The sequence below is a fragment of the Monodelphis domestica genome, chromosome 2 (genome assembly GCF_027887165.1).
Source record: "Monodelphis domestica isolate mMonDom1 chromosome 2, mMonDom1.pri, whole genome shotgun sequence".
Lineage (NCBI taxonomy): Eukaryota > Metazoa > Chordata > Mammalia > Didelphimorphia > Didelphidae > Monodelphis > Monodelphis domestica.
In genome coordinates, this window is record NC_077228.1 from 141,845,429 (window position 1) to 141,917,517 (window position 72,089).

The following is a 72,089-nucleotide window of genomic DNA, read 5'->3' on the forward strand; positions in this document are numbered from 1 at the left end:
TAACTCAAACAGTCAGAAAATTGTAATTTCTTTTAAGAGTTCACAGCCTCAGAAACTGTGAACCCTTTTGATGAGTATTCACCCCTCCAGAAAGTGGGAACTGGTTCCCACAAACACTGCCCCCTGGGCAGTGCTAGTCAATTTGGGAGCTGTGATTGGCCTCTGTGAAGAGGGGAGGACACAAGAAGCTACTATAAAAGATCCTGAATTTCCGAGGCTAGAAGGAAGTCAACTTCAAGAAGAAGGTTGGCCTCAGGAGTCACCTTCAGCTTGAGTCATTGTTTTGACCTACCTCTTGGAGGGAACTTGGTTGAGTGAATACCTGACTTTCCCTTCCTGTCTTCTGAAGAGAGTTTAATTCCAGTTGAAGGTCAACAAGTCCTGGCTGAGTAGGTTAATGTCTTCTCTATCCTTTTATTTTTCTCTACTTTCACTCTTTCCATCTCTTTTGTATAAATAAAAGCTATTAAAGATCACTTTGACTTAGAGCAATAATAATTGGAATCATATATTTTAGTCAAACCCTTAATTTTAACCCTTACATTTTCACTGAACTCAACATTTTATATTCCATTTTTCTGTACCTCTGTCTAGAATGTACTCTGTCTTTCTTTAAGTCCCAAATAAAATCCCATCTTCTATAGGAAGGTTTTCTGAATCCCTTTTAATACTAATACCTTCTCTCTTAATTATTTATTTATCCCATATACAGCTTGTTTGTATATATTTTTTGTTGTCTCCCCCATTAGATTGTGGCCTTCTCAAGGACAGGGACTCCTTTTTGCCTGTTTTAATATATCCCCAAAGCTTTCTCTTTCCACCTTTCTTTTTTCCTTTTCGCTAGCATGTAGAAACTTCCTGGCCCATAGTAAATACATAAAAAATTTAATTCAATGAAGTTTTCTTCACTTAAAAAGGAAATACCTAGCAGAAAAAGAAAGGGTCTTGTTTATTCTTTATATGCAATCTAGAAATGGATCACACAGATTCAGATGAAGTGCAATGCTTGCTCTGAAGCTACAGAGGAGAGAACACATTTTTTCTTCTGATCTGGAGGGAAAATGAATTTTTCCACCCCTGTGCAAGCCATTAGGTGGTTTCCCTCTGGGTTAATGATATACTAAACTGTAACTCATGGATGATGGGATCAGTATTAGATGCTAATACCAATAATTAATGCAGTTATGTTGTACATCATTTCCAAGAAGGACTTGCATAAAGGAATTTAAATTACAAGAATCTGACCAATAGAGGTAGGCAGATGGGCCCAGGAAGTAGAAAATTAAGAAAAAATAAATGCCATGTGTCAAATCATTGGTAGGATTATTGTCTTTTACTTCCAAAAGAAAGTAAATCTGATTATTTTCATCATCAAATAATATTTGGGTACCTGTGAGCTCTACTCAGAGGCAGCATGAATAAATAAATAGGGAATCATTTTCTAAGCCAGGAAGATTAGAATTTAGTCTCTTCCTTTGAGGCCTATGGGCTGTGGGATCCTTGGAAAAATCACTTTACCTTTCAGTCATGCAGAGGCAATTCTCAAAGACTATATAAATTGCAAAATGTTTCCCAATCTACCTGGGTAGAAGGAGTTTTCTCCCCAAGAGTTCCCTTTACCAATGAAATTGCTGATTTGGGGAGGAAAATATGTACTTTATTATTCTATGAACATAATAAAAACTTATATGAGATGTCCCAAAAGAGTCCCCCAAATTTTAAGCTATGCTTAAAATGGCACTAAGACTTTTGGAACATCCTGGATAGTCAAGTCCACAAACATTTATTAAGCACTTAACAGTATGCTAACTAAGAGGCCCAAGGTGAAAACAGTTCCTGCTTTCAAGGCATTCACAGACAAAAAAAGGGGGACAACATGCAAAGGAGATTCACACAGGATAATTTAGGGGTAAAATCAGAGAGAAGGAACTAAGGTTAAGGAAGATTAGGAAAGGTTTCTTGTAGAAAGTGAGATTTTAGTTGATACTTGAAAGAAAACCAGGGAAGTCAAGAGCCAGAAACAAAGAAGGAGAGCATTCCAGGAATAGGAGCCACCCACGGAAAATGTATGGAATCTGTAGATGGAGTGTCTTGGGGAAGGAACAGGGAGGTGGTTAGTGTCACTGAATGACAGTATAGGAGAGTGAGTGAAGTATAAGAAGACTGGAAAGATAGGAGGAGGTCAGGTTGTAAAGGGCTTTAAAAGCCAATATTTTATATTTTATTTTGGAGATAATAGAAAATCACTGGGATTTATTGAGTAGAGGGGTTAATGTGGTCAGCCCTGTGCTTTAAGAAGATGACTTTTATAGCTGAGTGAAGGATGAAGTGGAATAGGGAAAGTCTGGCAGCAGGGAGACTAAACAGAAGGCTATTTAACCCACATTTAATAGTCCAGGATGGAGGTGATGATGGCCTATACCAACATGGTGACAGCGTTAGAGAACAGAAGGGGGACATGTAGGAGAAATGTTGCAAAGGCAGAATTGATAGACCTTGGCAACAGATTGGATATGAGGGATGAGAGGAGTTGAGGATGAAAACTAAGTTACAAGCATGGGTGGCAAGGAGCATGTTGGTACCTTTAATAGTAATAAGGAAGTTAGGATGAGGGGAGGGTTTGAGTGCCATTGAGTTTGGAGTCAGGTTAAATAGATTTGAGAATTATATGCATGGAGATAATAATTGGATTTATGGGAACTGATGAGGTCACCAAGTGAAACAGAAGGTAAAGAAAAGAGGGCCCAGTACAGAAACTTGGGGTGAGCAAATACAACCTGAATAAGGATGAGCAAAAGAGAAAGAACACCTAAAATATGTGCATAATACTACATTTTAAGTTCCTGATTTTAAAAACAAAATATTTGTGATATCTGAGGGTATAACATAGATGGTCTATGGACAGTATTCTTCACTGACGAAAATTATAAAATCTGAATTCATGAAGATATCACTTAGTGTGTCTTTAAGAAGGTATATTTATGGAAAGAAGGGGTTCTGATTGGAGTATTATTTCCTGGAATGCTAGGGTTTTGAGAATTTTCTTTTCTTTCTGATACCTGCCTTCTTTTTCCCTCTCTTAGCATCAGTATCCTCATTTGTAAAATGGGGAAGTTGTACTAGATGACCTCTAAGGTTCCATTGAGATCTAATATTACCTGATCTTATGTGTAGCAAAGGTAAAATACAATAATAAGCAAACACTGCTATATACCTCCTCATCCTTTTCTTGATGCATTGCCTAGGTGAAATTCCCACTATAAATGTTCTCTCTGCTCTGGGAAATTTTATTAAAAATATTTATAATTCTCTCTGGTTTTTAGTTCTGAACCCCCCAGTTAGAGACTGAGCTCTGCCAAAACACTTCAGCAATTAAATCTATTTGGGGGAAGATTTGGAACACAAGATTCCTGAGTTTTAAAAAATTCTTTTGTCATGTATTTTGTTTTTGTTTTTTAATCCCATCTCTCTATGCAAATGAATAGGTGAGGAAACTATAGAAGCAACCCAAGGTTGTCTTTCCTGGATGTTCCCTAACTTACTTGGCCTTTTTAAATGTAAATCAGTGACTTAACATTCTGTAATCTTTATAAAGCTTATGATCCACTCATATCAGAAAACCATTCATTCTTTACAAAGTGCAATTCAAATAGGAAACATTCTTTCATAATCTACTAAACCACAGCCTTAGCAAGTAAAAACTGATGCAGAAGAGGTCTAGTAGAGAAAAAGAATATCAAGAGAATCACTGATCAAGTTACAAAAGACAGAAGAACCAAGTATGATTTTTTAATTAAAATTTTTAAAAATTACAAGTAGAAATTTTTTAAAACAAATTTTTTTCTGACACTTTGCAATCCAGATTCTCTCCCTCCTTCTCTTCCCTCCCCCTCCCTGAGGTTGTAAATAATCCAATTTATCGGTGCTGTTATGCAATACATATTTCCATATTCCCTAAGTCATAAGAGAACACACATATTGCACATATAAGGAAAAACTCATGAAGGAAATTAAGTGAAAAGTAGTATGCATTCAGACTTTGAGAGTTCCTTCTATGGCAGTGGATAGCATTTTTCATTATAAATCCCTTGGGATTGTCTCCAGTTCTTGCATGGCTGATAACAGTTTAGTCTTTCACAGTTGATCATACTACAATATTTCTTTTACTATATACAGTGTTCTAGTTCTGCTCATTTTACACTGCATCAGTTCATATAAGTCTTTCCAGATTTTTCTGTATTCATCCTATTTGTCAATTCTTATGGCACAATTCTGTTTTATTACAACCATACACCACAACTTGTTCAGCCATTCCCCAAAGAATGGAAATCCCTCTGTTTCTAATTCTTTGCTATTACAAAAAGAGCTGCTATAAATATTTTTGTACTGTGAAAAGGGAAATCTTTGTTCTCTTTTCCATTTTGAGTTTACACTTGTGAAAGGGAATCCTTTATTCCCTTTGTCTATTTTGAGTTAACACTTGGTTAACAATAACTTAAGTACCCCTACCTCACCAGATTGTGAAGGAGGTATTAACTCTCCTTGGTCTACTTTTGAATTGAATCAACAAAAGCTTAAATCCCCTTTCAACTCAACAGCCAGGAATCTGTGAATTCTTTTGATAAGAATTTATACCTCTAAAAGTTGAGAAGTGGATCTCACAGACACTGCCCCATGGGCAGTGCTAGATAGTTTGGAAACTGTGATTGGTCCTTGTGAAGAGGGGACAAGAGGTTACCATAAAAGCCATAGAATCCATCAGCTTGGGGCTGATCTGGTGGAGGCTGGTCTTCTGGAGGCAATTTGGTGGAGATTGTCTTCTGGGAATTGTCTTCTGAAGATAGTCTTTGAGGGAGCTTTGCTGGAGACTTCGGCTTGGATCTCAGCTTCAGCTGAGATTCAGATTCCTGGACTGCTTCTTGGGTGAGTGAAAAGGGCTGACTCCTTTCCTAGTTTCCAGAGAGACTAGTTTCCATCTTGGAGGAGGCCTTAGTGGTTACTCACCATGGCCCTCCTGGCTGAGGAATAGTATAGGTATTTTCTCTAACCTTTTCCCATTACTCTACTTTATTGTTTCCCCTCTATTCTGGTAAATCAACTTCTGACTTGAGATACAATAATTTCAGCAACCACATTATTTCATATAATTTTAAGTCCAACCATTAAATTTAACCCTTATAGTACATATATATCCCTTTCTTTTTCTTTTATTTCCTTGATATACAGACCCAGTAGTACAATTGCTGGGTCAAAGGATATGCAAATATGACCCTTTGGTGTGATAATTAAAATGTTTGGGAGCAAGGGAAATATATATATCAATTATGACTGCTGAAATATGTTTTCTACTGTGTCTTGGGTTTATATAAATATAAGATGGTTGCCAGGGAATATATTTCCAATTTATGAATATGCCCAAGCCAACTGGGTTTTATAGAGAAATTTAATTTATAACACACTGATTAATCAATAGAAAAAGAGAGAAAGTAAGAAAGGAATAAGAATGAAGGGCCTCAAGCCAATAAGGCCTAGACCTCAGTCCTAAGAGATAAATCAGTCAGTTGGTTTTATCACTCACCCAAGATCTCTCTAGGTAAGGCTTCTCATGACAACCTCAGGCTCCACCTATAAGAGAGTCTCCTTTCAAGAAATGTTTCCAGAGAATTCTCCTCCTGACTCCTCCTGAGTTCTCCTTCCACTGCCTCCTTCAAGACCTCTCCAAGAGCTCTCCCTCCAGGACCTCTCTCCTCTCAGACCTCCTCCAGAGCAAAAAAAACTCCCTCAGTCCTCAGACCCTGCTATCTTTAAGCAAAAAATCTAAGTTCCCTCCCCTCAGTTCTCACATCTACCAATCACTGTCGATGTCTCCCCTGTGCCAATGGTGGCTCTAGCTTAACCCAGGACCACCCAGAGGTCTGTCCCCTTTGCACATGTCTGTTGAAGGTCATATTCTCAAATAATTAAATCTTGATCTTTGCTGCAGCCCTTCCTAAATCCTGTTACTCTGAGTAGGGTGGAGATTGTAGTTTCCAAGACCTGGTTCTGTCATTCCAAGTATCTCTGTTGTATCAATTCTAAAATCAATCATGACTCAAAGAACTTCCTGTTCTATGCTTAAGCATAGGTCAAGGCCCTTTCCACTTTTTAGCAAAAGGTTTCTGTCCTAAAGTAGTCTTAAGTAGGGAGGAGAAGGATCTTCCCATGCTAAGGAGTTTCACATTCCAATAGAGTTCTTACTATCAGTAGGAAATTTTTTCAAGTATGAAATTTCCCAATGGGGAAATTTCCAACATTCATAAGTCTAAGAAATTTTAAGGTTTACATTGGACATGGTTCCTGATTGCTCTCCAGAATGGTTGTATTAGTTAATGGTGCCAGTAATAGTGCATCTCAATTTTCCCACCTTCCCTCCAACATTTATCATTTTCCTTTCCTGATAGATATAAGATAGGAGTCAGTTGTTTTAATTTGCATTTCTCTTGTTCATAGTTATTTGGAGCATTTCTTCATATGAGTATAGGTAAATTTCATTTCCTCATTTGAGAATTGCCTGTTCATATCCTTTGACTATTTATCAATTGGGGAATTACTCGTATTCTTATAAATTTGGGTGTTAGTATAGATTTATTATTTAAAATTTTTTTTTAAATTAAAATTAAAAAATTTTAAAAGCCCTTATCTTCTATCTTAGAATCAATACTGTGTATTGGTTCCAAGACAGAAGAGCAATAAGGGCTAGCCAAATCACATAGCTAGGAAGTATCTGCGGTCAAATTTGAACTCAAGACCTCCTGTCTCTAGACTTGGCTCTTAATCTACTGAGCCATCTAGCTGCCCCTGCATGTGATTTACTTTTAACATAAGCAAAGGTACAAACTGAAATTGATAAAGACTAGAAAGTTGCATGGCAGTTGGTGTGGTAGTCCAGACACCAAAGTATTCTAAGCCATGTTCTTTTTTTTTTAATTTTTAATTTTTTTTTATAAACCCTTACCTTCTATCTTGGAGTCAATACTGTGTATTGGCTCCAAGGCAGAAGAGTGGGAAGGGTTAGGTAATGGGGGTCAAGTGACTTGCCCAGGGTCACATAGCTGGGAAGTGCCTGAGGCCAGATTTGAACCTAGGACCTCCAGTCTCTAGGCCTGACTCTCAATCCACTGAGCCACCCAGCTGCCCCCCTAAGCCATCTTCTAAAAGCTTGCTTGATCCTTTTCTTCCCTGGAGAATCTGGTCACTCCAAGGAATAAAGAGAAAATTATTCTTGTTGCCAATTGTATATCTAAACTAATATTTAGGAACTAGATCTTGTGAAGGGAAAGATATGAAATAATACCTAGAAAGTTGAAAATGATCAGTTGGGGGGTAGATAGGTGGCTCTAGACCTGGAGACTGGAGGTCCTGGGTTCAAATGTGACCTCAGACACTTCCTATGTGATACTGGGCAAGTCATTTAACCCCAATTGCCTAGCCCTTACCACTCTTTAACCTTAGAACCAACACTTAGTATGATTTTTTTTAAATCCTTATCTTCCATCTTGGAATCAATACTATGTATTGGTTCCAAGGCAGAAGAGTGGTAAGGGCTAGGCAATAGGGATTAAGAGACTTGCCTAGGGTCACACAACTTGGAAGTGTCTGAGGCCAGATTTGAACCTAGGACCTCCCATCTCTAGGCCTGGCTCTAAATCCACTGATCTACCCAGCTGCTTAGTATGCTTTCTAAACAGAGGGTAAGGGTTTTTTAAAAAGGAAAGAAAATTGTTAGTTGGACAAAGGAAAAGAAAACTGAAAAAATTGTGGTATCCTGGAGTAGAGTAGAGGCTATTAGTCCCAGCTCCTTTGACCTCTGGAATATCATATTCAAGAACCTCCAATCTTTGAATGTAGAAGCTTTTAAATCTTGTGTTATCTTGACTATGGCTCCATGATATTTGAATTTGTCTGCTTACAGTATTTTCTCCTTGACCTGAAAGTTTGGGAACTTGGCTCCTTTTGGAATCTCCTTCAGGAGGTGATTGATGGACTTTTTCAATTTCTATTTTGTAGAATATCAGGAGAATTTTCCAATAAAATTTTTTAAAATAACCCTTACCTTCTGTGTTAGAACCAATATTGGTTCTAAGGCAGAAGAGTGGTAAGGGCTAGGCAATGGGGGTTAGGTGACTTGCCCAGGGTCACATAGTTAGGAAGTATCTGAGGCCAGATTTGAACCCAGGACATCTCATCTCTGGGCCTGACTCTTAATCCACTGAGCCACCCAGATGTCACTCCTTAATAATTTCTTGAAAGATGTTTAAGTTCTTTTTTTGATCATGGATTTCAGGTAGTCTAATAATTCTTAAATTATCTCTCCTGGATTTATTTTCCAGGTTGTTGTTTTTCCCATGAAATAATTCACATTTTCTTCTTTCATTAATTTGATTTTGTTTGATTGTTTCTTAATGTCTCGTGGAGTTATTTGCTTCCATTTGCTCAATTCTAATTATTAAGACATGATTTTCTTGAGTGAGCTTTTGAAACTCCTTTTCCATTTTGTCAGTTCTACTTTGTAAAGAGTTCTTTTCTTCTGTGAATTTTTGTACCTCTTTTCCCAAAGGACCAATTCTTTCAAAAAGTTTTTTCTCTTTAGTGCATTTTTGTATATCCTTTTCCATTTGGCCAATTTTGATTTTTAAGATGATCTTCTCTTTGGATTTTTGTGCCCCTTTTACTAATTGTCCTATTTTGTTTTTTAAGATATTAATTTCTTGAGTATATTTTGGTGTCTCCTTTATTAAGCTGTTGACTCTTTTGTCATGATTTTGTTTTATTCCTCTCAATTTATTTTCCCAAATTTTCTTGTACCTCTCTCATTTGACTTTTAAAATTCTTTTTGAGCTCCTTTAATTGGGGGGTGGGGTTAAAGGCAATTCATACTCTTCTTGGAGATTTTTGGATGTAGCAATTTTGCCTTTGTTGTTTTCTTCTGAGTTTGAGTTTACCCTGTCATCAAAATAATTTTCTTTTTTTTAAATAAATTTCTTTTTTGTTGTTTGTTTTCTTGCCTTTTCCTTTCCTTTCCTTTTAAGAAACTGTTAAAGTTGGGTTTTGTAACTTTGGTAAAGGGAATACTATTCTAAGGTTTATGTTCTTTGTGCAGCTGTCTTCAGAGCTGGCACTGGGGTTCTATTTGCTTTCAGTTCTTCCAAGTTTCTTTCTTATATCAATAAGGAGAGGTATTTTTAATACTCTCCAGAGGTGTTTTAAATACTCTCCAGTCTTTCCTCTGGTTTGTGAATAACCCCAAACATTCTATTACCCTTTAGAAATGTGACCAGGGTTCCCTGCTCCCCAGTGGCTGCAAGTGCTGATGTATGCTGGAACTCTTCCTCACTCTCCAACTGCATCCCTAGTCTGAGATCAGATTCTGAGTATGGACAATGGGATATGCACCCAGAGCCAGCAAAGGGACCCTTGTAATCTTCTTCTGAGCAGTTGTTTTTTCTGACACTACTCCCTCCCCATTTATGGTTGGGAGTTCCAGAAGCCTTGGCTGCAGCTTCAGTTGTACCCAAGCCCTGTTTCTAGGTGAGGCCTACCCTAGTGTGCTGTGCTTCACCTCCAATCTGGTGCACTACATCCCTCATGTCAGCCTTCTAAGTTGTTTTGGACTAAAAAGTTACTTTACCTTGTCTTTTTGTGGCTGCTCCACAATTCATTTTGAAGTGTCATATCATTGCTTTTTAGAAGATAATTTAGTAGAAATCACATGGGTCTTTATGCATTATCTGCCATCTTGCTTCTGCCCCAAAGAAGCTATTAAGAAGGGAGGAAGATAACTATGCATTGACATGAAAAGAGAAAGGAAAATATATGCCAAGAGAGCCATAGATAGAAGAGGAAGAAGGGGACTAGAGAGAAAACTTCTGCATAATCAATGGCCTATTTAATTGGGATACATGTTATGTATAAAGGATAACTGAAATCGAGCTAGGTATGATTTCCAGAAAGTAAAGGTAAATTAATTCAAAAGCAGTGAATAGAGTTCTGGGCCCAGAGTCAGGAAGTCCTGAGTTCAAATCTGGCCTCAGACCTGTTAGAGGTAAAATTTATGGTTGGACTGAATACATTTTGGGTTGTTTGCCAGGGATTTAATGACTAAATCTCAATGAATTACTCAAGTCAGAATGGCTTTTATGGTAGTTTATTTACAGTAGAAGGAAAAAATTAAGGAAACTCTGAGAGAAAGAGAGAGAGGTAGCTGCTGTGGCCTGGTTTGAAGCAGGCAGGAATTCAGAGGCCCCAGCAAGGGGTGGGGTGGGACCCAGAGGATTAAATTTAACATGGCTTCCAGCCACAAGGCCTCCTCCAAGATGATGGGCCTCTCCAGAGGCTGGTGCCTCCAGAAAGTCAAGGAAAGGGAGTTAGCCTTTTCACTCACCATGTGACAGTCCAAGGGGAAGCAATCTGAGATCTCAAGCTAGAGCTCCTCCATGGTCAAGTTCCAAGGTGAAGACCTCCTCACAGGAAGTGATCGTGAAATATAAAGGCAGTTCTTTGTGTTACTTCCTATATCTTATGTGTACCAATGGTGGCTTAAACTTGGTTTTGGACTGCCCAGTTGGTTCTGATTTGTTACATGCTAGCACATGTGGGTCACAGACCTTCCTCCCCTTAAGTAGGGGTGTATACATTCCTGATGGCTAAAATTCTAAAGAAAAAGTAGGGTGGAGTAAATCTAAATTTCACAACACTTATTAGCTTTGTGATGCTGGGCAAGTCACTTTACCTCTGTCTGTCTCAGTTTCCTCAACTATAAAGTAGAGATCATAATGGGTACCTACCTCTCAGGTTGGTTATGAGGATGAACTGATATATTATTTATAACACATATACATACATAGAGAGGGTTAAGAGAAAGAATTATTATATGTGTTAATTATTTCATATAATAATTATATATTTATATAATATACATGTGTGTGTGGCTAACATTAAGCAGACACTGTACAAAGCACTTTACAATTATTTCATTTGATCCTTACAACCCTAGGAGGTAGGTGCTTATATATACATAATACAAATATATAATATACATGTGTTATATCAAATACATATATCATATAAATACTAAATTATATGTTATATACATGTAATATATAATATATAATATAATATATAATACACATATCATATATACACATATGACAGGGACTCTGGTTCATTTTCAGTATGGCAGATAACATACATACACACCTACCCACATGTGTGCATATATGTATAAATATACACACATAAATTTTATTAGTATGAAATTGATTTATTATTTTTACAAAGCTGTTATATCAATATAAGGATAAAATGATACAGGCAACACAAAAATCGGTTGTATTTCACTTTCAGATTTTTTTTTTTGGTATCTTGGATCACAAGATTTATAGCCAGAAGAGAGCTTCCTGATCATTCCCTCTAATCCCCTCATTTCTCAGATAAAGAAACTGAGACAGTCAGAGACTTGTGCAAGGTCACAAAGGTGGTAAATACAGAATTGGGATTCAGACCCAGCATTGCTATCTCCAAAGCTTTTTCTACTATGCTGGTTGCCTCTTTTATATTTGAAAATGGATGTTTCTTTCTGGAAATTTATAGGTACTTAAAAAAATTATAAAACCAGCCTGACAAATGTAAAGCTAGAAATTGGTCTTACTTTCCAGTCCTTCTCCAGGCTCAATTCCTCCAGGTTGGAAATAGAGTATGACAATTCTCAGACTGATAAAAAGCATAAGCCTAAGGCAACCTGGCCTCTTTCTTTGAACTTGCTAGTTCTTGCCTTCCCTAGAATCAAAGGAATAAGGAACCTCTTTTGGGTCCTGCTTGATTAAATAAAGATCCTATTTACGCAAAGAAAAAACCTATGTTTATATACTGTGCTTTAAGGTTCTCAAAACATCTTTTTTTTTTCAGAAGCCCTGGTGAAGTAGGTACTTTACATAATATTATTAAAATTTTACAGATGAGGAAACTGATGCTCAAAAAAGTAAACATAATTTGCACATTGTCACAAAGCTAGCAAATGTAAGAATCAAGTTTCAAATCCAGGTCTCTCCTGACTCTGCTTTTTCCTCTAGTTACCTAGAGTGACATCCTCAGTGAGAAAATATGAGAAACATTCTACTTGTCTAATGTAACCCCTTGGAAAATTTTCTTTGTAGTACTAACTCATTTTGGCTGATTAGCTCGTTTGGTTAGCAGATGATGGTGATAAAATTTTTAAAAATATGGATTCTGTGATTAATGACAACGAAGCTGCATTTGACATCCTGATGATTTCAGGCCATAGCATGTCAAATGTAGTGCTTAAGGGGGTCCAGGTGAGATTATGGATCACAGCCCAAATTCATTTCCACTATTTAGAAAACAACTCAAAGGACATGTCCTACTGGTGATAGGTCAATTGCATTATCTTCATATTTGACACTTTTTTTTTTTTTAGTGCTGTGGTAGGTAGTAGGTGAGAAAGTAAACAATGTGCTTAAGTTGGAATCAGGAAGTCCCAAATTTAAATCAAGTCTCAGGCACTAATTGTGTGATCCTGGGCAAATCATTTAACCTCTGTCTGCCCCAGTTTCCTCATTTATAAAATGGGGATAATAAGAGTACCTGTCTCCAAAGGATTGTTATAAATGAGATATTTGCATTCCTTTTCAGTTGTTTTTCCAGTTACAGATTTCAGATTTTCTTCTATTTTTGTCATTCTTTTGAATTTGTTTTTATTGTTTCCTGCAGTCCTATGAAGTCATTAGTCTCTATTTGTCCAGTTCTAATTTTGAGGAAGCCATTTTCTTCTTTGAGACTTTGTACTTCCTTTCTTTGGGAGTTATTTTCCTATTTAAGGGACAGTATCTTTTTTAGGAACCTGTTTCCTTTAGTAAGTTTTTGTTCTAAGCTGTTGAGAAAATGAGATATTTGTAAAGCACTTTGCAAACCTTAAAGAGCTATATATATAAATGATAGCTACTATTATCATTATTATTGTCATTGCTTATACTAATAATAGTATTTGTATAATGTCAGCAAAAAGATTATATTTTTCATTTAGTAGGTGTTAACTTGGAAGTAACACAGAACTTACTAAAGTAGTCAGAAAAACCAAGTCTTTAATCAGGAAAGGGATAGATCCAATATTTTGGCCACGTCCAGAGCCCAGTGCCAAAAAATCTTTTACAGGGTCTATACCCTGGGACTCTGGGTCAGTATCCCTGGGAGAAATCACCTCAAGAGACGATAGCTCCAAAGCACCATCGAAATTGGGGAACTTATCCACTTTTTGGGGAACTGAGGGACAGGGAAATATGATTGACTTTTCAATGGCTACAAAGAAAATGAAGAGTTCTAGACAGGATTATCAGGGAAAGGCTGATGCCTTATAAGGCTAGGCTACCTTAGAAAGTACTTTGACACAAAGGGAGAAACTACCAGGACAAAAAAGGATCTTTAACACCTGACAAAAAGGGTTTTCTAGTTCCCCCTAAACTACTTTAAAGTCTATTGTTAGTTTGAAACTTGTGAAGTTGGAACATCCCTCCTGGGAGAAATTCTTCATTGACAAGGTCAAGGTGAGCTCTTCAGAGCTCAGCTGCTACAAAAGTGATATGGAAGATATATATTAAAATACATGAGAATCAAGACTTTCTCATTTAATTACATATATAGGTTAATAGAAGGTAATCATGATAATGATGGTAAAACATTTATCTAGCATTTAAAGATTTATGAAGTGTTTTCCTAAGAACAGCCTATTATGGGTCCTCAAAAGAATCAAAGGAGGAGGTTTCTTAAGCAAGCGTCATTACTGGTTTGTATTATAGACATCAAACTGATATTTTCAATTTTTTTAACTGGGAGAAAATGTCACTATTTGCTTACAAAATAATTCCTTCTCCTGATTCTCTTAATTTTTTCTCTTGGCTCTTTCTAATTTTTAGCAGTTGAACAAAACACAGTAAAATTTTTAATAAATACTATATTACTTCTCAATATCTAGGCAAGGTAGGCATGTCTCTTCCTCCATTCCAATGAAAAATTTTTCATGATTTTCACATAGTGACAAGTAGGGTAGTAGTTAACATACTTATCATAGTGTTGTCTTTCTTGCCCAGGATGACACTTCTGCAAAGGATTCTGGAGATCTGGGAAACAAAGTTGTCTTACAAAAATTAATTTAACACCATTTGATTGATTATTCCTAGGATACAGTGAATTGGAATAATTGCCCTGTTCCTATGTTTTGGGGACATCTACAGAGGTTTGACCTGAACAATTCTAAGAGACCTACGAGACCACATTCAGAGGAAGAATTGTGGGAATAGAAACACAGAAGAAAAACAACTCCCATGGGTTGATGGGGATATGATTGGGGATATAGACTCTAAGTGATCACGCTAGTTCAAATATCAATAATATGGAAATAGTTCTTGATCAATGATATATATAAAACACAGTGGAATTGTGCGTCAGTTATGAGAGGGAGGTGGGGTAGGGGAGGGAAAGAACAAAAATCTTGTTACCATGGAAAAATATCCTAAATTAATTAAATAAAAGTTTCCAAAACTTAAAAAAAAAAAAAGTGCTATGGACACAACTTCCAAAATCAAAATTGAGACATAGTCTGAAAAAAAATAAAAAGTGACCTGAGGTTCATATTCATATATCCATTATCAAAAGGGCAAAGGTGACAATTTTCCCTTCTCCCTATATACTGTCTTGGAGCTTTAAGTAATTTTTTTGATTTTGTCTTTATTTACTGTTTTTACGAAATTTTGTTTATCTTTAAGCATTTTTTTTGAGTTCCAAATTCTCTCCTTCTTTCGAGTTCCTTCTCCACCTATCAAGAAGGCAAACAATATAACACCAATTACCCATGTAAAGTCAAGTAAAATATAGGTGTCCATTTTAGCCTGATTTTCCAAGGATAAAAGATGTTTAACTGAAAGTAAAGGACACATAGTGATTTATTTGCTCCCAATCCTGTCAGCCTTTAAGATAGTCTTAGTTTCATGACTCACTTTGTGTACTATTTAATCTATACATAGCTATAGTTTTTGTTCTTTATTTTAGAAGGAGGATATCACAGCATTATAGTTTAGGGCCTAAAGAGACACCAGAAATTATTTAGTCCAACCTCTTCATTTTACACATGAGAAAACTAAGATTTGGAGATCTTTAAGTGATTTAATCAACATCATACAGATAGTATGTAGCAAAGTCACTTTTCAAATTGGATCAGTAAGTTTGGTACCTAGGGCAAGCCACATAAAGCCTAGCTGGTGTAAGTAGCTCTTAAATCAATTTTTAAAGAAAACTCACTTTGGATTAGAGTAAGGAGAGACCCTACAATGCCATACAGGCAAAACAAAGAGTTTAAGATAGTAGCACCCATGAAGGGGTAAGGGGAGAGAACAGAAAAAAGGGGACGACTAAGGAGCTAACTGGAGCTATGTAAGCGTGCTAATCAGTTTCCTATTTTAACTGATGATTCTTGCTAACTAGATGGTAAGTTCAATTGTTTTTATGATGCTAAAAGAATCAGAATGCTGTCAGCATTTTCTAAATTTTGGCACCCTTGGACTAAACTGTTGCTCTCCTGACCTAGTTATGGCTTTGTTTCAAACCCAGGTCATCTAATTCCTAATCTAGCACTCTCTATATACATCAATGTGCCACACATTCTACAACTTTCTTGTTTTCTGCCATTTAAAAAAATTCCTGCTTCCATAAAACATTTCATTTTTTCACTAATGGCAATATGGTTCCTAAAGCCAATCAAGATGATTTGCCAAGACTGGCTACTGGTGATGGAATATATATAAATACCAGTGAAACTCAAGAAGATTTTAGGATTTGTAGGCAATCCAAGTACTTATTCCCTTTGTTTTTCGGAAGTAAAAGATCTAGGAGTAACATCTACAGGCATACCTGCAGCCATTTTGTTGGTCAATTTAGCAATTTTGAATTCATGTCCATGGCTCCCCTTTCTTTCCCCAGATCTTAGATCCACCTATCTTTGGGGAATTAATCGGATAGATTCATTTTGATTAACCTTTCTAGAGTGGAACCAGAGTTCTGTTAAATAAACTTGGATTTCTGTAAAATGTGGACAAATAATTGTTTAGGTTTTCTATTTCTATTTCTTCCAGAATGATCACTGCTGCCCATTCAAGTTTTCAAAGCTTACGTTTGTAAGTAAGGGAAGTAGATTTACCAAAATGGAAGAATTATAGGAGCCTCACAGATTTAGAGGAAAACATGTCACAAAGTCATGGGCTTAATTCCTAGGGCTCTCCTCTTCTGGGTGCAAATGAAAGTAGACGGTCCCCTTCTTTACCTGCCAGCTTGATCTTGCATAGAGGCAGCTACTCTGGACTCAGATGATACTCTGCCCATGTTTCTCAAGCTATATACCCATTTTGTGTATTTTGTGGTGCTTCTTCTTTGGGGTAAGGGAAGAGAACTTAATAAGGGTAGAGACAGGCAGTCAGGAAAAGTATAGTTCTAGAAGTTTTTCTGTAATATTCTTTGGCTCCATTTTCTTTCATTATATGTCTATGGGATGGTTTCCCACAGGCTTCTTGAAAGTCCTGGTTCATGGCATAGCAGAGTATCCCTAGGGAAGTAGCAAAGATAGAATCTGTCCTTTCTCCATCCATAAAGGTATGTTGGTTGCATCCTTCCAATTTCGAAAAAAGAAAAAAATAATTAAGACCTCTTTTTCCTAGGAAATAGGGCTCAATTTAGAGTGTCTACTGTTTGTGTGCATATATATATATATATATATATATATATATATATATATATATATATATATAAAACAATTTTTTTTTGTCTCCACTGATAATAGGTTCAATTAATTTTGCCAAGCATATTTTCCATAAGCTCTTTTGGGGAGTTTCTTTCTTTCTTTTTTCTTTTGGTTCTGGGGAATTATTTTTTTTTAAATCAGTTCTCTGAACTTTAGATTTGACTAGGAAGATTAAATAAGTTATTTTTTTAAAAGAAGTTTCGTTTATTGGAAAAATAGAATCTGATAATGTGGGCAGAATAGGCCCTAGACTATATGACATGCTTTTTAGGGTAACTGAAAAATCTTTTTTCCCCCCAAACATTCCCCTCCTTCAGGTGCCACAGCATAAGAATTCCAACATTAGAGATTAATTCCTTCAGGTCTCCTATTTTTCTTTTAAAGTGCAAACATTTCTGAGAGACCCAACAATAAGATAATTCACATGAAGGTGCTAATTACTCCTCAAAATCCAGCTTTCTCTTTGTTGAGAGCTCTGGGTTTCTCATGAGAAGATGTTAAAAGGGAAAAAGTGGGACTCAAAGGAGAAGGTAGGCAATGTATACAGTAGGGTAAGGGAAAAATGAGTTTAGAAGTGGGATAGTGGAAAGGAATAGGGAAAGGAGAAAGAGATGCAAGTATTTATTCAGGAAGGGAAATGCTATTCAGAGAGAGAAAAAGTCTGTTAACCAGTAACCAGTTTGGGGGTGGGTGAATTTTAAGGAGGGAGGGCTTTCCCTTCCTTTCCCTCTCATGGTCTGTATCATTTTTACCTGTCAATGTGTTCAGCAATTCCTTCCCATTAGACAGAATGAAGGTGGCGAAACTGCATGACATGTGCATAGGAGGAAGCAGAGTGGAAAAATACATGAAGTAAATGCAGAGAAGTAGGAACAGAGAGATGACTGATTGAACATGTGTTTGGAGAGAGCAAAGTGAAAGCAAGAGACTTTTTTTTTTTTAAGTGCCTTAGGCTTGGGGAGAATGCTAGAAAGCTTTGGCTTTCCTTGTATACAAGGCAGCAGGGTAATTTTAAATGGGACTTAGCCTGAACCTTCACTGTTTTTAGCCTGGACAAGTCTGTAGGGGACATTTCTCTATCATAGAAATTCTATACTAAACCTTTGACATGACATAAAATGTAGCAAACTACATTTTCCTTACAGGCTTCTTTTTTTTCCCCTTTTTTTTTGGTATTTCCATAGATGTGTGTGTGTGTTTATATCTAGATTTGCAACCAGGGAATCTCTATATATAATAACTCAGCCACTGGACAATAGAAATTCTCACCCCTGGGGCAGAGGGGCTATCCTCCCACAGTTCTTCTTAGGGCAAAGGGAAAATGTTTTCTAACTACATCCAAAAACTGGGAATAGGTAGTAAATGTATATTTCTAATCTCTTTGACCTTCTGACTGGTCCATGGTGTTTTGTTTGTCTTTTGACCATGTGTTCTTATTCAATAGTGTTGTTTTTTTTTCAACCCTTACCTTCTGTCTTAGAATCAACACTAAATATTGGTTCCAAGGCAAGGGTTAGGCAATGGGGGCTAAGTGATTTGCTCAGGATCATACAGCTAAGAAAGTGTCTGAGGCCAAATTTGAACCCAGGATCTCCTGTTTCTACACCTGACTCTTAATTCACTGAGCCACCTCGATTACCCCACATTTGGTATTTCTTGAGAACCTACAATTTTGCAAAGAACATTCCTGGACGTCAGGAAATATAAATGTAAATTAGAAAAGATCTCTGTGGGAGATTTCAGCTCTTTGAGTCTAGTGGGTGGGTAAGATGTATAATATATATATATATATTTTTTTTTTACAAATGCTGATAACTTTTTAATGACACATGAAAAAGACATAAACAATGTTCAAAACTAGATTTCTAAAATATAAAAACTATATACCGAATGTCTCCAAATCATTAATAAGAAAAAAGGTGTATAATATTTATATGTAAAATACCTATAATATTAGAATACACATAAAATTGGAATAGAACATAAGTGTACAACAAAGACTCAAAGTGCTCTGAGATGTCAGGGAAGAGCAAAGGAGGGGAGGAGGGAAAGATTCCTGAAGGATGTGGCAGTTCACAATCACAATTGCTAGCATTTATTTAGTGCTTTAAGGTCTACAAATCTTTTCCATATATTTTCTGAATTAATCCTCACCACGGCTGAGAGGTGGGAGCTATTCCAATCCCCATTCTGCAGAAGAAGACGTTGGCCGGGAAGGCAAATGATTTGCCCAGGTTCTTCCTTATTCCCAAACCAGAACTCTCTTCATTCTGCTAAGGGATTAATAGCTTGGTTTTGTCAGAAGATGAGGAGAGGAAAGAGGAGGAGGAGGAGGAGGAAGGGGGAAGCTGTGAGAATAGGAAGGAACTGCATTCCACAAGGAGGGAGAGGCATCAGCAAGTCATGGAATTGAGAAAGAAGAGGACACATTCAAGGAACCGGGAGGAAATCAGTTTTTGTCTGAAACATAGACTATAGGAGGGGGAAAGGTGAGGCCAGACTGTGAAAAGCTTTAAAAGGCAAACCTTAATTTAATTTATATATAAATGTAATTTATATCACAGGATATGATATTAATAACTGCATGGTAGAAAAGTGTTTTAGAATGTTGTCAACTCAGTGTTCACAGCATTGTTTGCAATGGGGGATCCAGTGCTCAAAGGAAAACCATGTCGAATTGTCAAACAAACTTGGTCTTGTATTATCCAGAAATTTCAAGTGCTTTGGAACTCTGGGGAGGAATAGGTATATTTTTCATTTAACATGTACCTAGATTATTCTAGGATTGGTCTAGTAAAGATCTTATTTATTTATTTAGAAAACCCCTCTCTTCTTTCTTAGAATCAATACTGTGTATTAGCTCCAAGGCAGAAGAGTGGTAAGGGCTAGGCAATGGGGGCAAGTGACTTGCTCAGGGTCACTGAGACCTAGAATATTTCTGGCTGGTTTTCAATTTTCTTGTGATATATATATATATATATATATATATATATATAAAATATATATATATATATATTCCCTAATTCATTATCTACCTAATAATAATACCACCTCCTAACTATAATATATATACATGCATATACTATATATGCAGTATATGTACATATATACACTACATATAGTATATATGAGCATTATATACACATATATACACAGTAAATATACACTCATATATATATATATAATATATAGTTATATATTTTAGTTAGGAAGTAGTAAGTTACTTTAAGAGTTTCCTAGCTAGAAGAACGTTTTCACTACAATGGCAAGTGAATGAAATATGTGAATACAGAGAGTTCTTGCTTTATGATATATTATTTTCTTAATGTAGTTTGGGTTGAATATCAGTTTTTTTTTTCTGGTGGGCATTTTTGATGATCTTTAAAAGGGATGCTCTGATATCTTAGATAATCTATAATATTTTTGAGGCATCATTGACTAAAATGATCATTTAAGAATCATGCAGATTTACTTGAATTTAAATCAGTCAACAAGCATTAAGTACATACTGTGTAAAATATTTAAAATGTAATTTCACTTCATCTTTTCCCATAGATATGAATCTTACCTATGTGAATTTTAGATTTACTCCACCCTGATTAGTTAATACCTAGTTGAATATAGTTATAGAAACAGAGAACCAAAGACTGACACTATTTATTCCAAACCCGTGTTTCCAAAAAAAGTCATTTATATTAAAATTTGTAGGCCGTGGGGCTATCCATGTTTGATGTTAACAAGGCAATTTATGCCTTAGACAATTCTCTAAAACTGAGTCACAGTGGCACAGTGGATTGAGAGCCAGGTATAGATCTGGGAGGTCCTGGGTTCAAATATGACCTCATATACTTCCTGGCTGTGTGACCCTGGGTGAGTTACTTAACTCCCATTGCCTACCCTTACTGCTCTTCTGCCTTAGAACCAATACACAATATTAATTCTAATATCAAAGGTAAGGGTTTAAAATAATAAAAAAAATAAAAATAAAACTGAGTCACAGATAAATTACCTTGCTGAAAAATCCCTCCACAATTCTAGGTTTTAAAAAGTCTGTTATGTTGGATTTTGGTTGCATTAAAACATGGAAATCATGTTCCCTTTAGGATGACCCTCATTTCATACTTCTGTGGTGAAGCACACTGTGCACACCGGGGATGGCTGGTTTCCATTTTTTTCTCCTACCTTATTGCTGATGCTTGGCTAAAACCATGTATGTATGTAATGTAATAATGTATGTAATACATTACATGGCCAGGAGGGCAAAGTTGAACTGAACTGAAGAGATACCTCGCCTTGGCTGGGTCTATCAAACATTGTCTTCTGAGAGTGGCATGTGGTCTTAGCACCCACCTCCAGTGAGCAAGAGATTCGGAATGGCTCTTTTAAATGACCTGTTGGGTAGATACAATGTGTAAATAACTCGTTAATAAGAGACTACTTTATGGATCACTTAATTTTAAGTTGCTTTTCCTTCCCCCTCCCCCCTTGTGTTCTTTGGAAGGCTTTAGAATCTTAATGAATGAGCCATTCAAGGGTCTTGGGTAGCCCTTCTTTAGGGGAAGTCTTTGGCCTTTTGCTCTTCCTGCCAGGGTGACAGGAATGTTTCCTTAGATCCTGCCTCGGACCCTGAGAACCTGGAAGACCTTGGACCAGGGTGTCACCTTCGTTCTGACTTTGGGTTGACAAGAAACTCAGAATTGCCCTCCTGTTATGGAGGGACTTGCCTCACTTGTTTACTCCTTTGTAAAGTGATTCCTTCTGTCCTGTCCAGATCTCCTCTTGAAGTTCTAAAGTGTGATATATATATAATATATATGTATATATATTATATATAATGTTACATATTATATATATATATAATCTAAATAGATCAAGATCTCTATATATGTAGATTTATGGCTATACAATATATAGACCGATGTACACACAAATATACACATGCTCATGAATATAACTTTAATTTCTATATTTTGTAGAAGCTTATATGCAATTTATATGGGTGCATATAGATGATATATGTGAGATGTGTGAATATAGGAGATGTATATCTCATTCTGTTTGATCTTCAAGTCTGGAAGACGGATAATATGCTCACTAAATGGATAAAAAAAACAAGATTAGAAGGTAAAGTGACTTGGCTTAGGTCATAGGAAATGGAAGGATTTAGAACCCTGGTCTTTCTGAACTAAACACACTATTCTTTTCATTAAATCTCGTATCTCCCACATAGGGACTGGAATACACAGATGCAAGGGAACTTCTAAAAGTATCAGTAAGAATTGTTGTTTTTGGTTTAAAAAAAAAGGTAGCAAAAATATGTGCTAAATTGTATAGTACAGACTGAAAATTATAATAGCTAAGGAATGATTTCTTCCCAATTCTTTAATCAGAAGGAATCTATAAAGCTATATCCATGCTTTGAATATTTATAAACCCCTCTTTCCCAAATATTTTCCAAAGTCTTTAAGTACTTGTTAACACATATTTTGAATTTGTATTTGTTACCACAAATGATTTCCAGTTAAGCATTTAATGCCTCAGACAGTTAAGTTTTAATTCCATATTTTCCAGCTACATAGTAATGAACTATCTTATCCTTAATAATACTAATATCATGAATAACATTTAAGGACAATTAAAAGTATTTAAAACCAAATTTGGGTTATTCAAGGACTCATTATTCAGGTGGAGATATTTTTTCCTTCTGCTCTTCTTGACCAACCTTTTGGCCCTCCTATTTTTAGGATCCTATCAGATGCAGTGCAAAACCAAAAAGGGCTTCCCAATCCAGTTTTACAGTTTATTAGCGAACGTTAAATAAATTAAAATTAATGGCCAAAATGAGTTTTAAAAACATTTCCCAGTGCTTTTATTATTTAAACTATTCCTCCCCAAATGTATTGAGATAATTTGACCTTTATGAAGCTCAGGACATTTTGCAAATGTTAAACATTTTATTTATCTTTTACATTTCTCTGTGAAGAAGTGTTTCCAAAGAATCAAAGTTGCAGGTCACCTAAAAGGGCAAAGGAGAGAGCTATATGGTAGGCACAAGTATCAGATTGTTAACCCAGATATAAAAAATGGTACAAGCAGTATCATCAAGGAAATATATGATTAAAAAAAAAAAGGAGTTGGGCACAAACAGCCCAGATGCTGTAACTGGTTTCCACAAAAATGTAAAAAAACCTGGAGGTCTTGGCAGAGATTCTGTGAAGAATCCTCAGTATAACAGGCATAAGAATCTCAAAGGATGAGAGGGTCTGGCCAAGCTGTGATCTGCATGCATGAAGCAAGTGTGTACACCTGATAAAATCAGAGTTAAGTGTGAAACATCCATATAAAATGGAATCCATTTCTGAAAAGCTCACAATGGAGGGGGAAAAAAGAATCTTCAGCCTAGAGTCGTATTAATAAGGAGATAAGGAGTAGGCTAGGTTCACTAAGGAAAAGTCTATGAATTTAGGAAACATGGTTCTTAATTTCCAATTGCTGTCCCATGAAGAACAAGACAAAAACCACATCAATAGCAGTCCAGTCAAAATAGAACTTTACAAGTGGTGGATTAAGATCACCGAATTCAGATATAATAGCAGATTTAGGTGTCTATTTGCTTTGTAAAACAGATTTTGGGGACTACTATCTTCAAAAATTTCAGGAATAGTCTCTTAAATAAAATACTTAGAAAAGGCTAGCAATTATTCAAGCTGCTAGTCTATGTTCCTATGTCAATTTCTTTCTTTTTCTTTTAAGGTTTTGAGGAAAAAGTTTTCACCCAGAGTTCCCTTGCAGTAATCTACTAATAAGATGATTTTTACAGGTATAATGTTTACAAATTCATAACTGGTTTCTTTTTCATAAGAGCACTTGTTTTTTCCATGTGGCTTGTCTTTGCACTTATTCTGCTGAGGCAGGATTAGAATCATTATACCACTATGGAGGCAAGAGAATCATTCATGACATTCTCCAGACAGGAAGTTTCATGTCAGATAACAAGAAACCTCTGCTGTATGATGTCTAAAAAAACTTAAAAATTTTAAGTGAGCAGGATTCAAGCCTCAGAGGAGTTTGCTTTAATAAAAATGGAGAAAGAGGGAGCCTGGAGATACTTTTCTGGGTTTACAGGCCCAACAAATACTGATTCAGTCTTAGTAGGCCCTATGCTAGGCCTTAGGGGGTAAAGAAAAAAGGCACTGCCCTTCCTACAGAAACTTCCAGCAAGCCAGAATACACAAGGTTGAATGATTAGGGAAAAAATTGTTTCAGAGCTAATTGAATTGCAAAGGCCAGGGCAAAAATGCAACAATAGTTTATGGTAAGCATGATACACTATAAGAAAATAGAAAAAATACCGATGCATGAAGTTCGGCTAGAAAATGATATTAAATGTCTGTAGGATGGAATGGCCACGTTTGGATCGAAGTGAACGCCAGGCTGGGGGTGGGGATATCACTGGAGTCGCTTTCCCTGTGAAACTACGGGGGCTGCATTCTGTGCAGTCTCTTTCCCTAAAAGCCTTTCGGCACGGTTTCCATTTGCCTTAGTCCCGCTTGGAAGGGCACCCTGGCCCTTCGCGCTCGGCTCCCGAAAGGTAGTGTGGGGGATAACACAGTAATGAAGCAGAAGGAGGCCTAAGCCAGCCCCCACCGCCGCAGCAGGAGGAGGAGGAGCAAAAGGAAAAGGAGAAGGAGCAGCAGCAGCAGCGCGCTGCGCGGGCTTTTCCACTGCGCAGCAACTACCGTAGGAGAGGAGGAGGGGCGGGTATATTACGTGCGCGACGCCGCCCCGACGAGAGGACGTTGCGTGCTCGCTCGCGCCAGGCGAGTCTCCGCGTCTCCCTCGCGAACTCGGTGAAAGGAATTGGCGCCGTTCGACTCCAGGCGGGTCCGCTCTGCAGCACGAACCCCCCTCCAGCCGCAGCCGCAGCCGCCGCCCGGGGCCGAGGAGCAGCCGCAGCAGCCGCCGCCAGTGGCCGTGTGAGCTGAGCCGAGTCGCAGTCAGCGCCGAGCGGTGAATTGGGGCCCTCACGATGAGTTCTTCGCCAGTGAACGTGAAGAAGCTGAAGGTGTCGGAGCTGAAGGAGGAGCTCAAGAAGCGGCGCCTTTCCGATAAGGGCCTCAAGGCCGAGCTCATGGAACGACTCCAGGCCGCTCTAGACGACGAAGAGGCCTCTGGAGGCCGCCCCACCTTGGAGCCCGGGAACGGCAGCCTGGACCTGGGCGGGGATTCCGCCGGGCGCTCGCACACGCAGCCCTCGGGAGCAGGCCTCGAGCAGGAGGCCGCGACCACGGCCGACGAGGAAGAGGAGGAGGAGGAAGAAGAGGAGGAGGAAGGGATCGCGGCCCTGGATGGTGACCAGATGGAGCTAGGGGAAGAAAACGGGGCCGCGGGGGCGGCCGATTCGGGTCCGATGGAGGAGGAGGAGGCGGGCGGCTCCTCGGAGGACGAAAACGGCGATGACCAGGGCTTCCAGGAAGGGGAGGACGAGCTCGGGGACGAGGAGGAGGAAGCGGGTGCGGGAGATGAGAACGGACACGGGGAGCAGCAGGCTCAACCGCCGACTACGCCGCAGCAGCAACAGCCTCAGCAGCAGCGCGGGGCGGCCAAGGAGGCCGCAGGGAAGAGCGGCGGCCCCACCTCACTTTTCGCCGTGACGGTGGCGCCTCCCTCGGCAGCGAGGCAGGCCCAGCAGCAGGCGGGAGGCAAGAAGAAGGCGGAAGGCGGCGGAGGCGGTGGCCGTCCCGGGGCTCCGGCGGCGGGTGAGTGGCGTTTTGTGAATTGTGTATGTGTTGGGGGAAGGGAGCGCGAACCGGGAGCCCTGGGCGGGAGCCCGGGGTGGGGTGGGGACCGTGCCCCGGGGCCTCCACCCGTCCCCCTTAATGGGGGTGGGGAAGCGGCTAGAGGGCATTGTAGTCGGTGGGCTAGGAGAGGGAGGAGGCGCCGGTGCTTTTCCCGGAGGCCAGGGTCGGACCTGGGGGGGAGGGGAAAGCAAGGGGGGGCGGTTGCGGGGAATCCCAGATTAGCCGTGAGATCTCGGGTTGTGTATGTATGTATGTGTGTGTGTGTGTGAGAGAGAGTGTGACGGCGGCGCCACCATTATCTGGCTCGAGAGCCAGGGGGAGCTGCAGCTGCCGCTAGAGGGGGAGGAGCAGCCGCTGGCGGCGGGAGAAGGCCCCCCTGTCCTCCGCGCTGCTGCGTGCGCGCGGTGCGGGCACATGTCTCCGCACTGGGGGGAGGGGAGGGAAAAGGGAGGACGATGGGAGGGGGGGTGGAGATCGAGGTCCCGGGGCGGGCGCGCGGTGGCGGCGCGAGCTCTCACGTTGCCGCCGTATTGTGCAAGGAGCGCAGGGGCTCTGGCGTGACGTCACTTCCGGTCGGCGGTCCCGGCGGGGAGGGGGTAGGGGTAGGGTGGGGTAGGGGGAGAGTTAGAACGACGATCCGTACAATGCGGCCGCGGGGAGCGCGGGCCCAGCCGGGGTGGGGGGAGGGGAATGGAGAAAAGAAGCTCGGGGGCCCCTCCTCCTCCCTTCTCTGTGCTCTCATTGGGATACACGTGGGCTCTGCTTATTCCGCGCTATTCTATGTGGCGCTCGCTGGAATCATCGAGTAGCCTGGGAGATTTTGCTATCTCTGCGCTGCGTCACGAACTCCAGTCCTATTCCAACCCTTCTGCTCCTTAAGTTAATAAATGGTTGGACAATTATGGGATTTATTAAAACCCGGAAAAAACGCAGGTTAACACAGCACGCTTTTTAAGCTTTGCAGATTACTGCTAGAACGTTCTCAATTTGGGGGTCAGCGGGTTATTTATTTATTTATTTAAAAAAGATGTCCTAACCTTTGTAGGAGATGGCAAAACAGAACAGAAAGGTGGAGACAAAAAGAGAGGTGTTAAAAGACCTCGTGAAGATCATGGCCGGGGCTATTTTGAGTACATTGAAGAAAACAAATACAGCAGGTAGGGAAGTTTAGATGATCTTTACCGAATTAAATGAATCACAAATGATGAGAAAGCTGTATCAGGAGATATTCTCTTTTTTCAGAGCTAAATCTCCTCAGCCTCCGGTTGAAGAGGAAGATGAACATTTTGATGACACAGTGGTTTGTCTTGATACTTGTAAGTGAATATTCTCCAATTTTTTAAATTTTGCATAGGACTGAAATTTTATTGTTTTAGGAAATTTGCATTTATGGAGAAATTTCTTGTACAAGTGTAGAAATAATCTGATTAATAACTTGTATGCTAGTCTTTTAAAATAAAGGTCACCACAATCCACATGGAAATCACTAGGTAAGGCATAAACAAAATGGTATTTAAAAATTTTAATAATCTTGGTCTGGCAACCCAATAGCATTCTTGAGGTGCTTTTTTTCCCCCTTGAAGTATGGAATATATAGATGATTAACTTTTGAGTAGAAAAGATAATTTGTAAATCATTCTCTGTCCTGTTAGGTATGTAAGGGAATTATAGTAAATATTCTTGGTGGGAAATTAATAATTGACTTTAATGGGACTAGTATATATGGTAAACTCTTAAAATTTCATTAAATGGATTTAGGACTTCCATTGTTCAAAATTTTTGGTACTGGGAGTTACCATTTATCTTTACTAATGACTTTCCCTTTTAGTTCACAAGTATATTCCCTTTTTCTAACAAACTGTAACATTATTTTCTCAATAACTGCTGTTTTGTTCTCAATTGCAGTTCAGTAGCTGCTGCTTTAAACATAAGTTGGTGTCTTCCAAAGACCTGGGGCAGCAGCAGTGGCTATCTCTGGGCCACTAGCTTTCTTCAGCAGCGAATGGTATCAAGGGCAGCAATGTAATGCTGCTACTTTTACCCAAATGGGTTGTAATTCATTATGTGGAAGCATTGCAAACCTATAAGTGGGCCTTGGCTGTCTGTTAAGTTAATTTTAGTGGTTGTGTGTCTTTTAAAAAAATACTTAATTTGTTATTTGGTCAAAATTTGCTAATGTAGGTGATCTATTTGGAATATAAAGGGTAGAAATAGGAAATGATATTCAGGCAAGGAAAGGTGTGTTCTGGGGAAAATTTTTAAAGCTTGGGATTGTTTTAACCCTCATGCAAATTTTTAGTGGAAACAGTGAAAGGGGAGTTGGAGCTTAGTTTGGGTAGAAGAATATTATTAATGAGATTATTCCATTTCAAGGCCAACAGTATTCAAATTTTTGGTTTCTTTAAATATTGAGTCCAAAGTAATGGGCTTGGAGAAAGTGGTGGTCCTTAGAAAACTGAAGTGTGGGGGTTTTGTTTTTGTAAAACTGAGAGGACAGGATTAACAAGAAGATAATTTGCTTTATGATGCCTCCATTTTATAAAGAGAAAAAATCATCCAGATCAGTTGGCAAAGGAGTATTCCCTCTAATTAAAGTATTTGGGCTGAAAGAGTAGAGGAATACAATGAGATGAACTAAAGAGATTTTTAACCCCTTATTTTATCTAATAACTTTTTCGGAGAGGATTTTGCTATTCTAACACCTGTCAAAAATACTAATAAGAGGTAAATAGCCCCCAAACAAATTTCATCTTGCAAAGGTCCTGAATAATGGAGAGATAGCTATATCCTTATTATGATCTTGTGGGGGAGGTGTTTAGTAACTTCTTACAAATATTGTCTTGAAAATTGGAGATTTCATTCACAAATTTTTTCAAGAAAACTTAGGACCTTGGGTCTTAAGGTAGTCTTAATATTTATAAATGGCTGAGACCCACAACTCACACCCTATTTTAAACCAGTTGGTCATGGCCTCTCTACCTTCAATTGTGTTGTGGCACTGGTATATGCTACCTGATTCTGGCATGCTTCACTTTGTGATTTCCTGCTATCCTCTGCTGCTTGGCTCTAAATCAAGGTAAAGAGCAGAGCAGGTATGTATGAACATCACATTGTCTTCATTACCTGTCTTAAGTGGTTTTTTTTTTAAAGTGTGCATATATAAAACCATAGAGATTTATCTTTTTATTTTCTGTCTAATCTGATGCCTTCAATTCAGAATTTGGCACATGAATTTTTTGGTGGGAGTGGGGTTTATATTTAATCTCTAAACAGTTCACATAGAGTAATGTTCATCCCTATGTAAAGTACGCAGCATCAAGAAAGTTTTAATACTTGGGGGTTTTGTTTATGGTTCTTTAACTAAAAAATTAGGACAAAAGAAAATAATAGGTATTTATTATACTTACAGATAATTGTGATCTACATTTTAAAATCTCAAGAGACCGTCTCAGTGCTTCTTCACTAACCATGGAGAGTTTTGCTTTTCTTTGGGCTGGAGGGAGAGCTTCTTACGGAGTTTCAAAAGGCAAAGTTTGTTTTGAAATGAAGGTAAAACCAAAATTTTTTGTATTAAGTTTTGCTGTGCTATTTGGCTATTTAAAAATTTAAATAGACCTTAAAGTTTTAATTTAATTTAAAGTTTTCTGTGGGCCACAAAAGGGATTTTCATAAAAATTTGGAAAAAATCATCAGTGATGAAAGAGGCTAGAATTGGACCAAATGTTTTTAATAAAACAAATGGGGAACATGAAGTATTTCAATCAAAAGCTATTAATGAAATGTAAAATGAGGTCCACATAACATGAATTAAGTCCACAACCCTGTTGTGAAAAAGTTAGGACAGTTTTATCACAGATCAGTGATTTAAATAATACTAAATAGCACATCAGCAGAAAATAACCTCGATCCAGAGATTTCTCACTCCTAGTATGTACACAGACTTGGTGATTTGTTTCCCCTTTAGGTTACAGAGAAGATCCCAGTGAGGCATTTATATACAAAAGATATTGACATACATGAAGTACGGATTGGCTGGTCACTTACAACCAGTGGAATGTTACTTGGTAAGAGCCTCAACAGTGTGCCCATTGTATATAAGATATAAATAGGTCACATCACAATTTAGCTTAAGTTTGTGGATAATTAATTGCATATTGACAGGTTTATTTTCTATAGTACCATATTGGCATACATTTAACCTATTTCTATAAAGTTTTCTGTCTGCTTTCAGAAAATTTTGAAATAGAGAATAATCAAGATTATCACGTTCAGAATTTATAGCAGGGTCTTGGTGTGGGGCCTTTTTTACCTCAAAGGAAAATGCAGCCCATATCAATTAAAATGTGTAAATATAAACTGAATTTTTAATGAATTCTTTCTCAAAACTGCAAACTAATCTACTTTTAGGTGAAGAAGAATTTTCTTATGGGTATTCCCTAAAAGGAATTAAAACATGCAACTGTGAGACCGAAGACTATGGGGACAAGTTTGATGAAAATGATGTGATTTCATGTTTTGCTGTAAGTTGTAGCTGTAAACACAATATTTAAGTGTTTTTTAAATCATTAGAAGTAGATTAAAGATAATCAGAGAAGCATTGATTTGTAGCAGTTTGGGGTAGTTTAATAATTTTACAAATAGTAACTTTCATACATTCTTCAGAAAAGTCATAAAACAGCAATTTTGGGAATCCAGGTAAACAAGTGAATTGAGAATTGGGGTGGGAGGTTCTGGTCTTCCTGTATGACCTGTATGACCTTGAGCAAATCACTGAAGTGTCTAGCCCTTATCACTTTTCTACCTTGGAATCCATTCTCAGTTAAGTTTTAGACAGAAGGTAAGGGTTTAAAAAACTACTGAGAGTTACACTATGCCAATTATTTTCAGAAAGTTGTTCCTGTGTATCTTGAATTGTTTTCTCCAAGTTGAGTTTTAATATTAAAATGTTAACTTTTGAAACTTCACTGGATTTTGATAACTAATAAACTTGTTAACTGAAGTAATTGTTTTTAACAGAATTTTGAAGGTGAAGAAGTGGAGCTTTCCTATGCAAAGAATGGACAAGACCTTGGTGTTGCCTTCAAAATTAACAAGGAAGTTCTTGCTGAACGACCTCTCTTCCCTCATGTTCTCTGCCATAACTGTGCAGTTGAGTTTAATTTTGGTCAGAAGGAAGAACCATATTTCCCAATACCTGAGGAATATACTTTCATCCAGAATGTCTCCTTAGATGATCGCGTTAGAGGGCCAAAAGGACCAGATGAGAAGAAAGATTGTGAAGTGAGTGGCATTTCTATTGTCTTTAGAGTCAGCTTGAGTGACTGAATTGTTAATTCTATACTGCTCAGCAGAATTATGGTACTAGTGGAATAGTCGGCTTCATGCAGCTGTTGCTAATTTTCTATTCCCTATCTCGGGATACACATCTTTTAGATGGCATAAATACTCTAGTGTTAATGGATTTTGAGAGCAGAGGGGATTATATTCCAAGAAGAGTAATAATTCTTTTTTTCCTCTTTGTATTTTAAGTAGCTGCTTGTCCAAAAGCCCAAAGTTTTCCAGGCACTTGATGAATCATCTTCCCCATGTCCAGATACTAATTTATAACATAAGGTTGTGAACAAGTATTAATCTCTTCCATTTTATAGGTGAGGAAAACAGGCCAAATGAATTGTCCAAGGTTATATCGTTAATGATTGAGTTGAATTCCAGATACAGAAAATTTTCCATGGCAGCATATTCAAGAATGTTATTTTAAATGAGAATTTCTAGTGTACTTCCTTGTAAGTCCTTTATGTAGTACTGACATCAGGGGTGCATACAAGTTCCTTTGCCACATGTGGGCAGTATGGTAGCATTCGAATTTCTTAAACAATTTTAATTTTAAGTCAGCCTAGCACTTTTTTTGGTATGGTTGGATAGCAAATGAGAATTTTTTTTTTTAATTGCAGGTTGTGATGATGATTGGCTTGCCAGGAGCTGGAAAAACCACCTGGGTTACTAAGCATGCAGCAGAAAATCCTGGTAAATACAACATTCTGGGAACAAACACTATTATGGATAAAATGATGGTAAGTAATATATCTAGAAATCAGATATTCATGATCTAGAAAAAGTCTGATCTAGTCATTTGAAATCTTTTTGACTTCTCATTCTGCTAGGTTTGCCTATATTGTGTTCATATAAGTAATTTGTTGCTTAACGTAGGCGTCTTTTGTTTAACTTTTAACCTACTTTTTAATGTGTAGATAAGTGATAACTTAGGATAAACTTCATTATCTTAGTTGCATTGTTTTAGAGTTTATTTGGAAGTTAAATTATCTTTTATAAGACCTTTAAAGGACAAATATGAAGTTGATGCCTGGATTAAAAACTGAAATTCAATTTAAAAACTATCCGGTGAGTTTTTATAATAAACTCATGAGAAAATGTCTCCTTATTTATAGGTGGCAGGCTTTAAGAGACAGATGGCAGATACTGGAAAATTGAACACGCTGTTGCAGAGAGCCCCACAGTGTCTTGGGAAATTCATTGAGATAGCTGCTCGGAAGAAGCGGAACTTTATTCTGGATCAGGTATGCTGTGGTTTTAAATTTAGAGTTTTTTGCCTCTTTCAAGTATGGGGATTCTTGTTTAGTGTTGGTAAAAGGGTTACTTTTGTCATGTATAGAACTCTTAATAGCCATGCACAGTGGCCTAATAAATATGTTCATAACAAATGGGTGCATTTTTTCTTTGCAGCTGACCAAAGCTGTCAGATTTATTATTGTATAACTTTTGTTCTAGACAAATGTGTCTGCAGCTGCCCAGAGGAGAAAAATGTGCCTGTTTGCAGGCTTTCAACGCAAAGCTGTGGTAGTTTGCCCAAAAGATGAAGACTACAAGCAGAGAACACAGAAGAAGGCAGAGGTGGAGGGAAAGGATCTTCCAGAACATGCAGTTCTCAAAATGAAAGGCATGAAACTTTTGTCTTTGATACCTTCCAAAGGACATTGTTTAGATGCTTAGTTCTTTACAAGAAGTTCATTTGTAATCTCAAAATGCAAGAACATTTAAGTTTTTTTCTGTTACTAATGCTGTATTGACTCTTTGTATACATTTTGGTATCACTTTGTCCATTAGCTGTTATATTTTTTCTTAATCTAGAGATTTTTATTTAGCTAGAAAATTAAAATAAAGCTTTGGAATTTAGATATTTAATCTGTATTTTCTTCACTTATAGGGAACTTTACACTGCCAGAGGTAGCTGAGTGTTTTGATGAAATAACCTATGTAGAGCTGCAAAAAGAAGAAGCCCAAAAGCTGTTGGAGCAGTATAAGGAAGAAAGTAAAAAATCTCTTCCTCCAGAGAAGAAACAGAATACTGGCTCAAAGAAGAGCAATAAGAATAAGAGTGGCAAAAACCAGTTTAATAGAGGAGGTGGTCATAGAGGACGTGGAGGATTTAACATGCGTGGTGGAAACTTTAGAGGAGGTGGTAAGTTGGAATTTTTGTTTACAAAGTTTTTCACAGCATTTCTAAATTGGGCTAAAGGAAATGATTCAGTAATGTGTATTTCTTAAAGCTTTTTAAGTATTTAATGAAGTTATTTGTAAATTGAAATTTTGCTTTATCTGAGCCAATACTAGTATTGGGAATTAGATCCTGGTATTAAGTGTTGCCATAGTAACCATTTGTGATCTGGCATTATACTTGAAATTTGAATAAATCCTATGAAAGCATATGGTAGTCAAATAAGTGCATTGTAATTTAAACCTTAAGTCTGTAGTAGAACCTATCTTTAAAATATGATAAGTTCTTGTGCTAAAATTTTTAGTTTGCCCTTTGGGTCTTTGTTCAAAGACATTAAAATTTGTTTCCCTTTTAGCTCCTGGAAATCGTGGTGGTTATAATAGGAGGGGAAATATGCCACAGCGTGGTGGTGGAGGAGGAGGAAGTGGAGGAATTGGCTATCCTTACCCTCGTGGCCCTGTCTTTCCCAGCCGAGGTGGATACTCAAACAGAGGCAACTACAACAGAGGTGGAATGCCCAACAGGGGGAACTACAACCAGGTAATCTTTCCTAATATCTAGAAGCACCAGACTAACTTTCTGGATATATATAGTTATAAATAAACTTTCAGTTTAATTGCACATTAATGAAGGTCGAAAAGGACTACATTGGAGATTTGTTTCTGTTACAGGTGTCTAATAAACTTAAATACTTAATTTTTGCTTGTTTTTATGAAGCCTAGCAATCTAATATTCACATTAACATAATTTAAATGTGCCTGTAATATAAAGAATGTGAAGATGCTATCCTTTAGTGAAATGTAATTTCCTATTCGCATTCTTAAGATAATTTCTTACTACCTGCAGATATAAAATGAAAAGTTATCAAACATAGAAGGTAGAGTTGGTTGAAAATATTTTGGTGGGTTTAGCTGGCAACCGAATTTTAGGGCTTTAAAAAGTGTCATATTGCCCAATTTGAGATAAAGACATTCAAGAAGCCAGTAGGAGGAGCCCCATATCTTAGTTCAGTTAATAAGGAATACTGGTTAGGTGACCTGTTTCATTCTCTAGCCTCCAAGTTAAGATGTTGATAGAATATTAGCTTTGCTTTTAATATCTAGTGACCTCCCACCCATTTTGGAGCATGGAACATATTGAACAAGGATAAATTACTGTATTTGTTAGCAGTACTTAGATTAATTTTTCTTCCCTTTAGAACTTCAGAGGCCGAGGAAACAATCGTGGCTACAAAAATCAATCTCAGGGCTACAACCAGTGGCAGCAGGGTGTAAGTAATTTTATGCACTTACCAGTTGACATTATTTGTATCTTGAGTTGGAACAAGAGTCAGTCCTGAAAACTCTTCCACTGGGTTATCAAAATGTTAAAATGCAATGGTGAAGTGTCCTAAACTGGCACTAGCCAGTGTTATGTGGACATTCTTGCCCAAAATTCATCTCCAGGTACAACAAATGATAGCCTAATTTGATAGTTAACAAGTTGCTATTTGATATTTTTGGTATATAGTTTTAGCTAACCAGGTCCTGATGTGCCCTTTTTAATGTGTTGATCATTTGGGGATATTAATGCTATAATTAAATATGGTGTTTTAATGAAATCTGAGGTAAGACAGGTCTAATCTGTTCTCAGCAGACAAATTGTTCTGCGTTAGATTCAATGTCATATCCTAAAAGCAACTTGAGTGGCTTATTGATGTGTTTTTTCTTTAAAAAAAACAAATTTTCTCTTGCAGCAATTCTGGGGTCAGAAGCCATGGAGTCAGCATTATCACCAAGGATATTATTGAATACCCAAATAAAAACGAACTGATACATATTTCTCCAAAACCTTCACAAGAAGTCGACTGTTTTCTTTAGTAGGCTAACTTTTTAAACATTCCACAAGAGGAAGTGCCTGCGGGTTCCTTTTTTAGAAGCTTTGTGGGTTGATTTTTTTCTTTTCTTTTTTGTACATTTTTAATTGCAGTTTTAAAGTGAATCGTAAGAGAACCTCAGCATTGTGCACGATAAGAGAATGTGTCAGTATTTCAGGGTTCTACATTTTATCTGTAAAATGTGACTTTTTTTTTTACCACAACAAAAGTAAAATGTTGCTTTGTACCTGGTGTCTTTTATTAAGATTTACTCCCCCCATTTCTGACCGAGAATAACAGTCGGGAGTCATTTGTCACAATACAATAGAAATGTTAGCAACCAGATTCATGTAAGGGCTTTAGTGGTCCTCATGAATTTCACGACTTTGTACTGCTCACATTACACTCCATCCTCTCTGTAGTTGGTGGGTAGAGGAGGGGGTAAAACTAAGCAGTAGTTCTTGGCAATAACTGGGATGGGTTTTTATAACAATGGAATTGGCATAGCTGGGGGTGAAGGTGTAACTTGGAGCCAAATAGGGAAGATGGAGTGTATGTAGAAGGGCTCTTTAAATGTAAAACTCGGTTGCATTATCTGTGGAGGCTCAAACTTGTGAAGGTACAACACCATAATTTTTTTCCATTTGTTCTGCATTTTGATTCTGAAAAGAAAGCTGGCTTTGCCCATTTCTTATTAAACAAAACTTGTTGTAAATCCAGTTGTCTAATGGGATCTATATGAAGTTAGCTATGTCTGTATACCCCTTCTCCCACAAAATACTGTATACCTAGTGTGCTTGTAGTAGTTAACTCCACCATCTTTGTAAGCTAATGAAATTGTGAGTCACCCATTTATATCTAATTTTTAATCATGTCAGTTCTTGAATGGGTATCTCCTTAGCCTGCTGATTTCTTTTTTCTTTCTAAAGAAAGTGGGTGGAGAAATTAATTTAGACGTTTGTTTGCAATAAAATGAATTCATTTTACTCTTGTTTGGGATTCTCGCCATCAAGGTCCAAAATCCCGTTAAATCTCCCCAAAGGGGGAGAATTTATAAGTGTGTGCTTTCTGGACAGCTTCATTTCTCTGCACTTGGAACATTTAGGTTTTAAAAACTTAAATGTATACTGGCAACTGATTTATTTAGAAATACTGATGTAAAGTTGTATTTTCCCCCCGCCCCCAAGACTTTAAAATGTTAGGAGGGGAAAGGGTACTGGCTGGGAGAAGTTAATACTGTTTTATCATTACATATTAAAAGATGTTAAAATTGCTGTCCACAAATGTATTTATAGTACAATGTAACCCGCTGTATGGGAACAATTGCTTTTAGAAGCTATTGATCATATGAGCCAGTCATCATTGATTCACTACTACACAACACTGCTAACTTAATATTTAGCTATGTGATAATTAGATCCCCTAATTGTAATTTTATTGGGTTTGCACAGAACACAAATTTTAAAGGACTCTCACTATGAAGTGAGGAAATAGGAGTCAAACTGTAGAACTAAAATTTGACTTCGAGTTTTTCTTTCCCAGTTTAGGTTGTTAATCAGCATTAATTTTAATGAATTTCTAGGTTTTTTTTGCATTAGTTGTGTTACATAAAATTTTCATTATTTAAGGCTAGGAATCCCTTTTAGAAGAGTTCTTTTATAAGTTGTGGGTTAGGATTTATTTGAAATTAGTTGATCAAAAATAATTCTATCAACTTTTGTAGTTGAGGAAGACACCCTAGCAAATATTAAAGATGGCAATGGTAAGGGCCATAAATTACTAGAATAGTGGATTACTTTGGCTGTGGATAAAGAGGGATTGTTTCGCTATTCACTTACTGTCTAAATTGAATAGGGGAGCGGTGTTCTTAATTGTAATTTTTCCCATTAAGTTATGAAGGGAGGGGAAAGCCCAATGCTTTTTTTTTGGGTGGGGTGTGATGTCTTAACCAAAATTTAATCCTTTGGAAGTCTTTAATTTTCACAACTTCAGGTGCTTAAGACATTGCAATACAAATTAAAGCATCTTCCCTTTGTTTTTAATTTCTTTTCAGAAACAGGAAGGGCCACAAGGGTCAAATTTGCATGCATTCCAATTTGCCAGATGATTAACTCAGTACTTCTGAGAGAAGGTAGAATTATTTACAAACATTACAAACTGGCTCAGGAAAGAAATTGCCCAAATAGTAGGCAAGACTTGGACATGGTCTTCTGTCTTAAAAGTCTGACTGTAATTGGCAGTCATATCCTATTCACAATGGATAAACTGCTGCCTGCCAACCAAAAAACGAAAACTTGGTTGGAACGTTTTCAGTAACAGCACTATTTAGGTAGGATTAAGAACCCTGTGAGTGAATTTGTGAATGAGAGAAAAGTATGGAATTCTCTTTCCCCATTAGAGGACAAATTACATGAAAATAATTCAGGGGTGATGGGTTAGTTTTACCAAATGCAAATTTTTTTCTCTTATACTTTGACTTCTGCAAATGATGGAATAGAATGGGAAATTAAATCTAGTTTACAATTAATTTTCAGGAGGCCAAATGGTAAAAGATGGTAGTGGTTGGTCTTGGCAGTTGCAAATAAATACAAGTAGGTTAGAGGCATTATTTTGAAGATTGGAAGATTTGGGATTAAATTGGAAATTAAGGAACCCCAACATAGGGTTTGAAAAACTAACTGGAAAAGAGGGAGGGAGGGTTGTCCTCTAATTGAGCAATATAGCATAGTACTAAGGAAACGAAGCTTATATTGACAGTGAAAAGAACAGTTTTTTGGCTTACTCTATAGATCAGATCTTGGGCAGGCAGATTTATAATTTGAGAGAAATTCAAATATTTTAAGGAATACTTGACCAAAGAATAATTTACCATGTGTTGTTTTTTTTAAAAGGAGACTAGCTAAGGGGAAGTAAATTTAAAGTGAATTTTAAATTATTTGGATAAATCATGACCAGTAAAGGTTGGACAGGGAGACTGGAGTGATCAAGGAAAATATGGGAGTGTATTAAAAAGGTTTATTTTCCTGGAATGTTTTAATTGGTCCTTCCTGAAAAACATAGGGTATAAGTTAGATGGGGGCAGTTCTTTGCAGCAAGTACAAGCATATTTGTGGAAAGTGGTTGGTCTTTGCAATATATTGTGCTTGTTTTAGCAAAGGTGTCAGGAATCCATACATTTTTTTAAGGGGGATTCCTTTCTGAAACTACTGGGATCTTCACTGATTTTGGATCTGGGGCATTTCATATTACTATTAGTGTAAAACAGACCAGAAGGTATTTGTTAATTATTCCAGTGCCATTATCTGAACTGAATAGCAGAATTTCAAAAATCAAATGGCTCATTCTTCAAAAGTTGAAAAGATAGGTCAAAAATGAGCTTTCTCAGTATAAGTTTTAGAGCTGATTAACATCACTTATCTCTAGTTTTTAGTGACTTTAGCCTGATTTAGATGTAGCAAGTCTCAGTCAATTCTAACCTATTACCAATACGTATTTTTCCATTGTGCTACATTGCTCAAATAGAACAAAATTAGTTTGGGTTAACTGTATCATGAGGCAATAGAGATTCATTATAAAACTGAACTTTTGAGTCCTTAACTGTATAAAATAGGGATAAGATAAAACTTTCTTTTGGGGAGGATTAATAAGCATAATGGGTTGTATATATTCGACAGCTTCCAATGGTGAAACATTTAAATTACTGGCTTCCCATTTCTTTTAGTTAACAATTACAATGGTTGTTTTCTCAGAAATGTTTAGAGAAGCAAAAGTAAAAACTGAACTCACATCCCCAAAACATGTAGACTCTGGCTCAACACCAATCAAGATGATATTTCTTAAGGCCTGTGTAATCCCATCTTATAAAAAGTCTACTTTCCTTCCAGTATTAACATTTTGTAACTAAGGGGAATAGTTTGCTCTTCAGAGCATTTTCCAAGATACAAACCAATGACTCACCAAGAAATAGCTTTTGGTTTGGGGCCTTCGAGTTTTGTCCTGAGCCATTCTACTTGTCTACAGTCAGGTGGAACTCAAAAGTAGTTTCTTCACTGAACTTAAAAAGCATGAAAGTTTGGCTTTCATTCTGCCATTCAGTATATGAACACCGGTTAATGAAAACCAGGATCCTTCACAAACTAATGACACAATATGATCAGTGCTTAGAAAATAATAGAAAAATACTTCAGTAGTATATTAAAAATAGCAGTGCCTTCTCACCTTAAGCACATACATCATAAAATGTTTTGCTTTTTAACATGCCATTAATGTTCCTTTTTTAATATGTTGGAGGGGTGGGGGTTGTAACTTAATTCCTTAAATTTGGACATGTTCTTGCCTGTTTCTTAGGCTATGTGAAGGTTTTATTAAGCTTTTGTTGACACATCTATCATTCTTCTGTACCCAAAATATGCTAAGTTAAGAGGTAGTATTTTAAAGATAGAAAACAATTTCACGAATTGGGTCATTAGGCACTTACTATTTAAATAAAGATGACAACTGTCATACTTCAAGTGTTTTGAGGCATGGGTTTTGCACTGAACCATCCATTCCTTAATCAGTGGGCACAAATTTGTAAAATCTGGAGGGTCTTCTGTGCAAAAATTAGCCTATTGTCATGTGTTGTTAATCCCTAAAATTGGTTTTACTCCAATTATTTTATGGGATTAAATGGACCCTTTTAGTTCCATGTAATGCAGGTGGGGTGTGTCTGTGTGTGTACATGTGTGTATGTGTGTACATTAATACTCTTGCTTAATAGGGCTCAAACTTTCCAAACATGGCCAGGAACCCAGGAAATAAGGGGGAAAGCTTCTGACACTTGAAGTGACTACCAAATGTACCTTATGCCTGGAGTAGGAAAAGAACCAGATCCAGTGACAGAATCAGATGCAAAATTGGGTCAACAATTGACCAAACTTGGGATTTCTTGGATTTCTCCAAGTAAATTTAAAGTCTTCCTAGGTCAAAGGAGACATATGAAGAAATTCTAGCAATTGACACAGAAGTAACGACTGACATCAAAGGAGCCAGACAAGGATTAAGTAAAACCCGGGAGAAATATGAAAAGGCAAAAAACAGCCTTTTAAATTTTGTTCATTAGCCTTTGAGGGGCATTTTTCTTAAACATCCTGGCTTGGATCTTAACAGTGGGCCAAGCTCTTAAAATATGGGTTTGGTAAACCTCATTCAATGAGGGAAGGAAGTAAAATGTTTTAAATTTTCACCAAAACATATTAAGGTTTGCCATGAGGAGGTAAGCTTCAGTCATCTGAAAAGTTACAATTATTTGGGGGGTAAATGGGATTTGGGGAGGGAGGATACACCAGCATTGTTTGGGGATGAGATCACAAAACAGGTCTATAGGGTTTTGTAACCAAACAAATCCCTGTTTGAATAAGTGATTTGTTTGAAATAATTTTTAATTAAATTAACTTGTAGCCATATGAAGTTTTAAATTATTTCAGGACCCATGTAAAATACACTGGCTTCAAATAAAAAACAAACAAACCTTGAAGATAGACAACAGGTAACTTAAGTAACATAGAAGCAAGTCTTAACTGTTTTCAACCAGAAGCTGAATATCACACCATCAATTGAAAACTTGGCTCTTACAGTTGAAAAGTCAGGTCTAGGTTTTTAAAGGTTATACTTTTGTATAACCAACTTCTCAAATCTAGTGGTAATGGTATATCAGAAGAAAACATAGGATTTAGAGATAAAACTTCCAACATTTTATGAATGAGGAAATTGAGATTGCCATTGAATGATGGATTTCAGGTACATTTATCTTAGTCTTTAGCTATTGGATGACAAAATAAAATCCAACCTAGCATCTTAATGCTTTACATAACCAAAGTGTTTTATTTCCTGTTAACAATTAGAAGTCCCTTCTGATTAGAGCCGTTTTTGAAAAGACATCCTGGTGAGGTGTTTTAGTAGTCTGTTTTGATTAGCAGTATAATTCTAACTTGTTTAATTTATTCTTTTCCTCCTTTGTCTTGTGTAAAAGATTTCGAAATGAAGAATGATCGAGCCATACTTCAGGGGTTTCAAATTGAGTAGTGCTAAATCTTAAAACTACATTTAGGTTAAAAAAATGACCTATGTAAGTACAGATTAAGGAAACTTGGCTTACTAGCAGGTAATAAAGACCTTGAGTATGTTAGTTGCATTTTAGGGTCAGTTTGGCATTGATATTAGGCTGCATTAATGGGTCTGTAATGAAGTAATCCTTGATGAGATCAGTTGAGGATTTGTGAACAGTCGCTAAATGTATTCTAGGCCTTTTTCTTCTTAGTTTTCCAATAAGGTTTTAGGCTCAAGCCTCATGGCATGAAGATGAAGCTGGGTCCTTGAAAGTATGCCAGTAAGGTGCATATTCTGGCAGTCCCTACCATGCTAGGAAAAAAGCTCACTGATGTGAGGACCAACTTAGCTAAATCAAGAGATTCCTCACTGGAAGGTTGCCTACTGGGTAACAAGTATTTTGCCCACACGTTTTATCTACTGATGCACTGAGTTTGGGTGATCTGCATTTGGTAAAGGGAGCATCCACATGGAGGAAAAAATGGATGTTTTTTGAAATCTTATATGTTGCCAATATTGGAATGCACCTAAACTTTATTTTGGAAAAATTTGTAAGAAGCAATCAGTGCTGATTCCACATGTAGCTTTCACATATTCCTGGATGAATGCAGCCTTTCTTCCAAGATAAGGTAATGGACATTTTAAAAAATGACAAACATGCCTTTCAGATAAAGTAAAATTTGTAAATTTTTTATATAAACTAAAGAATTTTCTTAAGCAAATCCTTTAGTTCAGAAGTTTGTTAAATAGCAAACTAAAAATGTTGCTCATTCAATATGAGATAACCCAATAATACTTAAGAGTGGTGAAAATTGGCAATAATCCCCTGAAGGTCTACCTCCCAGGCAAACAATAAAAAATTACCTGTTTTACTAAATAACTGAATAAAGGAGAGAACTTTAAATATTCATCTGAGCATACAGCTCTAAAATGAACTGCTGTGCTGTTCTTTGTCTTAGACAAGTAATTTTGAATGTCTGAGTCAGAACTTGGACTCAGAAGGTTTAGGAACTTTAGCAATCATCTCGCCTACTAACTAATGAAACAATACAGTGGCAAAGCTAGGACAAGTCCCATTGGCTCCCAATTCTTTTTATCCATTCTACTGACCACTTAGGTGAAGAACAATAGTGCATAACATTGGAAAAGTCAAAATTGGATGGTAAGAATGCAATAGGAAAAATGGCATTAACCTTACTTAGATTATTACATTTTACGGGATGTTACTTTAAAACATTTTTTCTAGCAAGTTTTAAGATTATTTGGTAGTAGAAGCAATTTTTAATAAGAATTTTAGAGATTTTTAATAATCTAGTTTGTATATCTGAAAGTTGTGGGATGAAATTCTAGTTTGCCACAATATTTATTTAGCAGTGATAGAATAAATTTCCTATGGAGCACAACATTCCAAGGGGTCACTAAAATGAGTCATTTGGAAGATGCAAGAAAAAAAATGCAGTAAAACTAAGAGAAATGAATTTCCATGATTAGTACTTCCTAATATATAGCAATACCATTACATTTGAATGGCCTCAAAAGAGAGCTCATGTTTAGGAAAATAACTATGGGGTTGAACAAAGAGATTCATAACCACCCTGCATTTTAACACTCAAAAGAACAGATGAAAAGGTCCACCTTTTAAGACTCGAGGGACCAACCTCATTTCAAATCACAAACATGGTGACAACTTTCCATCATTTCAATCTGTCATGAACCATTTGCCTGAAGAAAAGATTCCTGGTTAATTTTAGCCCCCCTCCTCCCCCCCATCTGTCCCTACTCCTTGGAGTTTTAAAAGCAATTACTACAGAAGATGGGATGGTAAAGGAAAAAGCATCAAAGGACTGAACACACCTTATGTACCTGTAACAGATAATGAGCCATAGTTTTCACTGAAACTTCTAATTACCACCATTCTATTTCATCAGCTGTTTAGCTGGTACCTACTGCCATTTCACCTAGACTGAAATTCTGAATTAATGGAATGTGAAGGAAATTGTGCTGCTGATGGCCCCAGGTGGCCTTTTAGTTCTAAAAGGTAGGTGTGTCTTTATTAAAACCATTAATAGAAAAAGTGGCTTAAAATCCTATTCTGGCAGGTGTCTTCCAAATAGATAAGCTAATTTCATTCTAAAATGTTCTAATTTTCCAAAATTAAAAGTACCAGTCAGTTCAATAGGGAAGTTTCAATATAGATTAGAAAAAATTCTCCAAGTGGAATACTGTACAACCATATTTTTATTTTTTAATCTTTTCTATCCTGATTTCCAACTTCGGAGAAATTTTTGTTTAAAAGAGAGGAGACTTCATTTGTAGAATACTCATTTCCTTGGGACTCTGGCTTCCTTTTAGAGAATTATTCCAACATTTTCATTTTATATATATAGAAAAAAAAGTCCAGAGTATTATCCAGCATTATACAACTAGAACCTGAGTTCCTGAACTTCCAGTCCCATTTTCTTTATCACACACACACACACACACACACAGTCAGATCATCTATTTCTGATCATTTGAATAAAGTAGGCCAGTGAAGAAAGTTGTAAATATTTCTTAGACCACTTTTTTCCTCTTTCCCTAATGGCCAATTATTTTGGTTGCCAAGTAGAAAAATCAGTGATATTTGGCTTTCAGAAAACTCCAAAGATATAAAAAAGAACACTTGCTTAGGGGAAAAAGCCTGTATGTAGTTAAGACATTTGTTCAAGCATTTCTTAAAATATTCTACCCCACAAGAAGCTAGACAGTTTACCTTTAAAAGTATTTTTTAAAGGGAGTCAGTCATTCTACTCTCCTTTCAGACCTTAATTTCTTTGGCTGCTAAAAGAATTTTGGAAATTTTTAACACCAGTTGAAAACACTATTCCCTTTCTGTAGACCACATTTTCCTACCTATATGCATGCCTCACTCCAAGGATTTTGAGCTCTTAAGAAAGTGGATGAAAAGATAAGATCATGGCAGTGGGGCTTTGGGAGTGTATTTGGGGGGGGGCAATGCAGCTGTCCAGGTTTCCTGTCCTAGTTATGTCTTGCACCTGCTGCTTCACTTTGGGCAAGTAATTATAAACCTGTTTCTTCATCTTGAAAATGGGTGAATTGGACTTAATTTCTAATGGTCTCCAAGACTGAGAATTTGGCTAGAGACACAGATTCTCCCCCCCCCCCCCCCCCCCCCGGCCTTGCTTGAAATTTCTAGAGAAAAATGGGTTTAAGCAATGCTTCATACCTACTACACAATATGCATGTATATCTTCATACACGTACACATATATAATATCCCCAAATCCTAGAACATGCTCAATTGAATAGGGAATTTAGGTAGAGGTTATGCCTTTGTAAGAACTATTGTGGTAGCTGATATAAATGAGAAATACTTGGGTTGATAAGCATCATCATTTTTCCAAGCCATTTTGGGTGGATGACAAAGGGTTAATATAGAATAATAGGTTTTAAAATGTATTTCAGTTTTTAGGGTTTTTCTAATGCTCTTACACATTTGTATTAAAAGTGCATCTTTGTGTCTTCATTTAGTGAATGCTAGACATGGACCCTTATACTGAATGAGAGAAAGAAATGAAGACTGAGTAAAAAACTAATGGTAAGTATTCTCAAAATTTCTAAGTTGTTAGAACACAACTACTGACCATAGTCCAAGTTTTCTCAAAGTAGATAGGTCATCTAACACATCCAATACTAACCTTACAGTCAATATCATCATACTTCAAATGAAAACAATCTAATTTTGAACTGGGAAAATTCGATTTGGTTTTTAAAAAAATTTCAGAATGATCAAGAGGAGCAAGTTTTTAACTTGCTAAGGTATTTAATTCCAAAAAATAAAAGAAGATGAGACCATTGCTATTGTAGTAAAAGGATTATTATTCCATCACAGCAAGTTAATTAACCTACAATCATAATTTCAAATGTGCCAAACACTAATTTTGTCATTTATTTTACCATCATGATATTAATTTGGAACTGTGTTGCACAATCAGAAGTGTTTGACATTTACAATACAGAAGAGTGAAATGTTAGCCATTTTTACATGCTGTAGATGTTTTAAAAATAATTTCCATGTTTGTTTTTTTGGTAAGTGTCCCTGTTAACGTTTCTACAGCTGATCAACTTGCTCATGGTCCGTGATTTCAAGGCTTGTGTTCTAGATTAAGAATTGCTGCTTTTGGTGCTGATTTCTTTTCTTTCAGGATCAAGGTGGGTGCTTTCAAACAAAATCTTGTTTTTTATTCCTTCTTGGATAATTCTTTGCTGGATTCTTTGCTTTGCAAAATTATATCTACAATGAAACCTTTTAAGAAAGATTAATCAAAAATTCCTACTGAAAAAGTGATAATTTATCATTTCTTTTTGTCACAAGACTAAAAGTCTGTGCTATGAAGAAGAGACTTCTACCATTAATTGAAATATTGACTTAAAATAAATCCCAATTTCAAATAATTCAAATATTTGGAACTGAAAAGTTTAGCTTTGTACGACTAATGCAAAACATACATTCTTTTTAGTAGTTTAATTGATAGCAAAATTTTAGCTACTCATGAATGAAAATATCAAAACAATGTACAACTTTCAAGGAGAAAATTGGCTTAATTTTCTTTTCATTTTCCTTAGACTACATGGCTGTTTCTATGTTTGGGGATCCCCATAGCCCATACTCTTAAGGACAAGGTATTTAAGAGTTCAATACAGCTGGGCTCTTATATCATCAGCCTTTGCCAATAAAGGCCTGATAATAGACTGAAAATTACAAAATTAATTAGTTCTTTATTCTGTTGAATTTGTATTTGAAATTCCATATCAGATTAATTAAAATTGAGGTTGTCTATTAAAGTATATGTAAAGACCAAAATTTAGATTGCATTTTTTCTATTAAAAATAGATAATTGGAGTTATGATTAAGGAATATTCATTCCTTATTTATAGATGGATGACATTAAGAGTAGCTTTAGATTTTATTTAAGAGATGTTGAGCACCTATGATGCATATAGGTCTGTTTAGAAAATAGAGATACATACAAAAAAGACATACATACCAGCATCCTAAAGTTCCCAAAATAAATACTCCTACTGCAACGTCACAAGATCTTCTAACTCTACCTGTTAAATAAACATCCAGATGTAGTTTTTAAAGTCTGAAAATATTGCAACTAGAAAGACATTATTATATGGACATATATAATTTTTTTTAAGTGCAAATACTCACTAGTTAATAAAAAATGTCCAAAGCCAGCTACAATAGATCCTAATGAACCGCAGAGTACAGAGTCTCGTGCACAGGGTACATTTTGGACATCCAAAATTCCTAGAAGCTTAAAAGGCTAGAATTAAAGGAAAAGGGGAGAGGGGGAATCACATTTGAAAAAAGGAAATATTTTCCATTTCAGGTTTATTTTTTAGAGATGGCATGCATGATCTCTTCCCTTTTACATTTTGAATTTAAATAGTCCCAACCCTTGATGTTATTCCTTTAAAAATTTCAACTGCTACTATATATTGTTTCCTAGGGTTTTGAACAAAAGTCAACAGTGTTCCTTTATTATCTATAATCATCCAACTCATGTTATGGGGCCATAAACCCATGGTACATAATATGTGATGTGTTAAGTGGACAGTAAATTTATTGAATATGAAATAAATCCTGAAAATCTGATCAGAAAGCCTTATTCATATGAATGTTTTACCAAGCAATTGCTAATTAGTGGATTTTTAAATAATTAAAAAAAAAGATTGCATTTTCCCCAACCCCCATTGGGAATGGGCTAGTTAATTGTCCAGTTTTGAAAATGTAAAATTAGCACTGAATTTAGCAAGTCATTTGAAGCAAAATGCATGCATTTATACACAGAAATTTTATTTTGTACCAAAATTGCTAAGATTAGAGAAATTAAAATGCTATTTTTATAGCAAAATCACATCTACTTTTAATTCTATAATAATACACTCCTCATTTTACTTATTTAGTGTACTTAAGTCACTTTTAAGGAGGTAACTTAGGCATTTATCTATTATCCTCTTTTGTGTTTATTTTTTTGCTGAATATTAAGGCTTCTTAGTAGATTAATTTCCAGTCACAAATAGAAGCATTAGCTGCTTTTGGAACTTCAGGAAAATAAATGGCTAGAAGGCCAGGGAAGTTTTAACAGATTGACTTTTGTCTGAAAGAAGGATATAAGAGGAAATGGGTAGTATTAAAAGTTAACAAAAAACAGCTAGGTGGCTCAATGGAGAGAGAGCCAAGCCTAGGGATAGGAGGGTCCTGGGTTTAAATTTGGCCTAGGACACTTCCTAAAAGCAGTGTGACCCTGGGCTAGTCACTTAACCACAAGTCTACTCTTTATCCCTCTTCTTCCTTGGAACTGATACTTACTGTTACTTTAAAACCAGAAGGTAAAGGTTTTTTTTTTTTTTTTTAAAGTAGCACATTGTGATGAATAGAAGGAGCAATGACCCTAGGAGTCAGGAGATGGACTATAAATCTTGCTCTGCCAGTAACAAGGTATGCACACTTTGATAAGTCACTAGCTTTAACTTTATCATCTGCAAAATGGAAAGGTTTAGATGAGGTGATCTCTAAAGGTCCCTTTTGGCTCAAATAATCTATTAAAGTAGCATTTTCTAAAGTTTTTCTCACAATCTTATCCTGAAAATATAACAGCAAAACAGATTACAGAGAGTAGTAACTTCTGTAGTATCTTTTACCAGTGCAGATTTTGCAACCCCTCTATGCCTTTGAAATGATTTTATAAAGGCCTTTTCTTATTAAGTTAATTTATTTTTAAACCCCTTTTTAGTAACAATTCTTAAGGCAGAAGGGCAAGAGCCTAATTGGGGTTATGTGATTTACCCAGGGATCACACAGCTAGGTGAGGCTAGATTTGAACCCAGGTTCTTTAAACTCCAGGCCTGCTAACTAACTGCACATAAATTAATTTAAAAATTAAATTACAAAAAATGCTAAAAAGAAATGTCACAAAATAGTACATGGTTAATTGACAAATGGGCAACATATAAAGTAACCTGAAATTATCACCATGTTTGAGAAGTCCATTCAGAACTTAGAGGGTCTAAATTATCTAAGTCTAAGAAACAACTTTTTAAAATGGTCCAATTTGATTTTTTTCATGATTGTGAGCAGCTGATTTTTGTCACTCTTAAAAAAGATACTGGAAGATTTTTTTACTTAAATATTTTTCTCTTAAATTTTAACCTAAAAAACTATATCAAACATACCAAATAAGGTAATCAACTTTGCTGAACAGAGAAAGAAAACTTGATTTGATCTTCTTGAGTTGTTGAGTGTTTACGTAAACATGGATGTTTGGTTACCATAACTAAGAACAGGAACAGTCAAACTCAAGAAGAAAAGAAGCCGACCACTGAGATCTAGAACATGGCAAGAATTGTATTTGTATCTGTGTCTGTCTACCCAGATAGACCCATAGAATTTTAGAGCAGGAAGAAAGCAGGTTGTCATCCAACCTCATTCTGCCCCTTTATGGATTACCAAGCCTGAGAAGTGAGACTTGTCCGAAATCAACACAGTACATTTCTAGCAGAGGCAGAACTGCTACCTGATAACCAAGGTTGAGTGTTCCTTCTACTACAGATGCTGTTTCTTCCCTACAAAGTCTTTTAAGGAATTTTACCAGGTCTTTGACTATGGACTGGATTAGATTAAGCATTTATTTGGCTTATTTCTGCTGTGAAGAATCAGATGAGATAATGCATGTGAAGCTCTATGTGAAAGCAAAAGATAAAATTCTTGCCATGTTACAGGTGATGAGGAAACTGAGTCATTGAAGCATAAATTTCATGCTGGAAGGGAGCTTAGAAGTCACCTAGTCAAGTATTTATTTTGGAAAAAAAGTGAAATCGAAGCAGGGGAAGTCACCCAAGCTAATAAATGGCAGAGCTAGCATTCATGTCCAGGCCCTGCCTCCAAATCAAGGGTTCCTAGCTGGCTGTGCCCTCACTAGTTCTGTAGACAACTGGTGAGTGTGGCAGAACTACTACAGTATCCAGGAAAAATTTAAATTGTATTACAAGTGAAACGGGTCATACATAAGAAGGTAAAGTAAGAAAAGGATGAAGAGCTCATGAAGTCAAGATTAGCAAGGAATTATAAGAAATTAGACATAATTATCAAATGCTGCTTTGTTTTATGTGATTTAAATCACTCCCTTTGCTCCTACTCTGTAGGGTTGATAGAGCACAGGCTACCTAACACCTTTAGGATCGCAAGAGTTCAGGAAAAGGACTGTTGGCACTTAATCAGTCTAGCTTCTCACTTCACAGATGAGGAAATGGTGGCTCTTAAGCGTCTTTTATTAAATACCCATAGTAACCATCTCTGGGCATGCATCTCTTTATCTGTCAAATGAGAGTGGTGGATGACCTCTGCATCACTAAGGAGCATGAGGTGAAGTGTCTTGCTGTTAAAGTTACAAATGCAGTTATGTAGAGCTAAATGAAATCCTTGTGCTCTTTTGTTGGTGTAGTGGACAAAGCCCTGGTCTGGGAGGCAAGTCATCTATTTTCTCAGTTTCCCCAGCCAATTCTCTAAGACTTAAGTTGTAGAATAGTTGCTGGTTTCTGGAATTTCCTATACTAATGAAAACAAATATCTACCTTTCACAGTGTTGTGAAGAAATTTATGAGTTTTAAAGCCTTATAGAAATATGAAATTATTGGCATCACAGTCACCCTTTTAACATATCTTTTTCTTTGTGTAATTGGGGGCTGATATAGCAAATTGCTTGAAGTGGCTGTTCCAGATATCTCAAAAAATGTGTTTATAAAATTAAGGCAAAATCACTTTTTGGTTAATTTTAGAATTCAATTTAGTACAATTTAAATTTTAAATTTTCAGGTTAAAAAATAAAACAATATAAAACCATTAGATATGTAAGCTTCTCTTATCTACTTGACAGTGCTTCTAGATGGAAATAAATTCTTACCTTCTGTCTTAGAATCAATATTGTATGTTGGTTCCAAGGCAGAAGAGCAGTAAGGGGTAAGCAATGAATTAAGTAACAGTCACACAGCTAGGAAATGTCTGAGGTCAGATTTGAACCTAGGACACTGAGTCACCTAGCTATCCTGACTCACTTTTTAAAATGATATCCAAAATAGTACCATCTCCGAAAACCAAAATGGAAGGAACATGTTAGTAGAAAATATGCTTGGGAGTACATATACCAATTAAATGAGGACAAGGGGCTGGTAGGGGATAACCAGGAATGAAGACATTCAGTAACAGAAAACATCCTTTCCCCAGTATAGGAATTTCTAGTCCCAATTGTTCAGTACGCTTTTAATGTTAACAGATTAGTACTAGTTTTATAAAAGCCTTTACTAAACTTCCATATTAAAATTAATACTATATTGTTTTGAAGGCAGGGAGCAGTTAAGGGTTAGGCAAGGGATTAAGTGACTTTCTTAGGGTCACACAGCTAGGAAGTGTCAGACTGTATTTAAACCCAGGACCTCTCTTCTCCAGTATTGGTACAATGGCCCCCTTTAGTACATTTTTAAAGCTACTTATGTGGATGGTACACTAGAAAACTAAGCATGCTTAAACTGGTAATGATTAGTAATCACAGTAAGTGGATTATTTTATCAAATCGTTGGAGGGAATACAAAGTTTCTTTCAGTATAAGTGAGATTAAAGAGAGAAGCAAGTCAGGGAGAATGGAAAATTCCAGTTTTATCTGTCTAGGTAAATGCCTTTCAAAGACTTGGGCATCTCTAGTATTGAAACAAGACTGCTTTTTCCCCAAATCAGTTATGTGCTCTATTAGCTCTTTTTTTGCTTATATAGCAAGCCTGTCTCTTTTAAAGGATGCTATCAAGCCATCAAGGATAGTTGTCCTAAAATTAGACCCAACAGCTGTGTTTTGGTTTGTAGGTGTACTTAATTACCCTTCCTGTGCATAAGGACTTGCAGTAAAATAGCTGCATGTCAATATAATATACTGAGTTTGTTAGTAAAGAACTATCCAACCAAGATATATTTTAAAAATACCCTGACATGAGGTCTCCTTAGAGGCTTTTTATTCAAATGAAGATTTCAGGAAGAAGCAGTTATATGGGATCCAACCATATACTATTTTGTATACTATATTGAGCAGAACAAAAAATACAGTAGAAAATAAGGGATAGTCAATTTCAGTGTTCTTTGAATAGGGCTATAAAAGGGAAATTATGAAATTTTTTTTCTAAATTAGCAACTTCAAAAACTTTCTATAGTTATTGGAATGGTATCTTTCACTTAGGCAAGAGGAAAGTGATATTATCTCTACTCTACCCTGGTTTTGAGCCACATGTAGAGTCCCTGTGTGTCCATTAATAAATGAGATATCCAGAGGACAGCAAGTAAGATGGTGAAAGGCTTTAAGATCATGCCATATGAGATTCTCCAAAGAAACTGGGCATATTTATCCTGGAAAAGAGAAGATTGGGCACGAAATACTATAAATGCTTAATAAATGTGTGCTGGTTGATTAATTAATATGTAAAAAGTATTAAAGGCATGTCATATTGAAGAGTCAAGTCAATGAAGCTGTTATTAGATACCTACTAACTACATGGCCTGGTACTGGAAGAGGAATTGAGATTTGTTCTGTTTGTTGTTTGGAGGGCAGAGTCTGAAGGAATGGGAAAAGGCAAATTAAGATTTGATATCAGAAAAAAACTTAGTGACACCATAAGGAAGCAGCTATGTGGCCCAAGTCCATAAAGTGTTGGACTTGGGATCAATAAAACCAGAAGCTCAGATATTTACTAGCTGGAACCTCTCCTCGCTCCTAAATATTCTGATATCCCACAATGTTGGCTGGCATTGCTGTTCCTCAAGACACCATCTCCAGACTATCGGCGTTTCACTGGTTATTCATTCCCCATGCCTAGAATGCTTTCCCTTCTTAGTTTTGCCTTTTGGCCTTCAAGTTCCAACATACTTACAAGAAGCCTGTCCTGAACCTCTTCAATACTATTGCATTATTCAATTTGTCCTGTATATATCATTTGTACTTAAGAGTCAGATCTCTAGAATTTGATACTTGGGTTCTAAAAAAGCAAAATCGTGCAATTATAAAAGCATACGACTTAAGAGGTGGGGTGAGAATAGGGGTAAGCACAACTAATAAATGGTAGCACAATTTTATACAAGTTAAATAGTTGAGAAATATGTAAATAGCAATAAATAGCCTGCATCTTAGTTCCTAGGAGGCTTACTCAAGGCTACAACTCTTGAGAAGAATATGGGCTTTCCCGACAAGTAATATACAATAAAATGCATTTTAAGTTATGTTTGTTGTTTTCTGGGTGGGGAAATTATGTTTTTTAGATATTTTGAGATGATCCAATAAGATAAGACCATTAGGTTGTGATCAGAAATGAGAAGCATTTTACTTTAACAAAACCTGAAGTTTGCTGGTGGAAGTGTTTGGAAGGGTTTTGATGCTCATGAGTTACTGTGAAGTGGAGTATTTTCTGCATTCTTTCATTACACACACCCTCACTATACATATTATATTGATCTATATTCTAGGAAAATGAAGGACATTGGGTCTTGTATTAATATTAGGTTCCAGAACTCTTATCTTCAAGGCAGGCTACCTGTTGGAAAAAAGTAGGAAAATTCCTTTCTCTGATCTAACCATAAATTTTCAGTATCAAGAGTAGTTTTCTTAGTGCTCATCTGCTGGCCCAGTCACTCTTCATATTGCTGGGTGAAGTGCAGTGCTTCCCACCCCCCTTTCCCATTTTGTGTCACCACTATTCTCTAAGACAGCCACCTTGGTTGAGGAAATGTTTTATGTTCCTGGTTACTATTAATTACCTATTAAATGAATGCTTCTCATTTCTGATCACAACCTAATGGTTTTATCTTACTGGGTCATCTCAAAATATCTAAAGGACATAATTTCCTCACCCAGAAAACAAACAGCACCTACCAGCTGGGCCCTGAAAATTAAGACCAGTATTTTTTAGATGGTGTTTGTATCTTTTTACATAGGTGAAGGTATTCAGATGAGACTGAAAAAAAAAAATTAACAAGTTAAATTCCTGTACTTTTCCCCAACCTAGATCAGTTCTCAGTGACTCATGACAGCCATATGTCTATGTGACCTCATACCCTTGTTCTATCCTTATAGGCCAGGATCCTCCAAGTCCAAGTAGTAGAGATATAATTGCCCTTTCCAAACTTGTTCATATTGTTTCAAATGTACTCAATCTTTTCTACTAATCATTTTACGGTCCAGTTCAAGCCACTCCTTCAGGCCTTCCCTGAAAAGTCCATGCTCATCTCTTCCTTTGGATCATAGATTTAGAGTTCAAAGGGATCCTGAGGTCATTTAGTTCAAAAAGTAGACAGATGAGGAAATTCTAGAGAGATTTAAATAATATGCCTAAGGTTGCACAGGTAATATGGAGCAGAACTGAAATACTTTGAACCTTCTTTATATCTAGTAATTATATGCCATGATATAATTGTTTCATTAGGTATTTCTCCAACTATATTATAACCCACTTAAGGAACTTTTAGTATTTAAAATATCTTGCAAGACCTCAGCATACAATATGACATAACTACAGTAGACATTCAACAGAAAATCTATAGTAAGCACTTTGGTAGGTATATAGAAAAATAAAATAGGGGGCAGCTCAGTGGATTGAGAGCCAGGCTTGGAGACAGGAAGTCCTAGATTCAAATCTGGCCTCAGCCACTTCCTAGCTGTGTGACCCTGGGCAAGTCACCTGACCCCCATTGCCTAGCCCTTACCACTCTTCTGCTTTGTAGCCAATACACAGTATTGACTCCAGGATGGAAGGAAGGGTTTAAAAAAAGATAAAATAGTTCCTCCTGCCCTCATAGAGCTTTCTGTATATTGGAGGGAAACTATGTACACAGAAAAAATAAAATCTAGATAACTTAGAGAAACAAAAAAGCTACCTTTTGAGCTATGCTTTGTATGAAGGTAGGAATTCTAAGAAGCAGAGGTACCCGGATGGATGGGATCAGGGTGATACAAAAAAAGATGCATGCAGAGAATTTAAAAGGTAGCAGGCCAATCTGGCTCAATAAGTCTTAATTAACTGATATGCTTCAGTGGTAAGGTAATCTAACCCAATCTGAAATGCCAGACAATAGAATAATTGCCTTTACTAAAACATCCAAGCAGAACCACTTTCAGGCAAGTTGGGCATGTATAGGTGGAGGATAAACGGTCATAACAGATGCCAAAGTTTTTCTTACATTGTCTATTGACTAAAGACTTTCTTCCATTTTTTTCATGGAGCAGATAATTAAAAATTGCTACCCTTTCAAAGTTCTACCAGCCTATATGACCTTTTGGCTAATTGAAAAGGAAATCCTTCATTGTAAACAAAAAGTATTCCTGAAGGGGTAGTTTAAAAATTTTGTCCACATGCACTGAGCCTTCTTATATACCCAGATATAAATTCCAATTAGTATTAGCCTAGTATCTTTAAATAAGATATAGCCAAAATACTAAATTTTTAGGGTTAGCAGATAAGTAGTTTTTATAATTTCTTTCAGAAAGAACAAGAGTCTTAACTTGAGGCCTGTGAACTTATTTAATCATTTTGACATAAATGGTTTCCTTTTAAGCATTTTGTATTTTGTGCATTTAAAAACATAGGGGGCAGCTGTGTAGCTCAGTGGATTGAGAGCCAGGTCTAGAGAGGAGGTCCTAAGTTCAACTCTGGCCTCAGACACTTCCCAGCTGTGTGACCCTGGGCAAGTCACTTGACCCCCATGGCCTAGCCCTTACCACTCTTCTGCCTTGGAGCCAATACAAAACATTGATTTCAAGATGGAAGGTAAGAGTTTAAAAAAAAAACCCCAAAACATGTAAGAGTCAGCTAGGTGGCATGGGGCTTAGAGTGCTGGACCTATAAGTCAGGAAGACAAAATCAAATCTTGCTTCAGACACCTACTGTGTAACACAGGTAAGTCATTTAAATTAACGTCAATCTCATCTGTTAAATGGGGTTGTAGCAAGGGTTGTGAGGCTACAGTGAGATAAGGACAATATAAATGCTAGTCTTAAAGCCCACCCCCACTCCTTTCCCCTGCATGTTACCCCACTCCATCCTATTCTCCCAAAAAATTGCCACCTCTAGTCTTTTTATACCTTAGTTCTTGCCACATGCTCTGATCTAGTGGTACTTGGCTCAATCAAAATATTCCCATTTTGTAGCTCTTGGAGCTTTTCTCTGGCTGTCCCCAAGTCTAGAATGCTTGATCTCTGATTTCTGCCTATTGGCTCCCCTGACTTCAAGTCCAATTAAAATATAAACTTCTATAGGAATCCTTTTGTTTTTATAACACACCAGTACTTAGCACTGTGCTCTACTTTGGTAGGGGATAACAATTCTTGACAGATAATACTCCAAATAAATTCCATTTCCTATAGGTTTTGTCCCTATTGCAGATAGAAAACAGCTGAGGTACCACTGTTGATACTGTGACTTTGGGCAAATTATTTACTACCACTTTTTTTGCATACTAACCTATTTAACCTAAAGTCATTGCTTGTAAATCATCTGAACTTCCTTCTGTGGAGAATAATTAGACTCAAGGTCCACTTCAATCAGATTGTTAGATTGCAGCTAATTTAAAGCAGTGTTAATGTGCAATTTCAGTAGCACTATCTTCTGCATACACAATATATTTTGAAAGATTTTTAACAAAAAATAGAAAGTAACAGGTCCCCATGAAAGGTAGCTTTTGAGTTATTTCTATTTACAGTAACTACTTAGTTAACTAAGTTAATAAATTAGACATTTATTAACTACAACCTCACGGGCAAATGTGTGTTTGAGAAAAATTAATATTCCTAAAAGGACCAATATCATGCTAGGCAGCAATTTGCTGCATAAAGTAATTGTAAAAGGGCAAAAATCTTACATGTAAACATGACTATTTTGTCAGAATAGTCTAAGATAGTCTAGTGGTATTCATAAATAACCCTCCATACAATCTACTGTAAAGCATGATTCAGCCCACTTGCCATTCCTCTCACAAAAGTTCATCTCTGCACCTTCATTTCTGCCCCTTGGAATCCCTGGTTTCCTTCAAGACTCATGTGGATCATGGACCATCTACTGCAGGAGGTCTTGCCTGGTCCCCAGTGCCTTCTCTATACTCATCTTACAACTGAATTGTATAACTACATTTCTTTCATTAAAATGTAAACTTGGAGGCAAGAACTATTTCACAATTGCTTTGGTATCCAAGTGCAGAGAGCACATAGGTGTTTAATAAATACTTGTTGATGAATGATTTATCAAACCTGCCTTTTTTTGATTGCAGGGAGAGGGGAGTATGAGGGAACATAGCTCTGATGAATGAAAATAATGCATTAATTCTGACACTGGGAAAAACAACAAACTACTCTTTAATGTGCTTCTTAGATCTCAAGACTAAAATGTAATTAATTGAAAATAAACAGCAATCTAATTAACTGTTACTGAAAGGCTCATCACCAGAATTTCACTAAGCTTTTCTTGGTTAAAAATTCATGGAGGCTATACATTAAAGTATAAAGGAAATTCAACTTATACCACAGATTATTCAGAGATAATGTCCAAGTAGAAGGGATTATTTTATATACACACAAAATCTATAAAGTAATTTTGTGCTGATTGTACTTTTTAGCTCTCTCAGAAACTTGATTTTAACAGTGGTGATCACAAAGCTAGGAATTAAATCACAATCAAATTCAGACAAGATTCATAAAATAGAATCTTCTTTAGTAACTTATAATGGGAGATAACTTGTAGGATAACTCTATCAGTTAATTACAGGTCAGAAATTTATTTGATTAGCCTAGACATAGGGCAGAGTTAAGTGTTCTTAAAGTTAATTTGATAAAATGTCAATTCTCCATATTTTTGTCTAGATTACCAATATTGGTCATTTTAAAACTTCAAATTGTAGATATACTTACAGCCGAATCTAAGGCTTCTGTTAAAAAACAACTTGAGATTCCTTATAGATCACCCTCTTTTACTATACCTAATAAAGATTAATGAGATATATTAATTTATCAATGAGATTTAGAAGCCACTCCTTGCATCTGTAACACCTGTTTTAAACCCTTACTGTGTATTGGTTCTAAGGCAGAAGAGTGGCTTGGGGTTAAATGACTTGTCCAGGGTGGAAGAGTTATGAAACATCTGAGGCCAGATCTCCTGTTTCCAGTCTTGCTTCCAGACCTTGCTCTTAATCTACTGAATTACCTAGTTGCCCCTCATACCTACTATTGAAGAGAATCACAAGTCCCCCCAAGCAAAAACTCCTTGCCACTATTTTAGTCATTTATCTAGCAAACCCCTGAGAGATAGTATTAATTACTGTCTATAGTTGAGGAAACCAGTTAAGTTTTGACTTAGTCAAGATCATAGTGTACATTACAAAGTCTGGTCTGGAATTTAGGGCACCAGATTTCCACTATGCTTTTTTAAGTATGTAAAATTCAATTAAAAAAAATACCACATTTTGAGAAATTACCTAAATTTTTTGAGCATATAATAAAATTTGGTTAAACATTAAAATAACAGTTATGTATTAGGGATTTCATTTTTTTAATTTAAGATAAAAGTGTTAACCTCATTTTTATATTTGGTGTCATGTACTTTTGACCACGGCCCTTATAATAATCTAATGCAATTAGAGCTGCCCCATATAGACTGAGAAATTATTCAGTTTTGACAAAAGAGCTTGCTAGCTGTTAGACTGTATATCCTTAGTTTGACTCAGTATCTCTCCAGTTTAGTAGTTAAGAATTTAGTCCCTGCAGTGTGGCTCGAACAATTTCCATAAAACAAAACTAAAACAAAACCTGAATAAATTGCTGTGGTTGTATGTGAATCAATCGCTCCTTTTACCAACTTTTCATTCAACAAATATTTTTAAAAATTCTTTTGGCATTTAAAGCCTTTTTCCATCTGGCCCCAGCCTTTCAGCTTCAAATGGTCCACTTACTCTATATAATATTCTACCCCCATGATTTTGCCTTAAATTTTTTTTTTTAACTTTAGTATTAATTTAGAGTTAGGCAATCAGATGACTTGCTCAGGGTTACTTGGTTAGGCAGTGCCTTGAGGCCACATGCCCTGACTCCAGGTCTGGGGTTCCCCAGGTACTACCTAGCTATCCCTCTCCCTCAACTGCAGGTTGTCTGTCATATTTGCTTTGTGCTGACCCTTACTTACCTTTGCCTCTTGGAGCTCCTAACTAAATGGGCCTTCCTACCAGAACCCTTTCTTAATTTCCAGGTGCCTGTCCTTAGACAAGTTTTCTCCATACATTAAATGTTTTTGTCTTCCCAGCGTTTTGTACCACAATCGAGGCTTCCTAAATCCTTGATGATTAAATTTAATTTACTAAAGGTAGTTACTTTATGTGGCTTTATCTAGTGGATGGAGAGGGGGCCTTGAAATCAGAAAAATCTGGGTTCAAGGTCTTACCTGTGACACGACTGGCTGTGTGACCTCAGTTTTCTGACCAGTGGTGTCAAACGCATAGATTTCTGGGGGCCACCAAACCTTCCATTAAAGACATACTGGTTGCAAATTAATGATTGTATTTTGCTTCCTGGGCATTAGGGGTGTCCCTTGCTGTGGCGGCTTGACATGTACGAAGGTGTCCATCCACATTTAGACAAGATTTCTCAATGGGAAGAAAAAAATCCAGCCTTACACCAAAGAAATAAACCCTCCAGTCCCTATCCCTGTGATACTTAATATGTGAAGATAATGTGTTGTAGCAAAGTAACAGATTTTAACGACTCACTTCCCCTTCCCCAACACTCCAACCTCTAAAAATGCAATGCTAGGTTTCCGAATCTAGGCCTGTGGGGAGGCAGTGCACTCTTCGTGCACTTTTCATCGTTTTATTACATTATCATTTAGGTACATCTTAACTGAAGCCTGGCAAGTGTAATTTGGGTGCCTAAAAATGGAGAGAAAGCCAGGCCCAAAGAATATCCGAACCCCGTGGGCCCACGCCCGGAGTTATCCTGCTCTGGCTACCCACGTGCGACCGGCTGCTCCACATAAACCCTTACCCTGGGCATTTTTTTTCTCCCCCACGGCTGCCGCCCCTTCCCCCACCTCGGCCGTCCGCTGGGGTCCCACTCTGGGCCCAGGAGACGACGGAAGCGATAGATCGTACGAGTTCCGCAGGCCCAGACCGGGCGCTTAGGCTCCCCCTTCCGCTCGACCCATTCTTCCCGTTACCTTCCCCTTCCCGGGTTCCCCGGCCTCTGTCTCAGTTGCCATGATGACGAGCCCGAGCCGCACGCCCTTCACTCGCTACCACCGAGACGAAAGGGAAGTGCCTCCTAGAGCTGACGCTCTCGCGCTCCCCCACGAGCTCTTTTTCTGGGTCCTCCCTGGCTCTGTCTCCTGCCTCCCTCCCTCCGCCCTTGCCAACACCACGTCCGCCATTTTAGAAGCTGCACCATCGCACTGCAGTGCTTCTCGAAGTGGCTTGCGGTCTCCCTGGTAATAAACAAATCCTTTGTTCATTGAAATGGGTCACACATTCTCCAAAGTTTTTCCTAACGCTGCCTCCCAGCTGCATACTAATGGGTCGACTGATGGTGGGATGTTTGGTGTGGGAAATGCCTTCTGATGCAACCGCGCCACCAGAGTCCCGGGAGAGGGAGGAGCTGCTGCCCAGGAAACCACAGCTCCCTCCTCACCCTTCCCCAACCGTTGTGCGCGCGTATGCGCGTGCTAGAGAATGTGGGGGTGGTTAGAGGGAGCGCGCGCGGGGCGGGAAAAGCGGCGTAAGAGCCTGGAATGGTTGGAGTGGGGGAGGGACGAGATAATGGCGCATTGTCCTCTGAGGCCAGATCCGCGTCCTGTCTGTCCGCAGTAGTTAAGAGGCGGATTACCGCGCCGCACCCCACCCCTCAATGCTACGTCACCAGCTGCCCAAAGATTTTCTAGGGCCACTTTGAGAAACTCTCCTTGGTCTGTCGTCGTCCTTCAAGTCCCCTCTTCTACTGTTCCCCAGGGCACCAGTTGCAATTAAACCTCTAAAGGAGGAGTATTTCCTCCAAAGGGGCATACCCCTCCCCCAAACTCCCCTCCCGGGTTCTCGCGCAACCAAAAAGAAACGAAGCCATTAAAGAATCCCGCGAGACCGAGGAACCAGTGAAGGAGACTTGGAGGACAAAATGGAGGCCGGATCCTTGTAAGGGGAAGACGTATCAGGGCCCTTTTCGACCAGGCCGGGGAGTCGGGGTGCTGAGCACAGAGCTGTAGAGGAAGGAGATGGGTGAACCTGGCTTGATCAAAGAGAAAGGCAGACAGGCAGGTAGGAAGGAATGGAAGGAAGGAAGGTAGTAAAAGAGGCCATTACTGCAAGATGGCCATAGACGAGGAAAGTCCCGGCCCCGAATTCTATGGTCTAAACGAACTTGCCCAGACATAAAAGACACCGTAAATGCCAACGAGAACGACTGCTTTCGTCGCGAATATTGGCTTTGTAAGAGGATGGATACAGAAACGTTCCAAGAGCCCCAGGCCCCTGGCTGAAGAGCATAAACAGATACACAGGTTTTCCAGGCATGTACTGTCTGTGCCTTTTGTGACCGCTTGGTCAGCTGCTGTTTGCAGGAAACTATTTTAAAGCAGGCATCGTTGGATTTCCCTCATGGCTTTGTGCACACATATTTAAATAGACATTTTTAATTTTTAAAGATTTTTTTTTAACATGACAAAACTTAAAGATAAAACTAAGAATACAGTGACCTCATCTGAAAAGACATGCAACATTGCATGTCTGTAGTAACCCCTCCTCTATTTAAGAGAGAGGGAAGAAAATCTTATTTTCTCTCCTTGACAATCTCATTGACAACAAAGAAAAACTTTTTTTTTGTCAACAAATATTAGTAGGCAAGCAAAACAAATTCCCTCAGTCTACAAAGATGTATCTGTCTCTTTTCCTATCCTAAATCCATCACCTTTCTGGAATGGATAATATGTTTCATCATTGGTCCTCCAAAATCATGAATGGTATTCATAGTTTACAGTTTGGAAAATTGTTTTTACAGTGTGGTTATTATTGTTCAGATCATTTCATTTCTCATTTCATTCTTCATTAGTTTATGAAAGTTCTCAAAATTGTTCATTTTTGTAATAATGTTATAGTATGAATTATTCTGGTTTTTCTTATCACTGCATCAGGTCATATAAATCTGTGCCTTTGAAATAATCTTTCTTAATTTCTTAAAGCACAATAATACTCTTACCACATTTATATACTACCATTTAGTCAACTTTTCCTTGATTGATAGGTCTCCCCTTAGTTTAGAAATGTTATTTCATATTTGGATGTTATCATGTATTACTCTGTTTAGACTAGGTCAGCATTTGAAATGAAATTTATGCCAGACAGTTCTGAAGATGGGGAGAAATGGTAGTGTAAAATTATGGCTGAGTTTTTAGTGGAAGTTGTCAATAATGTGATTTAGTACTTATTTTGTACCAACTTTTAGTGGGTTCTCTAAGTCTTCTTGTTAGTTACATTGGGGGGTTATGGAAAGATGGAAAGATACTACTAGGACTTTTAGATTAGAGAGTGGAGCCCCCCCCCCCAATTATTATAAATTTTTAGGTGAATAGTTATAAATTGGTTAATGGCAAATCTTTTTAAAAATCTTGTGTTCTTGGATAGTTAGCTAATTAGCAGTCAAGATAATGTTCAAAGAAGGCATAAAATGCCACTCAAGGTCATCTTCAAAAAAGGCATAGTGTTATTTTTGAAATTCAGTTACGTTTAAGTAGATTCTTTTATTTTTGTTCATGCAAAAATACAAAAGTAGATCATCTTTAGATCATTTTGGCTTTCAATCTGACTTTGAAAAATTGCTCATGGAATCTTGAAAATGAAATCAGTATTGCAGTATTGCAATTGGAAGAGCCCTAGATTTGAAAACAGATGATCTGGGTTTGAATCCTGCAGATAATTGCTGCCTATCTGACCTTGGGCAAGTAATTTCTCTGATTAAAAGGACTGAATGAAGTCCCCTTTCAACTTTAAATCTAAAAAGCCATGTATTACTTTTTCAGTGTGAACATTCAATAGTGCTATTACAATATACAATAGGCCTGTCAGTGTGAGGATTCTTACGGGCTACGGGCTACCTAATCCTGTCCTCTGCAGAGTGCTGTAATCTCATCTATAGATCTCCCAGACTTTGCTTGAAATGATGGAATTTAAAATGAAGAGGGTCTCAATTTTAAATTTTAGAAAGCTTTTCCTCATATTTGTAAGTAGGGAGATAAGGGCTTTCTACTATCTTGGAGACCCAGATCATTTCTATTCCTTTCACTATGTTTCAGGGCAAAGTTTCAAATCCTTATTCTTAAAATAAGATAGATTGGGAAAAGTAAAATTAAAATATTAGTAAAATAAACTTATCTTAAGAACAAGTATGTTTAGAGGGCAGCTGGGTGACTCAGTAGATTGAGAGCGAGGCCCAGAGACAGGAGGTCCTGGGTTCAAATATGGCCTCAAATACGTCCCAGCTTTGTGATTCTGTGCAAGTCATTAACCCCCATTATCTAGCCCTTACCACTCTTATGCCTTAGAACTATTACCCAGTATAGATTCCAAGATGGAAGAAAAGGGTTTTAAAAAAAAGTATGTTTAGTCTGATTATATTTTTGATGAATGAAAACACTACAATGCAAACCTTTTCTTCAATGTAATAATATAGGTATATTTAAGTTTAAACTTGAATTTAATTATTACAAATTATCAATGATAATTACAGAGTTGTATTTTTTAGTATATAAGATTTATTGAGATTTATTACACTATTAAACCTCCACTGTTCTATATTCTATCTCTGAATCAACCATATTTTCCTACTAATGGTGTACCCTCATTACCGACTAATAACCTTCACCTTTCTATTCTATGGTGCTTATAGGATCATCAGAACTAAAGGAAACTTAGAAATCTAGTTATTTTACAGATGAGGAAGCTGAAACCAAGAGAGGTTGTGACTTATTTACTCAGGGTCACTTGGTATCAAAGAATGCCAAGAATTAGAAAGGTATTCCCATATCTCATAGCAAATACTTTCTGCATCTTCAACAAGTATTAATCTGACTGTTTGAAGACCTCGAGTAGAGGGGAACTCAGTATACACATGATCAGTGATGATAAACCTTTTAGAGACCAAGTGCCCAAACTGTAGCCCTTACCCCAGACTGGGGAAGGAGGAAGCACTCCCATTGGGCTGGGCAAGAGGGGCAGGTCATGTGAGAAATGTCTTCAGGTGTGGTGGAAAGGGGGAGGGGAGCAGCCCCCTCTGGAATGCTCTAACATGCGTGGGATAGGTTTGCCACCATGGCACTAAGGATTCTCATTCCACTTTGGATAGAAAGTTTTTCCTTGAAGCAGCTAGGTGTTTTGGTTGTAGTCATGAAGAGCTGAATTCAAATCCTACTCAGGTATTAATTATGTAGAGACTGTTAACACTCAATTTCTTTCTGTCTCATCTGCAAAATGGAGAAAGTAGTTCTTAGTGGATTATCTTAGTGAGAATCATGTGCAATAACAAAAAGCACCATATAAATGCCAGCTTCATATATATGTAGGTATATACTATACAATATATAGAAGCACTATATAAATGCTAGTTACATATTTGTATGTATATTTGTATACACATTTTTTTAAAACCCTTATCTTCCATCATAGAATCAATACTGTATATTGGTTCCAAGGTAGAGGAGCAGTAAGGATTAGGCAATGGAGGTTAAGTAACTTACCCAGGGTCACACAGCTAGGAAGTGCCTGAGGCTAGATTTGAACCTAGGACCTCCAATCTCTAGGCCTAGCTTTCTATCTACTGAGCCACCTAACCCACCCTCCCCCCAGTCATTTTTTTTTGGTGTCATTTTTCATTCACATCTGACTTTGTGACCCCATTTGAGGTTTTCTTGGCAAAGATACTGGAGTGGTTTGCCATTTCATTCTCCAGCTCATTTTACAGATGAGGAAACTGAGGGAAACACAGTTAATAGACTTTCTCAAGGTCACATAGCTAGTAAGTGTCTGAAACTGAATTTTAAATCAGGTCTTCCTGTCTTCAGGTCTAGCCTCTATCCAGTTTTAAACCTATCAGTCTAACTCCCCTTTCTATGTCATCAATGATATCTGTCTTACTTAGATTAATTAGAAGAAGCTCTCATATAGAGTTTGAACATCATAAACAAAACACACATATAACAATTCTTAGTTTCAGAGAATTAAGTTCTCTCACCAAACTTGATTAAATCATCTGTTCCAGTCAAGTAAATAAGCAATTGTGAAGTCTCCACCATGTACTATGCAAAGTGCTAGGGATACAAAGAAAAGGCAAAAATAGTTCCTGACTTCAAGGAATTGCAGTCTAATTAATGGTGGAAACAACATATAAACAAGTTATATATACAGGTCAGATTGGAGACTGAGAGGGAAGCACTAGCATTATAGGAAATAAGGAATGGCTTCTTAGAGAAGGTAGAATTTTTGTCTGAGATGTAAACTGAGGTACTTGAACTCAATGAACTTAAGTCCCTCTTTCTCCTGAGGGGAACTAAACAATACAATGCCTTTAAAATCAAGATAGTCTTTATTAAGAAAGGACATACATGTGGAGCTAATCAACCTATTGCCAAGGAACTCAGTTCAAAGGCAGCAAAGAGCAGACTAAATAATCTAGAGAAAGGAGGTGGGAGAAAAAGAGGCTGTGGAAGGGAGCTGGTCCAGGGAGGAATCCCGGTGGTATGGGTGGAGAGTTCCCAGGACTGGGTGATGGATTTCTAGGTGTAAGGGAGAAACAAAGACTCTTTGGTACGGTTAATTGGCATATGAAAACAAGATAAGAGTATGAAGTAACTCAGTCTCATGGTTTCAGCAATATAATGACCCACTGAGTCTTAGGGCTAGGTATCCAGTAGTTAAAGTCCAAGGTTGACAGAGTGTCCGCTTAGTAGAACAGGAGACTTAAAGTTAGCTAAGTTTCCTATCTTAGGTTTCCATGGTTACTTCAGCTAGGTTTACTCAAGGTCATTTCCCCAAGGATTGTCAGCTTCTCCAAGTCACTCTGGGTCCCAAAGATAGTTTCTTCAAGTTGCTCTGGAGATAATCAGTTTCTCCAAATCCTTCTGGGTTTTCATGTTACCAGAGTCAGTCTTACAGGACTTCATCACCCTCAAGCATAGGTAGAGCAATTCAAGCATATCAAGATAATTATTAAGATAATTTACACAGAGGCTTGAAGGAAGCTACACATGAGGAGAGACAGAGACAGAGAATGCCAGGCATGGGGAATAACCAGTGAAAAGAGCCTGAATATGGAGTAAAGTGTAAAGATCAGCAAGAAAGCCATTGGTACTGGAGTACATGATGGAGCATAAGGTGTAAGAAGTCTGGAAAGCTAGGAAGGAGTAAGGCAATGGGGGCCTTTAAAAAGCCAATAGAAGATTTTATATTTTATTTGTTTTCCCATGATAGGGAACCATTAGAATTTGTTGAGTAGGGTATTTATTGATTGGCTGCAGAAAGTGAAGGAGAGAGTGAGGAGTTGAAGATGTCACCTAGCTTGGGAGCTGTGATATCCTTGACATAATAGGGAAGTTAGAAGAAGGAAAGAATTGTGGGAGAAGATCATGAGATTAGTTTAGGATATGTTGAATTTAAGATGTCTATAGTACACCTAGTACTATACGATGTTTATAGTACATCTAGCAGTAGGAGATCTGAGACTAGTGGTCAGAAGAAAGGTTAGGGCTTGATAAAAAGATCTGAGAATCATCTTCATGGGAGACATATGCTCCCCAGAGATGTTCACTGCTGTCATGAAGAATGATGTTCAGTGTAGAGTCCAAATTGGATAGGTTCCCTATATATTGTTCTTCAGATATTCTTGTTCTCAGATTATATGCTGATTGCATTAAGTACTAGAACATGCAGAGGCTGTCATCTGTAGATTTAAAAGTTTATTATTGTCACTGACAAAAATCTTAAACTATACAGGACCAAGCAAAGATTTCTAGAATGCTCAGAGGCCTCCCAAGTTGGTGGTGTTTTTTTTATTTTGGCTTCTAAAACCATCTAATTTATCATCTGGCCCATATCTGTCTATCTTATGCACAGGAGTAGCATATGTGCTAGGATCAACATTTACTATAGGGCCTCTGACATAAACTGGGCCAGTTTTTCCTTAAAAGGTAGAGTAGCTGTCTCTAAGACTTTATAGAGTCAGGAAACTAGGGTTCCACCTGTTTGATACTTCTTGGTCACTTAAACCATAAAAAAAATCCAGCCCATGAGGAGTTGAAGCCTTTCAGATTTGACATATGTTCCACTGTTGTGGGAGTACATATACCCTTTGGACATAAAACATACTCTTCTGATCAAACACATTTCCATATGGGGTGGGGAAGAAAGGAGTGTATACTTACCCAAATGAGTGCCAAGTCCTTGTTGAGTAGTGAGTAGCCTTTTCATGCTATTGTTAAGTATTGAAGGGTCAATAAATATTTTTATTTGTTCCAACACAAAGCCTGAAACACCAGCCTAGAGCTGTCAGTCCTGACCCCAAAATGCTTCATTGAAACCTAAGCTTGATCACTTAGTATAGTTATCTTGTAAAAAGGTAAGGAGGTAAGTATACTCTAGTCTATGTTTTTTAAAAAAATTTTATTCCAGGAACAAATTTACCCCCAAGTTTTCCATGGTTACATGATTAATGTTGTTTCCCTCCTCCCTCCTGGAGTTTACAAGCAATTCCACTGGGCTATACATGTGTTGTCACTCAAAACCTATTTCTATATTATTCATTATTTGTAAGAGAGTAATTTTATGAAACCCAAACCCCAAATCATATACCCAAATAAACAAATGGTAGCATAAGCTATTCTTGATGAAGTCATGCTTAGTGATCACTTTCTCTTTCCGGGTTTTCATATATTAATTAAACATTAATCAAACATTCTAGAATTTTGCCAGGGCCATAAGTCAAGTATACTATCTTATAATTTATAGAATCTAACCTCTTTCCTTTTGGGAAAATTTACCTTTTTCCAGTTGTGTGATATCTTCAATTTTTCCAAGATCTTTCAGGATTGCTAACACCAATTTAGCAATTATACTGTCTAGTATTTTCCATAAAGTAGCATATAGTTCATCCAGGCCCGGTGACTTGAAAGGCAGCCAGGTACTCCCTGATTAACTTCTGTTTGTATGGAATACTCTCATAATAACACAGAATTTTAGGCCTATAAAGGATCTTGTGAGATCATTATTTGACTCCATTGCTTTATAGATAAGAAAACGAACATAGAAGTTATATAACTTGTCTCATGAAATACAGCAGAAAGGAAATGAATCCAGGACTCCTGCCATGTCTCTTTGCACTATAGTTTTGCTGATCATTGCATGACATAGGAGTTTCATATAAATAATTTAGATATATGATATTTATTTGTTAACTTTTTTTTAAACATTTACCTTCTGTCTTGGAATCAGTAGTACTATGTATTGGTTCCAAGGCAGAAGAGCTGTAAGAGTTAGGCAATGTGGGTTAAGTAACTTGCCCAGGGTCACATAGTTAGGAAGTATCTGAGGCCACATTTGAACCTAGGACCTTCTATTTCTAGGCCTGGCCCTCCACTGAACCACCTAACTGTTCCTATTTGTTAACTTCTAAAAATAAAAATTAGCTATAGTAAAACTGCTAAGGATCCTCAAGGAATGCCTTTACATATTCTTGTAACACAACTTGCTTCCTCCTGTTTTTAATGAAAATTTTACTTTATTTTATTTGCAATTCTCAATAGTATTTACTACTCAATGAGAAAGCAAAAGGAATTTACTAATTCAAAGAAATTACTATTGTATTTTTGTTTAAGTCCTCTTTACTGTGACACAATACAGTGAGTTGACCTTTATGCATTTTTTCAGGACATGAAATTATTTAGTATATTTGTTTAATGAATAAAACAGAATGGATAATTCTTTTAAACTTAAAGCAAGGGAACAAATAATTATTTATAGATAACTAGATTCTAAGAGTTGCACCAAATTATTTTGTAATAGGCCCTGGATGTATAAGTAGTGAAAATAAATTAAAAAAGGGAAGATTAACAACAAATTCCAAGGCAATAAAGGTCTTTTCAAAGTACAATCATCCCTTGCTATATTGTGGTTCACATGTGGTTTCACTGTATCGGGTTTTTAAAAATATATATCTAATTCTGTATCATGGGGTTACTTTATTGTGGCACACTATTGTTTGATGGAATGAAAGGTTACCAACCATAGTGCTGTGTTCTGTATCCTGGGCGCTGATTGGCTTAGTAACTGTAGATTAATAAGAGTGTGGAAAATGTGTATAGGAGAGTTGGGAGGGTTTATAAAGCCTTAAATATATATATAAATAATAAAATAAATAAAATGCTGACACTTCATGGATTTTCACCTATCATAGAGGTCTTTGGAATGTAACTCCTGTGGTAGGTGAGGGATCACTGTAGCTGGTTAGAACTCATTTATTTCAGAACATTTTTTTACAATTGGAGTATAGCATATATATTGTAAATCAAATTCCACAGTTCTTACTGATATGCTTTTATCTTTGATTGGAAATGGCTTCCATGATTTACTTTAATTTTCTGTCTTTAAGTTTCTTTTGTCCAATAGTTAAATGATCTGAAAAAACAAAAATACCCAAAACAAGAATAAGAACAACAAAACAAAATAATAGAAAAGGTGGTCAGTATTTAAAGGAATTATGCAGAGAATTATTATGACATATATTATGAAAGTTGCATGGTGTGCTTGGAAAAAATGAATTTGGGGTCAGAAAATTCATGTTTGAATCCCAGTTCTGTTATTTACTAATGGTTTAACCTTGAGAGGCCATTTAATTTCTCTATAAAATGAAGAGTTTGGACTTAGCCTCTTAAGATTCTATTAATATATTTGTTACATAAATAATCATCTCTTAAAATAAAGATTACATCAATTGAATTCCAAATGTAAACTGTAGGATTGGTAGACAGTGCAAGGAGTCCTTTGTTATTCTTATGTTCATTTCCTTGTCTCCTATGCTACCACCAGCTGGGATGCCCAGTTATGTAGACTTTATACTTAAGATAGAAAAAACCGATGCTCATCTATGTGGAGTCATTTAAGAAGCCTTATCTCTTCCATAGAAAAGTATCTTCCAATAATGGCCTATGAACTCATTTGTGTTAAGTGCTAACCTCTCTTAGAGTTTATTTCCAAAATGCAAATATCCCTAGGGAGGAACAAAACATTTTCTTAACTCTTAAAGACATGTATATTTTTTGTTTTCTTTCTAAAACATTTTTAAGCTGTCAACTATTATATCAATAACTGTCAATAAGACTAATTCAACACAGTGAAAATTATACATTCAAAAGTAATTTAAATGTAAAACTCCAATAACTCATGTATTCTTTGTTTCACTTTCCAGTATCTCTGACCATTTGTTCCTGGATTTGCATAGTCCCTTGAAACTTGGTTTCTATTTTTTCTCATTTGGTTTTCCTTTTCATATGACTTCCAAATTGCCTTATATTCCTTAGGTGGAATTTCCTAAATCAATTCAAGCCCATTCTTTGTTTTTTTTTTCAAGTCTATTTCATTGTAACAGAGACCCTAGGTACCTGGATAGAAGAACACTGAAAAGAGGACAAAGGGAAAATGGTGGTGGTGATAAGGTTCTGAGATTTTACTAAATTCATAATTTTGCTTAAAGCTAGTTAAGGGTGTGAATTCTTAATCAATCAAAGGAAGGAGGCAATTACAAAAGAGAAAATAGTAGATTACACAAAATTGAAAAAGATTTTGAATGAGCAAAATTATTAATGCAATTGATAAAAAATAAGTGTTTGACAGAAAATAATCTTTGTATCATCTTACTTTTATAAGCATCAATAACAAAGATTTGTAGGTAACTGATAGAAATATAAGCTAAAAAATCATTCCTCAAATATTTATTGGTCAAAAGATATGAACAAACAATTTCAAAAAAAAAGTTATAAACTAATAATAATCATATGAAAGAATGCTGTTATTAATATGTGAATTGCAAATGAAAATAATTCTGAGGTTTCATGTCTCACACAGCAAATTAAGGTGACAAAAGATAGGAATGCTCAATTCTGTAGAAAGATGGCATACTAATTATGCACTTTTGCTGGAGCTATGATTTGGTCCATCCAAACTGAAAAGCAGTTTGGAAATATTTTTTAGAAGTAACTAAAATGTCTATGCCCTTTGACCCAAAGATTCCACTGGGAGGCACATACCTCAAGGAGGTTAATGACAAAAAAGAAAGCTCCATCCATATACACCAAAATATTTAGTAGCACTCTTACTGTCTTTTTTCTCCTTTAGCTTCTTTAGTTTCTCCTTTAAAAATCTGTATGCTATACCATTTTGTGCATATATGTCAAGTGCTGATATTTATTGTCTATACTACCTTTTATCAAGATGTAATTATCTTCCTTATCTTTTAAAATCAGATCTATTTTTGTTTTAGTTTTGTCTGAGATCATGATTGCTATTCCTGCTTTTTTTGTCTAGTTGAAGCCCAATAGATTCTGCTCCAGCCTCTTATCTTTATTCTTTGTCTACCTGCCTCAAATGTATTTCTTGTAAACAACATATGGTAGGATTCTGGTTTTTAATCCACTCTGCTAGCTGCTTGTTTTATGGGTGAGTTCATCCCATTTACATTCATAGTTATGATTACCATCTGTTTATTTCCCTCCATATTGATTTCCTCTTTTAATTCTGCCCTTTCTCCTTTCATTCTTTCCCTCCATACCAGTGTTTTGCTTTTAATCACTTCTCTCCTTTCCCCTCCCTTATATTATTCCCCTTCCCATCACCAACCTTCTTATTCCCTTCCTATTTCTCTATAGGGCCTTTTAATCAACACTCCCCAACTTTTCCCTTCCTCCCCTCCTCACCACCCCCTTTCTTATTCCCCTTCTATTTCTCTGGAGGGTAAGATAGGATTCTATGCCCCAAATGAATCTGGGTGTTCTTTCCCCTTTGAGCCAATTCCTCCCCTCCACTCTAATAGTATTCCCCTCCCCAACACACGCTTCTTTATGTGATATAATTCACCCCATTTTACTATCTCTTCCCATTTCTCTTAGTACAATCTTCTTTTTCACCCCTAGATTATTTTTTACATCTCCTAAACAGCTTACTACCATACCCTCTGTCTATGTACAGGTCTTCTACCTACTATGAAAATGATAAAAAATTTTGAGGAATATAAACAATTTGACTTTATTTGAAGACCTTACATTTTTCTTTCTTATTTACCATTTTAAGCTTCTCATTGAATTTTGCATTTGAACATCACATTTTCTATTTAGGTCTGGTGTTTTCCTCAGGAATACTTGGAAATCTTCCATTTTATTAAATGACTATATTTTCCCCTGAAATAATATAGTCAATTTTGATGAGTAGGTGATTCTTGGTTGTAAACCCAGTTCCCTTGTCTTCCAGATATCAAAGCTTCCTGTCCTTCAATGTGGACACTGCTAGACTGTGTAAATCCTGACTGGGGCCCCATGATATTTGAATTGTTTCTTTCTGGCTGCCTGCAGTATTTTCTCCTTGACCCGGGAACTCTGGAACCTGGCTAAAACATTCTTGGGAGTTGTCATTTGTGGATTTATTGCAGGAGGTGATCTGTGGATTCTTTCAATTTCTATTTTGCCCTCTTGTTCAAGGATATTAGGGCAGTATAACTTGATAACTTTTTGTAATATGTTTAGGCTTTTTTTTTTTTTGGTCATGACTTTCAAATAGTCCAATAATTCTTAAATTGTGTCCCCTGGATCTATTTTCCACATCAGTTGTTTTTCAGTGAGATGTTTCATATT

General features: G+C 36.9%; 2 protein-coding genes across 5 annotated transcripts; one reads left to right on the plus strand and one right to left on the minus strand.

Annotated features, from left to right (window-relative positions):
• Positions 1-23,574: 23,574 nt before the first annotated feature.
• On the plus strand, positions 23,575-35,992 carry HNRNPU (heterogeneous nuclear ribonucleoprotein U). Its single transcript, XM_003340174.4, has 14 exons — positions 23,575-25,596; positions 26,684-26,795; positions 26,881-26,954; positions 29,048-29,187; positions 29,603-29,702; positions 30,046-30,158; positions 30,655-30,918; positions 31,590-31,709; positions 32,085-32,213; positions 32,425-32,593; positions 32,861-33,115; positions 33,507-33,691; positions 34,350-34,421; positions 34,887-35,992. Exons 1-14 carry the CDS (start codon positions 24,867-24,869, stop codon positions 34,938-34,940), a joined length of 2,517 nt encoding a protein of 838 aa, XP_003340222.2. The 5' UTR covers positions 23,575-24,866; the 3' UTR covers positions 34,941-35,992.
• Positions 35,993-44,952: 8,960 nt separating this feature from the next.
• LOC100027021 (cytochrome c oxidase assembly protein COX20, mitochondrial) lies at positions 44,953-60,152 on the minus strand. 4 transcript variants are annotated; one of them, XM_007481526.3, is made up of 4 exons: positions 59,606-60,152; positions 46,312-46,426; positions 46,142-46,205; positions 44,953-45,399 (listed from the first exon to the last, which is right to left on the minus strand). In XM_007481526.3, exons 1-4 carry the CDS (start codon positions 59,606-59,608, stop codon positions 45,258-45,260), a joined length of 324 nt encoding a protein of 107 aa, XP_007481588.1. In that variant the 5' UTR covers positions 59,609-60,152; the 3' UTR covers positions 44,953-45,257. The 4 variants fall into 4 exon arrangements, with proteins under 4 accessions (XP_007481588.1, XP_001377444.2, XP_007481587.1 ...); XM_001377407.5 differs by having other exon boundaries at positions 59,382-60,142; XM_007481525.3 differs by lacking the exon at positions 59,606-60,152 and adding an exon at positions 59,210-59,448.
• Between the last annotated feature and the right edge of the window lie 11,937 nt (positions 60,153-72,089).

What these genes read in the sequence shown, in the direction of transcription:
- HNRNPU (XM_003340174.4), top strand. Translation starts at nt 24,867, where the DNA reads ATGAGTTCTTCGCCAGTGAACGTGAAGAAGCTGAAGGTGTCGGAGCTG. An exon ending in AGTGGTTTGTCTTGATACTT is followed by an intron (nt 26,955 to 29,047) that starts GTAAGTGAATAT and finishes TTATACTTACAG; the next exon opens with ATAATTGTGATCTACATTTT. An exon ending in AAGTTTGTTTTGAAATGAAG is followed by an intron (nt 29,188 to 29,602) that starts GTAAAACCAAAA and finishes TTTCCCCTTTAG; the next exon opens with GTTACAGAGAAGATCCCAGT.
- LOC100027021 (XM_007481524.3), bottom strand. Translation starts at nt 51,510, where the DNA reads ATGATCTTAAAGCCTTTCACCATCTTACTTGCTGTCCTCTGGATATCT. An exon ending in TGGACATTTTTTATTAACTA is followed by an intron (nt 46,206 to 46,311) that starts GTGAGTATTTGC and finishes TTTATTTAACAG; the next exon opens with GTAGAGTTAGAAGATCTTGT. An exon ending in TTGGGAACTTTAGGATGCTG is followed by an intron (nt 45,400 to 46,141) that starts GTATGTATGTCT and finishes CTTTCTTAAAAG; the next exon opens with GTTTCATTGTAGATATAATT.